The 72,089-nt window shown below is 35.9% G+C and overlaps 3 protein-coding genes across 3 annotated transcripts; 2 read left to right on the top strand and 1 right to left on the bottom strand.

Moving 5' to 3' along the window:
• The first annotated feature begins 26,312 nt into the window (after positions 1-26,312).
• LOC145098984 (uncharacterized) lies at positions 26,313-28,295 on the top strand. The gene is made up of 5 exons (XM_079036576.1): positions 26,313-26,510; positions 26,612-26,686; positions 26,779-26,862; positions 27,517-27,594; positions 28,131-28,295. Exons 1-5 carry the CDS (start codon positions 26,313-26,315, stop codon positions 28,293-28,295), a joined length of 600 nt encoding a protein of 199 aa, XP_078892702.1.
• A 23,753-nt stretch (positions 28,296-52,048) lies between these two features.
• LOC145102895 (protein ROOT HAIR DEFECTIVE 3-like) lies at positions 52,049-57,740 on the top strand. Its single transcript, XM_079040405.1, has 23 exons — positions 52,049-52,222; positions 52,958-53,107; positions 53,230-53,296; positions 53,367-53,469; positions 53,547-53,617; positions 53,711-53,774; positions 53,867-53,932; positions 54,045-54,092; positions 54,173-54,235; positions 54,330-54,386; positions 54,471-54,629; positions 54,771-54,839; positions 54,919-55,010; positions 55,099-55,177; positions 55,293-55,458; positions 55,518-55,642; positions 55,718-55,980; positions 56,163-56,259; positions 56,348-56,503; positions 56,656-56,760; positions 56,844-56,938; positions 57,025-57,121; positions 57,219-57,740. The coding sequence occupies exons 1-23, from the start codon at positions 52,219-52,221 to the stop codon at positions 57,435-57,437; spliced, it is 2,415 nt and encodes an 804-aa protein (XP_078896531.1). The 5' UTR covers positions 52,049-52,218; the 3' UTR covers positions 57,438-57,740.
• Positions 57,741-59,106: 1,366 nt separating this feature from the next.
• Positions 59,107-64,023, bottom strand: LOC145102894 (receptor-like serine/threonine-protein kinase ALE2). The gene is made up of 9 exons (XM_079040404.1): positions 63,645-64,023; positions 62,623-62,802; positions 62,493-62,540; positions 62,140-62,235; positions 61,443-61,814; positions 61,068-61,364; positions 60,592-60,978; positions 60,256-60,493; positions 59,107-59,923 (listed from the first exon to the last, which is right to left on the bottom strand). Exons 1-9 carry the CDS (start codon positions 63,748-63,750, stop codon positions 59,248-59,250), a joined length of 2,400 nt encoding a protein of 799 aa, XP_078896530.1. The 5' UTR covers positions 63,751-64,023; the 3' UTR covers positions 59,107-59,247.
• Positions 64,024-72,089: the final 8,066 nt, after the last annotated feature.

Below are 72,089 nucleotides of genomic sequence, written 5' to 3'. Positions count from 1 at the left end.
TGTGTGCACATTTTCATCCATGTCGGTCTTCTTCTTGAAGATCCATTTGCAACCAACTATCTTTCGACCAGGTTTTTGATCAACCAAATTCCAAACTTGGTAGTCATACATGGACTTGATCACAATGCCTATCACCTATTTCCACTTTGCATCCTCAGGGTCTGCCATTGCTTTCTCATAGTTAGCTTGCTCATCCAAAGTTACCAGTGTTTGATCACCGATAAATATATCACCATATGATGTTATATGGAAACCATAGAATGCTGGTGTCATGCTAACTCTACTGGAACGACAAAGAGGTAATGAATTGTCAAATATCCTCTGGTTAAGTGCTAGTGTCTTCTAAGGTTCCTTCATTGGTTGACTCTCGAATCTCTTCAATGTCAATTGTGCTCACACTATCCTCTTTGCATATAAGCTCTCTCTCGCGAAAGACTCATCTTCGTGCTACAAAGACCACGTTCTCACTAGGTCTGCAGAACAAATATCCAAATGACTTTTGTGGGTAACCAATGAATATACATCTCTTAATTTTAGGTTCTAGATTGTTGTGAGTCTCTCATCTATCAAAATCTTCACAATCCTAAACCTTGATATGTGCTAACGAGGGAACTTTCCCTGTCCACATATTGTGAGGTGTTTTAGTAACCTTCTTAATATGGACAAGATTGAGGATATGAGTGGCTGTCTCTAAGGCATACCCCCATAAAAAGATGGGAAGAGTGTCTCGACTCATCATGGAACAGACCATGTCTAACAAGGTCCGACCGTGCCTCTCAACTACACCATTAAGTTGTGGTGTTCTAGGAAGAGTCAGTTGTGAAACTATTCCATATTCCTTGAGGTAGTTATGGAAATCGATACTAAGATACTCTCCTCCTCTATTAGATTGGAGTATCGTTATCTTCCTACCCAATTAATTCTTGACTTCATGTTTTAACTCTTTGAACTTTTTAATGGTTTATGATTTATGTTTGATTAAGTAGATGTAACCATATTTAGTATAATCATCCGTAAATGTTACATAAAACTGATTAGCATCTCTTGTGGTGGATCTGAAGGGTCCACACACATTTGTGTGTATAAGGTCCAACAAACCTTCACCTATTTCACAAGATCCAGTGAAAGGTGATTTTTTCATCTTGCCCAAAAGACAAGATTCGCACTCATCATCTGGCCTTATGTCAAATGTTTCCAACACTCCATCCTTTTGGAGCTCGGCAGTGTGTTTCTTGTTAATGTGCCTAAGACAATAATGCCACAAGCATGTCTTGTCTAAACCATTAGACGAATCAATATGAAATACACTATTGCCTAAGCTATCAACACAAGTCACCGTTTCATACACATCATTACAAGGTAAAGCTTCAAAGATAAAAAAACACCATTTTTATGAACTAAAATTGAACAATTCAAATCATTAAACGAGTAACAAAAACCTTGTCTGAACAATGCACGAAATGAAATAATGTTTTGTGTCATTTCTGAAGAATAGCAACAATTAATCAAATCTAAACTAACATCACTACTAAGCATAAGATGATAAATACCAATCTTGGTATCAGGTGAAGATCACATATTCCCCATGATCAGATTCATCCTCCCATGCTCCACCTCTTCACTTTCTTTTAGTCCCTACAAACCAGAACAAATGTGAAAACCACATTCTGTATCAAGGAACCAAGAACAAGTAGATTGTGAGTTATTAGTTTGAATAGTGTATATACCTGTTGACGATGGCTTCACCTTGCCATCCTTGATGTCTTGCAGGTACTTGGGGCAGCTCTAGGGGCGTAGCTACTAAGCCATAAGGTGGGTCCTTGGACCTACCTAATTTTTTAATTTCATTTACAATATATAGCGTAGGAAAATTTGGAACTACCTTAGAAAAAATAAAGGAACTACCTTGAGTTTGTTTTTTAAAAAATGTCTTAAAAATCATTTTAAAAGCAGAAAAAATAAGTTACCAGGGTCAATTTGTTATTTTAAATAATGAAATTGATAATAAAAATTAATCACTCTTAATCGACATTCTCAAAATATCAATAAATAAATAAATTGCTCTGATAAAAACAAGCCCACATGCCAAAGACTCTTACTCTCCGTTCACCGCTTTATCAATGGACTAATAATCAACTAGTTTTTCATTAAAACGTATGTTTTTTTTTTCATTTATATTTCAATTGGTTTTTTAAAATTTTTAATCGGTGGGGCGTGATTGGATTTAATAGGTTGAACTGATTGGTCCGTTTTTTTTTAAGGTACATGATCCGACCCGACCCGACCCCACCCCACATAAGTGTTATTGATTTTTTTAGTGGCTTCACTTAATTTGGGAACCATGTGATTTTTTTGTCTAGATTCGCCACTGGGCAGCTCCTCTTCCAATGGACCTTGTCATTGCAATAATAACAAGTGACCTCTTTGGGGTCACTAACAACTGGAATTTTTGAACTGGGCCTCACTTTTGGGCCATTGCGAGATGACCCAAAATGGGCCTTGGTAACTTCCCAAAAATAATGACTAAAATTTTCATTTTTAGATTAATAAATCCTTAATACATATCGTTTCCATAAAACCAAGGTAATCAAGATTTAACAAAACATCATCAAGTCAGAGTAAATCACGAAATGCGGAAACATGTGGTGTGTGCTCTGCATTCATCCCGAGCTCTTCCATTTAAAAACCGAAGTACTTAAAACATAAATTAGAAAACCGTAAGCACAAAGCTTAGTGAGTTTTCCAAACTACCACATGACATACAACCACAAAATGCCATGCAACATACATATAGTTGCCATGGGCTACCCCTATGGTCTTTACCTAGAATGTCATGGGCTCCCCCCGTGGTCTGACATCCAAGTGCAATGGGCTACCCCCATGGTATTTACCTAGAATGTCATGGGCTCTCCCATGGTCTGACATCCAAGTGTCATGGGCTACCCCCATGGTCTGACATCCAAGTGCCATGGGCTACCCCCATGGTCTTCCATGAAAGTATCACATAGACAACTAGTATTCCAGACAACAAGTAATGGGCTGACATTGGTGCCTTCGACCCATGGACATAGTGAGAAGACTCAGCTCATAGACTGACAAATAGCTGAACAAAACACTACTCCAACACCATCTCTACACGTCTTCCTGTGTTAGGTATTTAGTGTTGTGTCATTGTGGGCTTATTGTTTCGTCTATTTTGTATCTGGGTTGGACCTGTCCACCAGTTATTTATTATTAGGGTTTAGCTATTTAAGGTGCATGCATGCACTAGATTTTGTAATCGTGATATCGTCTTGTAAACCCTACACGCCTTTACAGTAGCAATTCTTAATCGAGCTTTTCTAAGGTTGTGATTTATTAATCATTCGACATATTTGATACTCATTTTGTGTTCTTAATCTGTTTACCTGTTTGAATCTATCGATCATTCGAGATTTATTCTCCACAATTGGTATCAGAATAGGAGACTATGTAATCCATATGCATCTCTTCTGTTCAAAGAGCTATTAGGGTTTTCGCTTTAATAGGATCTGTGTTTTCCGTCTTCTTCGAGTTCATTGATTACAGACATTGAATCTTGATCTTTATTTTACCCTAAACTCGATTCTAGGTTTACACATTTGGTTCATATAGGTTTTCATTAAATTGGCAACATGCAGTCTGAAGATTCTCACGCTAACTCAATCAATCTCTCAAGCGGCATTGGATCAACAACAAGGATCCCTATTCTGTTTCCAAACGATTATGAAGTGTGGGTACTGCACTTTGAAGATTACGTGTTAGGGCTTGAAGACCATGGTTTATTGATATGGGATGCCATAACCAAGGAGACGTTTGCTCACACGGATACAAAAAGGGTTATTAAAACTCACGCTGAGTACAACGCTCTTCTTCTCGATGCTGACAACATACCACCAGACAAAAGAGACAAGCTACTCAACAATGCCAAATCCATGAGAATCATTCATTTTTCTTTAACAGCTGACACCTTTTGCTTAGTGAGCTCCTGCGAAACTGCGAAAGAAATATGGGACAGGCTTAGGCAACAATATTCAAGAGACGCTGATCTTGAACACTCCATCAAGATGTTGTTACTTTCGGATTTTGGAGCCTTTGTTCAGAAGCCTGAGGAGAAGCTTGACCAAATGTTCAACCGCTACAACCATCTATTGAAGAGGATGGTGAAGCACAAGATCAAACATGAACTGATTTAGCAGAAGGTAACGTTCATTAACAGGTTAAGATGTGAGTGGAAAGTTGTAGTGTCGATAGTTAAAGCACACGAGAAGTTCAAAAATTACTCGTTGGCAAAGCTCGTTGGTATTCTGAGGTCACATGAAGACGAGGTGACTAGTGAAGAGAAGGTTGTTTCTGGAATGGGTTCGTTAGCGCTTGTGGCAAAAGGAAAGAAAGTTGTTGATGATGGTTCGGATTCAGATCTCTCCGATTGTGAAATCTCCAAGGAAGATTATGCTTTAATGGTGTCCAACCCAAGGAGGTTCGCAAAGAAGCATTTGGTCACAACAAAAACCGAAACTGGCATGGGAGTTACAGTTATGAGAAGGTGAAGGATGAGAGTGCGAACAACTCTCAAAAGGAAGAAGTGAAGAAAGATAAGAAGCTTGTAGGTGACTCCCACTATGATTGTAATTATTGTCATGGCAAAAATCATTTTGCAAAGGAGTGCATGTCAAGACAGATGAATGAGAAGAAGGAAGAAGAGGATGATGAGGCTTATTTCCTCAGAAAGTTGGAGGAAGCCAAGAAGAAAAAAAGTATTGATGATGCTAAACCTGCTTTAATTATGCAGGAAAATGATGATGAGTTTGGCATGGTCGAAGTGTGGTCGACTGATTCTGAAGACGAAGAGGTTCGTAGAACAACTCGTGGAAAAAGCTTCGTGGCGAAAGGTGATGATTCATAGTTCGGTGGAAGGTGCTTTGTGGTGACAAATGAAGTAGAGCTTAGAGGATATGCTACTGATGTCGGTCGTGTCTCTGACAGCTGTTTTGCTATGAAACTCGTCCCTGAACAGATTAGCGAATGCGATAGGGTGATAAACAAAGTACACACTGTTCTTAAATCTCTGAATATTCCTGTGTCTAGATATGAAACTGAATTAGAGGATCTAAAATATATAATATCTAGTTTCAGTGAAAGTTTAAAAAGAACTCGTTTGAATAATTCTAACTTAACCGATCAACTCGGCAGGGTTTCGAACAAAAGTGAAGAGAGACGCATGTGGATTGAAAAGTTGGAGTCATATTTATCTAAGTCTAGGGATGAGTTGATTTATTTGCAAAGAGATAATTTAGGGCTTTTAAAATAGCGAAACATTTTTTGTTTGATTGCCAAAAGACTTTATTTTAATATTACTCAGTTACATCTTGATGGTGAGATTGGAAAGAAAATTCACAAGATGATTTTTCCCTTTCTCGAATTGAAAGAGGACGAAATCGACGCAAGTTGTTACAGGTGTGAATCCATCGTCTCATCTGACGAAGTCTCGAATGTGTACATAGTAGGATTGGACAAAAATGAAACCTACATACAGTCCAAAGATCACAAAAATATGTGGAAAAAGCTTTTGGATGAAAAGGACAAAGAGAAAATTAAATCTGATACTGTATAGAAAATCAACTCATTAAACACTAAGTTGAGTTTAGAAAATAAACTTAATGTTGAAGATACATATGAATTCGACGATGATAGTGATATGAGTGAAATCTCTGTGGATGATGATGTTGATTGTTCTGAATTTGTTAAAAGCGAACCTGAACCTGCGAAAGTCTTAATTTCTAAGAATTCAGTTGAATTTGCATGTTTTTCTCAAGTTAAATCAAAAGTTTTAAAAGAAAAAGCAACTGTTTTTCCAAAAGTTCAAACTATTCCCAATCAAGTTTTTGCAACCAAAAGACTGAATAAAAATAAGACAGCATAACTAACGTCCATGGTCGAAGACGACAATAAAGATGGTTGTGATGAATATTTATGGTCAGCTCTAATCGAAAATGCAGAAGAAACCAAAGGTCTCTTTGAAATGACCTCTTGGAAAACGAAGGGTAGATATGTAGCAGAACCGCTGAACAAAGTCAACTCAAGCTACGAAAAAGGGAGTCCAAGTGGAAGCAAGCATGTTCCAAGTGATTCGTCATCAATAAAGACCGAAACTCCCCTTATAAAGCCAAAATCTAGGACCAATATTCATAAATCCTCTGAGCAATTTGCAGCTCAAAAACATCAATGAAATGCAAGATATAAAAAAATCTGAAGGAAAGAAATCATTTGTGGAGATCCAAAAATGCCAAATTTGTCTATCAAGAAAAATCATCCAATCCAATTGCGAAAGTGTGACAACTCGAACCTTTTCCGCTTCCGTTATCCTAATTCGGTTAATAAAATTTGAGTTTTATTAAGTTCCGTCAAATTCCTTTGGTTTGGAAAAATCATTTAGTTATATAATTGAATTTTATATACGAGTTAAAATCGCGCGAAAACCCAAAGTTTACTTGAAAAAGTAGCAGTTTTCGGCCTGAGCGAGTTTACGACCGTAAACCCGTGTACGGCTGTAAACCCGTTTGCGGTTGGTGCCAGGTTAACCCCACCACCGACCATACCCCCAACCTATATATATTGTACCCCCACCTTCATTTTAACCTTCTTGGCCGAAAACTCTCTCCTTCTCTCTCTACTCTTGACCGTAAACACCAAGAACACCCTTATTCTTCCGAAAATCACCGTGAATCGTCTTTGGGAGTCGATTTGGAGCATCTAGAGCACGTTTTTCATCGAATCCAGCATCCTTGTTCTTGAGTGTATGACCGTACACCCTTCAAATCTGTAAATCTTCATTAACCGTAAACCAGTTCACGACCGTACACACTTCAAACCTTCAAAGGCCATAAACCCTTCAAGAGGCAGTTCATGGCCGTAAACCCCTGTTCACGACCGTACACACCTTCTAAGTGGTGAAAAACCCGTTTCCTCGATTCAACCAAGTCCCGGTAACATTCCTTAACTGAAAGCAAGTGTTTTCTAACACTTTATTTAATGAAATCGCTAATTTAGATACATATATTTATTTATTTGATATTAGGATTCCATTAAGAGCCACGTACAACAACTTGAGGGTCTTTCAGTTCAACGTTTACACACAACAAAGATAGTGAGTTCATACCCCTATATTTTCTGAGTTTTTAATGTTTTCAAAGGGGGGGGGGGGGGGGAATACAAGTAAAAGCACAAGTAATCTTGTGTTTAAAAATATAATTTGGTTTATTATATTTTTTCATACCATTGGTATACAACGAACATAGAACTTACTAAATATGATGAACATAGTTTTTCGGACAATTTTATAAACATGTTAAGATACAAACTTTGCAAACACAGTTTTCAGAACAAAGTAACAAACTTATTAATTATAAAATAAAAGATATTATTTTATAAGGATACATGTTAATAACAAAATGGGTTTTCATAGTATTATTCGTGGATTCATTGAGTGAACTACAGTGTGTGACGCCTTGTAACCAGAGTCTCCTGGAGGGAGAGTGTGAGTTTGTGTATAGATCTATACGGGAGTGACAATCCTGCACCCTGACTATTAGCTACAGTCAACCTGGGGTGACAAACGTCATTTTTCACGACATACGTCCGAGTACGTCGTAATGTTGAACGTCCATAATATGGTTATAAGAATCCACAGGTGAAACAACGACTCGTTTACGTAACAATATACCTAACAAACAGTCAACAGGGTTAGTAACTATGTGATTACTTAGTATGTACATTAGGGTAATATGAAATTAACATCGACTTATAGTGGGATGTGTGATTTCTATCTCATTCCCTGTTCCTTGTTTGGTTGTGGGCTTAGGGCAGAATCACCCAATCGACTGTTTATTTGATCTAGATTTCTATAACTCGTATGTACTAAGTGATCACAGGAGGGTATTAACAACACTTTCGGGATACATAACAACACGTTATCAACTAGTTTTATTTATGTAATAAGACTACTATACATTACTGGTGGTAACCAGGGTTTTCAAATAGAACAATGCTTAAACAACATAAGTATGGTAGATATTTGTACATCACGATTTGGAACAGATAATTCAATAACGTACACATAGGGAAAATATAGGATTTTCCAGGATAAACATCAGTACTCTACAAACGAATGGTTCATTATTCAACTAACGAATATTCATTATTAATTCCATGACTCCTTAGTTTATGCTTCAGGGTTACGTATGAAGAATACCTAATAGGCTATGGAATGTGTGGTTTCCGCTTCATTCCCTATTCCTTGTTTGGTTGTGGGTTTAGGGCAGATCCACACAATTAACTGTCTATCCGATATTGGTTTATACATAACTAGTATGAGCTAAGAAGTCATAAAAGGAATGGGTTAATCATACTTTACATAAGAAAATATTGGATTTTCTTGAGGAACACTTTCAACAGATATCAAAGGACCAATACAGTTAACTTTGTAAGTATCTAGTGTACACTTCAGGATTATATACATGAGGATCCGACAACCAGTGGAATGTGTGGCCTCCGCCTCATTCCATGTTCTTTGTTTGGTTGTGAGCTTGGGGCAGAACCACATAATCGATTGTTTGTTCGATTTGGATTGTATATGATTTGTATATGCTAAATACTCGCATGAAGAACTAGTAATAATCATTTTTACTTAACATTTATTACATTAGAAAATGTAAGGTTTTCTGGAGAAACATAACGTACTTTTCGAAAGAACCAAGAACAGTTTTTCCAAAACTAATGCTTATGAACTCACCAGCTTTATGTTGGTACTCTTTCAAAACCTACTTGTATTCTCAGGACAGCAGTAGATAGGTACACACACGGTTTTCAAGAAGATGGAGCATAATAGCTTCAACTCTTTACTTGTTATTTACTTTTGGAGTCAATCGTGAATGATTCAAATATAATGTAAACATTATACTATTAATACAATGGTTGTTGCTACTTTGATTACTATTATTCAATTGTTGTGATGCTACACATGACATCCTCTGCCCCCGAACGTTTCCGCCATTTCGGTTTGGGGGTGTGATAGATTGGTATCAGAGCATTGTTTATAGTGAACTTAGTATATCAAGCAGTAAAAGATATACAACTATAAATATAATGAGGCCGGAGTGCTCTGACTAAAAGTATACTTTTAAAATATAAGTATTTTATGATAAGTATACTAATAAACATACATACGAAGAACAAGTATCACAATAAGAACAAGTAAGAACAAAACAAACAAAAGTATTTAGATGTTGGACACTAGAGTTAAACTTGAGCAGTTATGTAATCATATATGGAATAAATATAACATGATCAACTATATTTATTTGAGATATGACCAACATGTGTTTGGGAGTGATGGTGGTGTTGCAGCGAGTCTAAAACTTACCTAAATCCATATACAAAAGTATCCTTAGAACAAAACATAAAGATAAAATACTATAGGAGTATTTTAGGCACCATAACAAACTTATATGAAAACTAAAAGACCTTTACTGGTAGGTCTATAGTTGCGAAGTGCATGCTTCCAGGGTTATATATAACTTGGATCTTATAGACTTACAATTGGTGATCTACGCTCTACTACCTGCTCCTTGTTTGGTTGTGGTTTTGGAGTAGGATCACCTATTCGAAGGTTTATTTGATCTTGGTTATATACAGCTTGCATGAACTGCTTGACTATTGGAGGACCTAGTCTAGATCATCAATAACTATAAGAAGAATAGTTTTACTCAATCTCATAGGATTCTTTAGACATCCCCATTCTCGCACGAACAACCTAGATAGAGATAGCCACTCCACTACAATCACCAACAAAGGAATCAAGGAGGAACCAGAGAGGATTCATAAAGAGGGTTCCTAGAAGGTTTCATACGAGGATGCAAATCTTCCACCTGGAAGTGATGGGGATCTGTGGTAAAACCCGAAGCATGATTTACAGTGAATAGGAGAACCATAAGAAAGCCTAGAAACTATAAACCCTCGTAGCTGAATTCAGGACCATCATAACTAGAACAGAAACCCCTCCCGAGGCGCGCAAGGTGGTAGAGCACCATATATGTCATTCTAATAATTAACTAACTAATATGATGTAGTGAGTTAGTGATTATACTGCTCACACTATGTGTTAAGCTTATTGGATTTATCATATCAGCTAAGTAACGGTAAACCAGATTCCATAACTTCATTAAGAGGGTATCAAATTCATAAGTCTATGTCACATAGACCTCTGTTATGAATTGCTTCAAACATCAGAACATGAAACACTCAGAACTAAGATAACTTTGATTCAGAATACACTCGATTTGTAACCACTAAGGACTTACCCTTGTTTCGTCTTTTAAACCTTATGAGAGAAAGATGCCACGGAAGAAGTCGAACAAAAACAAGAACAACGCATTACCACCACCACCTCCTCAGTATGACCCGGTTGTCTTCCAGGCGGCAGTAACAGTCGCAGTGACATCTATCATGACTCAAATTAACACAAGTGGTGCCAGTGGATCGGGTAGTGGTACCAACAACACTAACCACGAACGCACAAGGGAGTGCTCATACAAAGACTTCATGATCTGCGGACCCAAATCCTTCGATGGAAGTGGGGGAGTCATCGCCCTGATGCGGTGGTTCAAGAAGACAGAGTCGATTTTTGAGTTATGCGCATCCCCAGAAGGGAGCAAAGTGAAGTTTGCTGCCTGCACCTTCTTTGACAAAGCTCTTACATGGTGGAATAACCATGTCAAGTCATTGACTCTTCCAATAGCAAACGCAATGGGCTGGGAAAATCTAAAGGAGATGATGCTGGAAGAGTATTGCCCAAGGGGTAAAATACAGAAAGTAGAGCATGAGCTGTGGAATCTCACCATGGTAGGCTTAGACATAGATGCCTACACCGATAGATTCAGCGATTTAGCTGCACTATGCCCTGGAATGGTTACCCTATAGAGCAAGAAGGTAGAGAGATACATTTGGGGACTACCTTCTCCAATCCAGGGAAATGTATTAGCAGTGAAACCTCTTACGTTTGACAGTGCCAAGCGCCTGGCTCGAACATTGGTGGACTATGGGATCCGCCAAGGCATAATGGACCCTGTTCCCGAGTCAAACAAAGGAGGTGATGATATACAAAAGTCCGTAAGCGAGAAGAAGAGGCAAGCAACACAAGAACCCTTCGAGGGACAACAGACAGGCAAAGCCTATGCTGCCACGACCTAGCCACAACAACACCTAGTAGTCGCTATGCTGAAACCCTTCCTAAATGCAATAAGTGTAACTTCCATCATACCAGAATGTGTCAAAAGTTGTATTGCAAGAACTGCCTCAGAATGGGACACACCATCCGCTTCCATAGGGCTCCGGAGCGACCAATCTCTCAGGTCCCATTTGAGGAAGTAAGTCAAACCTGGCACGGATGTAGTGAAACGGGACACTACAGGAGAGATTGTCCATTGGCAAGAAACCCTGATGAGGAAGGAAGAGTGCTAATGATCACTGCAGGAGAGTCTACCCCGGAACCACCTGAGAACAGCGGTACGTTTCCCAACCAAATTCTAAATATAATATTGTCTTCCTCGTCTAAACAAAGCACATAAGTTATGTAGAACTAAATACTCTTTTCCGGTAGACTATAATGACTTGGTGTAAACAGTAGGGCCATATATAATTAAGGACCGATAGATGTAGAGTGAGTGATTCCGCCTTATTTCCTGTTCCTTGTTTGGTTATGGATATAGGGCAGAGTCACTCAGTCGACCGTCTCATCCATCTTAATTATATATGACTTGTAGACACCCAACGATTATAGAGGGACTGGATAGAGACCATAATATCAAGTATCATTCACTGGAACAATTTCTCGGTTAGTACACTTAATTCAGTACAAAACATTCAAGGTAGTGATAACAAGGTCAACACAGAAAACACTAGAGACGTTCACACACAGATATACTGACGCCATAACGAAACCCTCCTTTTGAACCAGCTTAACACACGATCCTATGATGTCATCCTGCTTAGTCTGACTGAGTCTGCGTTATACCAAACCCATGTGTCACCAAAGAGACCCTTTGCCTTAAACCGACCGAATAACAAAACTCTCGTCACTCATAACGACAAACTAGATGCGAACCTCGAAATTTCATCTCACTTCAAAACCCCCGAAAATACTCATGCGAGGAGTATGGTATCCACCCATAACCTTCCTTAAGCACCCTCAGCTGACCCTTTTGGAAACACCACTCGCGCATCAAGTCAGGTTCAAGCACAAAGACTAGGGAAAAATATTGTTAGCATATCAATGTTAAATGTACACACGTGGGTGGTATATAATTAAGGTTCTACGGACTTAGGATGTGTGTTTCCGCCCTATCTCCTGTTCCTTGTCTGGTTGTGGACATGGGGCAGAGTCACCCATCCGACCGTCTTATCAATCTTAATTATATACGACTTGTGTACACAAGACAATGTTGGATGAACCAGGAATGAGTCCTACCATGAACTTCAGGACAAAGACTGCTTAGAACTACGAAAGGACAGTCTAGCAAGTTGATGAACATAGACAAGCAAGTCAAACCCACACTCTCCATAGATCAGAACGAAAGATCCAATAATGATGATCCACTGAAGCAACCAGCGAGGATCTGAATTCGTTGAAAGAACGCAAGGATTGAATAGAACCGAAGTACCCGTCTCTTTTCCTTATCCTTAACCATCCACTCAGAGTCCGAATTTCAGGACGAAATTCCCTCTATCGGGGGGATGATGTGACAACCTGAACCTTTACTATTTCCATTATCCTAATTCCGTTAATAAAATTTGAGTTTTATTAAGTTCTGTCAAATTCCTTTGGTTTGGACAAATCATTTAGTTATATAATTGAATTTTATATACGAGTCGGAACCAAAATCACGCAAAAAACCCAAAGTTTACTTGAAAAAGTAGCCGTTTTCGGCCTGAGCGAGTTTACGACCGTAAACCCGTGTATGGCCGTAAACCCGTTTGCGGTTGGTGCCAGGTGGACCCTACCACCCACCATACCCCCAACCTATATATATATATATATATATATATATATATATATATATATATATATATATATACTGGACCCCCACCTTCATTTTAACCTTCTTGTCCGAAAACTCTCTCCTTCTCTCTCTACTCTTGACCGTAACCACCAAGAATACCCTTATTCTTCCAAAAAAATCATCGTGAATTGTCTTTGGGAGTCGATTTGGAGCATCCAGATCACGTTTTTCATCGAATCCAGCATCCTTGTTCTTGAGTGTATGCCCGTACACCCTTCAAATTTGTAAATCTTCATTGACCGTAAACCAGTTCACGGCCGTACAAACTTCAAACCTTCAAAGGTCGTAAACCCTTCAAGAAGCAGTTCACGGCCGTAAACCCCTGTTCACAGCCATACACACCTTCTAAGTGGTGAAAAACCCATTTCCTCGATTCAACCAAGTCCCGGTAACATTCCTTAATTGAGTTTAATTTAAAAGGAAATGAGGTGGAAGGGTTGATTATGTAATAATTAAGATATTAGGGGTTGTTTGATAGTTTATGGGACTTAATTTGTAAGGGATTTCCATGGATTGGGTTGAAAAGGTAAATTTCAGACTTTAATCGTAAAGGATTCAGGAGGCACGGTTCAAATGGTAAATTTTGGATTATAGTTGAAAAGAATTGTATAGAGAGGGACCATACTTGCCATTATGGAGTGAAGTTTCAAAGTTACGGGATATATAACTCAATCTAAACCCTAACCCTACTCATTGATCTATAGCCGCTACTTCTTCCCCTCCCCTTATGCCTCCCTCATCGGCGCCACCATCTCCGGATCCTTCCTTCCGCCGTCACTATCTCCATCTTCACTTCCGGTAGTCGCCACCTCCCTTCCACTTGTGTTTCCGATCTGACCAGGACACCATCTGCTGCCAGCGAAGACGTGAGCGACAAGGACCAACGAGATCGGATTTCGAGATGTAAATGGCGAAGTGTGGGTTGTGAATGATTGAAATATCGCCAAGCGCTATCACTCTCAGCGTTGCTATTCTAGCTCGTTGTTCTTCCCCATCTTCCTCCGGTTGCAACTAACGGACGTCTGTCGCCGCCATCCAGGGACTTTTTCATCGATTTCCCTCCGACTACCAGGTGCCATCGCGAGGGTGGTAGTGTTTGGATGCAATTCCTACGTGAAATCGTGTGGTTTAAAGTGTTGCTTGGATGGGAACCTAAGGGAATCACCGCCACCACCATGAGGTTGTGGCTGCCGACGTGAAATCACCATTGTTGCCGCCATACGCCACCAAATGGGTGGTTAGCTTCCTTCTCCAAGCTGAAGGTGTGATGATGCGTATAGGTGTTGGTTGGACTGCTTGAAAAGGAATCACCACCACCATAGGGTAGTGGCTGCCGCCACTCGCTACCGCCGACCACCATAGGTGGTTGTGTGTGTGTGTGTGTGTTTAGCCTAGTTGTGTGTGTGTTATTTTAGAGATTTTCATTGTAAAATGTAACCGGAAAGAAAAATAATGAGAAAGAAATTGAAAACCACCACCTTAGGGTGGTGGCTGCCGCCTCCTGCTGCCACCGGCCGCCGTGTCGGGTGGCGATGTGCTTAGTTGTGTTGGGATTGCTAGTTTGGGGATGTTTGGTCAAGGGACTAAAACCCTAATGGGCCCAATGAGGCTTAATGGACATAAAAGCCCAAACATGTGTCTAATGGGCTTAATGGACCCTAATGGATCCAAGGACTTAGCTAATGGGCCCATTGGGCTAAGATGGGTTGGAAACCCTAATTAGGGTTTGGAAAACTCTAATGCCATGAAACCGTAATTTGGGATTTATCGGGATCGCTTCGGGATTAATTAATGAACTTAGAATATTAATTAATAATCATTTGCAATCAACCTAAGTCAACATTGGACTTAATGGATTAAGTCCTTAATGGGTTAAGTAGGAACACTTAACCCTAATCGTCATTTTATGTGAAACCCTGATTTCACTTGGGTTTATTATTGGGCCTTTTTATTAGGCCTGATGATTGGGTTATTAAATGGGCCATCTAAGATCAAGCAAATAGACTAGAATAATTAATGGGCTTTGGGTTAAGGCCCATGAAAGGGGTTTGGGCCCAATTTGGAAAATTGGGTCGTAGTTTGGACCTTAATAATTATATGATGTTGGGCCTTAGAGTAATACCATGTATAGGCCTGGGCCCAATTTGGAAAATTGGGCCATATGTTGGGCTTTGAGCCATAGTTGGACTTTTGGGCCTTAGATTGGGCCTTGGGCTTGCATAAAGCCAACCTTGGGGTAATGTAGTAATTATCCAAGTGAGTATCTATGATTATGTATTGGGACCCAATTATTAATTGGGTGTTACTTTGGTGTTGACATTTCGGGAATCTGTCATCCAGTAGCTGGGGTGAAGTCTGCGGGACTTCAGCAATGTGGGGTTATGTCTACGAGACTTCAGCAGTGTTAGGTGAGTTACCTTCCAGTAGGGATGGGTCTAAGGCCACAATGTCGGCCCACCAACAGGGGTAGTTGGAAGATAATTGTCTTTGTGATAATTATCTTAGTATGTTTATGTGATATGCTCATGAGATATGCTTATGTGATATGCTTATGAGATATGCTTATGTGATGTGCTATGTGTGTTAGTGGTAGTAGCGGGGAATAGTTTTTCCCTGACTCGGTTGTTAGGACCGAAGGGTAGGTCAGTACCCCATATATGCCTAATTGTATGATTATATCCTGTTATTGTATGATAGTGGTAGGGGTGAAATAGTCCTCAGTTACCGGTTGAAAGATACCGATGGCAGTTACGGTTGAAAGATACCGATGGCGGATATCGGGTGAAAGATACCGATGACAGTTACCGGTCGAAAGATACCGAAGGGGTATACAGAACCCATGCAATGCTTATATGTCTGTTTATGATATGTTAGTATGTAATTAGCATGTTTATGACGTTAGTATGTGATCAATATGTTTATGATATATTATTCGGTGATAGTGGTAGGGGTGAAATAGTCCCCGGATACCGGTTGAAAGATACCGATGGTATTATGTAGTATGCGGTATGATGGGGGAACTCACTAAGCTTCGTGCTTACAGTTTACAATTTTGGTTTCAGGTGCTTGTTTTCAAAGGAAAGGAGCCGGCTTGATCGCAGCGCATCACACTATGATTTCCGCACATGAGATCCTTGAGATTACACTCTGATATGGTTTTATGATATTATGTTTTATTATTGACACTTTGGTTTTGACATGAGACATTATTATTGACGATTTTATTACATATGGTTTTGTATTAACTTATTCAAAAATGAAAATTTTGACCTGTATTTTGGGATGTTACATTAAAGAGTACTACGAAACTCCTTTTTGCACTGTTAGTCAAAACTCAACCAATCTCTAAGTACCGTTTTGACGTAATTAACTTTAATTACGTAGTTGATTTCTATTTTTATAAAATCAATAACTCTTTCCTTTGGAGTCAGATTTTTACGAATCTTATATCCTTGAGATCATGTTAACGAGTAATTTCCAAGTATGTTAACAAGCTTAGAAAACGATACAACTTTTTAGACACAAATTTTCGAGCCTAATAGACGTATTAAAAAAAATGTAATGGCACATTTGATTTTTTATTATCTAAAAATCAAATATTGCAACACAAAGCTATTACATCTATTTTTCCTACTCTTTCCTAATGGTGATCAGTGATGGAAACCTCTCAGTTGTCACAGAAGGTGTCACTTAAAGGGGGGTTTAGTGGAAGATGAAGTAATGTATATGGTGTTTTCCATTTTACAACTACAAGTGGATACGAGGAATAGAGTGAAAGTGGATGTCAGAGGTGAGTTACCTTTTATGACGTCTCTCAATGGGGATGATAAATTGACAAATATGAAAAAAGAGCATGGAGATGCAGAGAGAGGGATAGGGATGAAGAGTTTGTTGAGATGTGTAGTCTAACCTAAACAGTGAATGTGAAGTTGTTATAACAACTTCATCTTAGGTAGAATCGCAGATGTTTAGCTTGAAAGCTTCGATCAAGAGTACTTTTTAGAGAAATGAAATTTGTTCAAAGGTTTTGAAGTACAACACATATAAGTTGAAGCATCTAGAGATGTATTTTGTAACCCCTACAGATTCGGGCTAGTCAATTTAAAGATAATAAGCATTAAAAATAACATTTTGATAGAAGATTATTTAGAGTAAATAATCTTAACCAAAGTTATAGTATGTGTCACAAGGATTCCGTACATATAAAGAACGTTGAAATCTGACTTATAACGAAGAAGTTATGACCCGTCGAAGTTTTGCGATTAAACCGACATGGCTCCGCGTATTGTAAAAAGTAATTTTTTGAAAAATACTTTTTAGCGTTAACGGTCTAAACGAAATTCGTAGTAAATTTTAAACCGAGAACGTCCAAATCTAACTTCGTTAGAGGAAATTATGATTTTTTCTAAGATTCAACGTAATAGTACACAACTCAGAAATCGAATTTTAGATCTATCGATTATTAGCCAACACAGCCTAAACGAGAATTGAAGATCTCGTTAATAGGAGCTCAACATTATAAAGACAGTCGAAAATGGACGTCGGAGCATGTTGAAATATAACTTTAAAAATAAAGTCAAAACTAGCCGACATAGTCTAATCAAAATTTGTAGATCCCGTTGATAGCTATGCATGGATATAAAGAACGACAAAAACGGAGCTCGTATGCAAAAGTTACAGATTTTATAAGACAATTAATTTTTGGATTAACCAACAAACGACACATGACATGATCTAAGACCACACCTTCTTCCCCACGACTTGCCACAAGATCGCGAAACGTGGCCTGAGTACACCCAACGTACTGCAGTAGGCTCCGCGTACGTGGCTCCCCCAACCTTTAAATTGAAGTCATTTTTCACTAAATTCCTCACACCTTTCTGTCCAAATCTCTCCCAAACCCCCCAAGGTCCTAAGACCTTTTATCTAGCACTTCCTAGGTGTTAGTAGCAAAGCCCCAAAATGCCAGAAAGCCTCGAGAAGTAGAGCTTTTGGCTTAGAAGTTCTACCCGCGCAAAGTCAAGTTTCTCGTCAAACCACATGTAGGTTGAGTTATGCTTATCGTACTTTAAGTATAACTTATGTTTAAGTTCATTATCGTTATTATGAACCTATAAAAATAGTTATTAGTGATTCCAAGTCGTTATACTAATTGATCTACTTACGGGGATGATGTGTAGGCTGGATTTAGTGAGGTGTTTAAAGTGGGATTTCCAAACAGTATGTTTTGTATACCAAACGGACCCTACCTCCGATATAATCCTACCTGTTTGTTCCTTACTTGATAGAACTTGAAGTAGACTTTGAGTTAATGGTGAATCTAGACTAATATTTAGTCGCAATAAATATTATACTAAGACTTATGCCTCGTTCCCTAGCTTAACAAAAGAAAAAAGGAAAGGAAAATGAATCATTTTGTTCTTTCTTTCCAAATCCTCCCAAATCGGAAGGAAAGTTAGGAGGGAAAGTGATCCTCCTATTTCCCTCCACTTCCTACCACTTTCCTCCTTTAATGAAACTTGGGAACACCAATTTCTTTTATTTTCTTCTCATTTCCACCCATTTCCTTTCCTTTCTCTCGTTAAGTTGAACTCGGGAACGGGGTGTTAGTGATAATGATACTAGGTTTCGTCAAGGGAAAGACATTTGCTAGGAGCGAAGCGCAGTCCGAGTTTCAAGTCGTCACTTTAACAAATCAGTGCATAGTTACTTTCATCTTACACATAGATATGAAGTATTTAATATTAATACATACTATATGTGCTTATTATCTGTGTTTGTAATACCTATGCTAGATGAACGATTTATACATGTTTTACTTGATTTAAACTGTATATGTATTTTTATGCCTATAAATATAATGGGTAAAGATGGGTAGATGAAAGATGATATGGATGATGAGAGTAGAAAGATAATGATGAGAAGCCTCGACTTTAAAGTTTATCCAGTAATCTAGCAGAGTATAGATGACAACCACAGACGATTCTAGACAGTCCAGTGGAACGCTAGCAGGTTCGCAACCTGTAGGTGTTTTTGAACTACGTGTTCACCAGATGTACTGTAACGCCCATGTTTCTAGGCTTGCCATTTTTAGCAATGTAATAGTCTAGGTTAACCTTTGTAACCCCAATTTGAAATAATAAAATTTATTATTTGTGAATTATGTGAATTATGTGATTTATGTGTTTGTTTTCTTATTTAATGAATTAAGAATAAAATAAGCGTCAAAAATTTAAGTGTGAGATAAGCCCGATATCTTTGCATAAAGTTGTAGTGGTTGAAACAAGGATTCCGGAGATATAAGGAATGCCAAAATCTGAGTTATAACGAAGAAGTTATGACCTGTCGAAGTTTCGTGACAGAACCGGCACGACATCGAGTGACGTAAAATATGAATTTAAGATAGAGCGATATTTAGCCTTAGCGATCTAAACGAAAGTCGTAGATTTCGTTAAACCGAGAGCGTGCATAAAAGGAACGCCCAAATCTGACTTCGTATGAGGAAGTTATGATTTTTCTAAGTTTTGACTTAGCAGTATGCAGCCCGAATACTCGATCTGAGATCGAGCAGCTTTTAGCCAAAACAATCTAAATGAGAATCGAAGATCTCGTTGTTAGTAGCGAAACGACGGAAAGATAGGCGAGAACGGACATCGGACGAAGGAGTTATGATTTTATAACGAAGTTTTCCTGTCCGAGCCTTCTAAAAATAATTAATAAAAATAAAAGTCAAAATTAGCCGACGGAGTCTAAATGAAAGTTGTAGAGTATGGTCTGACCTTCGCGTGGATATAAAGAACGTCGAAAACGGAGCTCGTATGCAAAAGTTACGCAATTTAGAAGTTCGACGAGTCAATTACGCCCCGCGTAATTGAGTATGCCCCGCGTACTCAGTCGGATGCAACTTGTCTGACCAATACTCGAGTGCCACCAGTCGACGCACGCAGTGACGTCAAAGTACGCCCCGCGTACTGAGTACGCCCTGCGTAATTTGAGATTACGCCCCGCGTAATCCCAGACCCAGCAGCCTATAAATAGAACTCGAGATCAGCCATTTCCTTGCGATTTTTTTCTTACTTTCTCTCTAAGTTTTGCCTCAAATTGCGTGCCAATCATATCCCGAAGCCCCAGTATCATTCCCGAGCCCCGAAGCAAGATCCGAAGCCCCGAGGATCCCGAAGAGCGTTATTCCCGAGCCGAAGCCCTGCCCGCGAGGAGCCCGGTTTTTGTGAAGATCTTCCAGATCTACGGAGAGACACTACTTCTGCAAGCCGTAGTGCTGCCCGATCGTCTTCCGATCAAGTGAGTGTATAGTCCCTTTTCAATACGCAATATTATGAAGTATTTAATATAAAATACGTGCTACGTGTATATATTTTGTGGTTATATGTGTGAATGTATATTCTCTACGAAATACGTGATTTGTGTGTATGCCTCATCTGTTATGTGGAATATGTATTGATTAAATCATGTTATACAGTTTTTTTTAAACAATGTATAAAAATGTATATTTTTATCTACTAATATGTTGGGTAGAACATGGGTAGATAATTGGTGTGTAATAAACAGATGAGAGGCCTCGGTGTTATTGGTGTTATTCTAGTCATTCAGCAGAGTATGGATGACAACCACGGACTATTCTAGACTGTCCTGTGGAACACTAGCAGGCTCATTACCTGTAGGTGTTGTGAACGACGTGTTCACCGGTGTACTCTATCCCCCACATGGTTGCCTTTAGGACACTTATTGTTGAGGAAGCCCCTCTGCAGTAATGTCTGTCCCGATGAAAATCCTGAAATAAGTTCCTTATAATAGACGTTATTTTTAGGAACGTAAGGTGAGGATAACGGGAATGGGTAATCGGGTTTATTGTTGATTGTTGTAATTAAATATAATTATTGTGGGTTTGAAAACCCTATATGCTCACCAGGCTCCCAAGCCTGACCCACTCAGTTTAATTGTATTACAGGAAGTGGCGCAAGAGCTTAAGATGGGCGAATCATCAAGTCATTTTTGTTTACAAGTCTGCATATGTATATATTTGTTGAACGACTTGTAATATCATCGTTTATGCTTTATGATCTATATCGGAACATGACATCCCAACTTTTGATTATGAAATGAAATCATATTTCTATATGAAATGTTTTGATAAATATCTATTTTATCATGTTTTGTTTTTGGGAACAAATTCCGCATCTCTTTTAAAATCAAACGGATTTACTCTGAAAATGTTTTAAAAAGCATAAATGAAATCGGTCTTTTCTGGCCGAGATTTTGGGGATGTCACATGTACCCTAAAAACCCTTGCAGTTATGGACTAAGTGCCTTATAAATATACATTGGCAGCTACTGACTTAGTGCCTAATAGATAACATTGGCAATTGTGCCTAATAGATAACATCGACAATTATGGACATAGTATCTGTTAGATAAACCCTGACAGCGATGTACTTTGTGCCTATTCCTTAGGAATGAATAAATGAAGAATATATGATTCTTAGGGAAGATACTTAAGATAAAGAAGATAATGGGGATGGGAAATTAGGTTAATTGTTCGATGATTAAACATAATAATTATATTATTGTGGGTTGAAAACCCTATGTACTCACCAGGTTTTCCAAGCTGACCCACTTAGTTTATTGTATCACAGGTAGCGATATTAAAGATACATTCTACTGTAAGATTCAAGGAGTATTAGGCCACTAGTTTAATTACTGTAAGGCTTATAATATTTTGTTATGCTTATGTTTCTGTATTGATGATGACATCCCAATGTCCTAATATAAATAAAAATACATTTCTTCGGAAATGCTTTGATAATATCATCATCATATTTTTTGGGAACAAATTCTGCAATGTTATTCCTCAAAAAGGACACTCTTATTTTTAAATAAGCATAAACGAATCAGTCTTTTCTGGACGTGAAATTAGGGATGTCACAGTTGGTATCAGAGCATTAGTTTAAGCGAATTAGGAGTTTTAGGAAACTCTTAGGCTTAAACTTAAAATGCTAAGCAATGATTGTGAGATGAGTGTCTGGTATATTTAGGATGTATGTCTGAATAGACACGAGCACTAGCTTATTTATGGGAGATGCCTAAATTGCTTTTATGGGCTAAATGATTTATGCTATAATATGCCTTATATGCTTTATGATCCTATCAGATCTATGGTCTATTGTCGACCGCATTTGGAAATTTTATGTGTTCAAATTTCTAAACGTTTAATTACGGTATTAGAACCGGCATATAACTTTTTGAAGTGATAAGGAGATTTATACTTGTGTCGTAAATAAAGCTTTCCCTATCTTAATTCTCGTCGTTGTACACTGAACATCTGCTAGAGTGTACATATTGAAATGGTGAGAACTCGCAGCGGATTATGAAATGCTAATGGAAACCAACAGCATGAGCCACGAGTGATTGAGTGTGCACCAGAGGTAGCAGCTGCACCCGAGCCAATCACGATGGCAAGAGTCCAAGAAATGATTCGGGCTATGATGGCCAAACAAAGGGAGGAAATGAGACAAATGTTGCTTAATAATAGGGGTGAACCTACTGTACCCATTGTACAACCAGAACTGAACATAGAACAATCGGAGGAAGGAAACTATAGTTAAACTGTCAGTCAAGCTAAACCATGTATGGTTAGAAGAAACTAACCCAATGGAGGAAATGATGAACGTGGATGCAAGCACAAAGATTTCATGGCATCCAAGCCACCAAGTCTTTCTGGAAGCCCAACACCGGTGGAAGTCATGGATTGGATATCCGAGATGGAAATGATGTTTGAAAGTCGCGACTGCAACAATAAGCAGAAAACTGTCTTTATAGTCAGACAACTGAAGACCGGGGTTTTAAGTTGGTGGAAGTTGTTGGAAGATACAATGCCATAAGGAGAAACCATGAGGATGTCTTGGGAAGCATTCCTGGAGCAGTTAAAAATGCAGTACTGCTCATAGATAGATCTGATAGATAGGTTTGATAACGGATTGCCGACGGACTTTGGTGCAACGGTAAAAATGGCAATTACTTTGAAGACAACCGTTAGAGCAACCAATAATGTGGAGACCCAACTTAGGGAAAAGGGTCTAGAAAAAGATAAGGCAGGAGAAAAGAGGAAGCTTGAGGGATCCTCAGGGTCCGATAAGAAAGGAAGATTCTCGAAGTCCAACCTGGACGATCAAAAGTATGGGGATAGTGGTGAAGACAAGTGGTGTGAGAGGTGTAAGAAAGGCACTATGGGAGATGCGACGAAGAAGTGACTTGATATAAATGTGGGAGGATGCAAGGTGATGATGCAAGGGATTAGGAGTAAGGATTTATATATCTGAAGATCGAGATATAAAGTAACCATATAGATAGTATCATGTGGTGTAGCCTAATATAAGAGGCATAGTATAAGGTTAACTTGAATTTCTATGTAATCGTTTCAAGAAATAATATAAACCTTAGTTATGTTATCCGATGTGTTAAATGACTATGTGAAATTTTGGTATGGTGACTTGGAAAACTAAGAGACAATTCTTGAAACGAGTATGAGTAGGTCTCAAAGGTAGTAGATTCATATACTACCGGAAGCACAAGACTCGTACTTGGATTAGGGAAAGTCACAAGGTTACCAAGGCACTAGTAATTGATTTTGTTTTGTTCATGTATGTGGTTTCCATCGTTTCAGTAATGACTAAGAAGATGATTATTATTCCCACCCTAGTGGTCATATCAAATCGATTCCGGATAAGATAAGTATGTTACGTGGTTTAGAGAACCAAATTCGATGTAGCATCCGACTTAAGCCAGAAGATTGAAGTGAAAGATAATCGAGGCAATCAATAGAAGTATCGAGATCCCCGTTAAAGTAAGATCTTCTAGAAAGAAGTGCTACATGATAGAATGTGATTATACCACATTAGAACATGGAGGAAGGTATACTCCATTCTGGAATTTGGCTCTAAAAGACCTGAGTGTAAGCATTGCATCATAAGATAAGAGGTCATTAGGACATGACCCCTCAGTCTGTTACGATAATTGAAGTAAAGAACTTCTCATAAGTTAAGTTTGTTTAAGAAGGAAAAGGAGTCTTCAATAAGGATCGAGTTTGTAACTTGAAGGTTACGATTGAAAATCCAACATAGTACGAAGAGCAGGTGCAAGATTGATCAGCGTCAGCAATCAAGAAGTCTAACAGTTAGATACTCATTTAAAAGGACATACGAGTTACGGTTATTACGTAGGATGAAAAGATAACATGTGGAGTCATTATACAAACCCTGTTTTGTTGATGATTCCGGGACATAATCATCCTAAGGGGGAAATAATTGTAACGCTCGCAGATTCAGGCTAGTCTATTTAGAGATAATAAGCGTTAAAAATGACTTTTCACTACTAGAAAATAGCCCTTTAATGATGCGCAAACAATGACACACGCTGATAGAGGACGCACATTCGTGCGTGCCCTAAAAAATAATGTCAGATGTGCAAAATTTGAAGGATAGAGGGCACACATTTGTGCGTGCCCTAAAATTAATGTCCAACAAAAAAAATCACAAACACGGAGGGCGCTTATGTTAAATGTGTGTCGTCTAGAAATGTCGCTTTATAATTTTTTACTTAGACGCACGTTTTTAAGGGGGGAAAATGAAAAATCTCTAAAATTCTAAAAATTTTAAGTGCCCGCTTCTCCACTCTATCCTCTTGATCTCCTTCCATTCTCTCCCTCTATTCTCTGTGCAAACCCTAAGCCATCTTCATCTTCCTTCGATCTAGGACGTGCTAGGGTTTTATTTTATTTTAAGCTTAACTTCTCCTGATTTACTCTCTCTCTCTCTACCCCCTACTGCTCGACAACCAGCCACCACCCTTCGTCTTCTCTTTGGTTCACCATCGTCTCCAATAAAGCCCCAATATACCACCGACACAACATACCACAAGATCACCACCCCTCTTTCGCACCAACATCATTGGTTAATAACACCACCATTTGTATAAAAACTCTAGAACCATCAGAAATCGAAGGTTGCAAGTCAAATTTGGGATCGAAAGTCAGAGGTTCAAGGTACGATCGGAAGCATCCGAATGCGGAAAACAAAAACAGAGGAGGCATCAGGTTCGAAGGTTGTTATCTTCTTCTTCATGTATGTGCCCTCGATTTCTTTCTCTTACATTCAATTTTTAAAGATTATTTTATTTCCTAAATCAGGTACGAAGACTGTTCTCTTCTTCTCCGTCTGTTTTTGTTTTTATTTGCTAAATCAGCTGACAGTTATGTGGAAATTGGTGGAGAAACTGATGATGCCTAAGAAATCAAAAGCTCATGTACAAGAGAAAAAACCGACTGAAGAAGTAAAATGGTCCTTTGCTACTGGGACAAACTTGTTACCAAATTTTGGTGCAAAGATCAAAAGGGAATCCAAACATCGACTCAAAGATTTCTCCAAAGAACTTAGGTCATTCAACATTGTTGACATGTCAGGTACTAACAAAATAACACCGTATAAGATGCCAAGAATGAAGCTATTTTCCATACATTTTCTTATACACTACTTGTAAAGCACCACTATTCAAATCATGTATCTTTTGCAGGTCGTAACTTTGGAGATGAAGGACTATTCTTCCTTTTAAAGAGCTTAGCTTATAACCAGGTTTGGCTATTTCAATGATTATGTTTACTTTTATCCTGCATAATTCATCTCATAGCTTCTTATACAAGGATCTTTTATTAAGAGTGGAATTCATTAGCACATGTGTAGCTTGTGAAAGTGTTGTAACTTGTGAGTTGTAATCAAGATTTATATGATCTTTGGGTAAACTACGGAAGTAAATCATCATCCAAAACTTGTCATATTGAACCAAAATATATGTATGGCTGTTTATAGGGACTTATGTTTTGACAACTAGCTGCATATAAATTGTAGACTGTAGACACATGTAAGCCCCATATTAGTTGCAGTTTTTGGTTTTATAGGCAATTTTCAAAGTTAAATTTACATATGTGCCCTGTACAATATTATTGTCATTGACATTTGACATTTGACTAGGTGATGTACCTTTTCACTCAATGGACTAAGGGGACAAGACTTAGTTAGATAGGCTATATATGGTTGTTTCTTTTTTACTTAATCCAGATTGAATTACCTGAATAGAAAATCAAGTAAATGAGGCTTTCCCGATTAAGTCATGACTTTTTATCGATTTGGATCTGTATTCTTAATGCACCATTGCTTTTTCCTTTTCCAGGTTGCTGAAGAAGTAAATTTTGCTGCTAATGGAATAACTGTTGAAGGAATTAAAGCTTTTGATGGTATTTTACAATCAAACATTTCTCTAAAGGTTCTTAACTTATCAAGAAACAATATTGGGGATGAAGGAGCTAAGGTAAACTAATTCTTGGGTTTTAATTTGTACCATTAATTGTTTAATATTTCATGTTTTAGATGTTTATAATTACCGAATAATATATGTGCTTTTATATGCAGGTTTTATGTGATATACTGGTGGATAATAGTGGTATTCAGAAGCTCCAGCTAAATAGTACTAATATAGGTGATGAGGTTAGCTTTTTATTTATTGTTATTATTTTTTAAAAAAAATTTCAACATGTGAATTGTTGTGTGAAAGACTCTGATGTATTTCCATGTTGCAGGGAGCAAAGGCCATTGCTGAGTTGCTAAAGAAGAACTCAACCTTGAGGACAATTGAACTCAACAACAATTTGATTGATTATTCTGTAATTTTTTTCTTTTTCATCTTATTTTATAAAAAAACTAATAAAATATTTCTTACTTTTTAATTGGCATTGTTTACATGGATTCTCAGGTCTTGCTAAAGCACTTCTTGAAAATAAACCGTTGAATAGTTTATATCTAAAGTGAGCCATCTTAAAAATACATTGCCAATATTGGTACTTGGTAGTGATAATAAAGTATGTCGCTTGTTGTTCCCTGCAGTTAATACTATTTACTTTTATTTTTATAATTACAGAGGACCCCAACCGGATGAAGCAACCTCAGGGCCCTTTTGTCCACCTGACTGATCATTTTTAGACACTCCTCCCGTATGGACACTAGGCCATGAAAGCTGAATAAAAAAGGTCACATGTCATTTCTTATCATCTGTATGAAAAGGGCTAGGCTAGGCTTAAATTGTAAATATGTTTCTTAGTAGGCAGGAAAAAAGATTACCATTTTGCCCTTGCAAGTTTCAAACTAACTGGCATCGAGAGTTTTGTTTTTTACAATCACTTCTAATTGGGGTAGAAAATTACCATTATGCCCCTGTAAGTTTCAGCTGCCAAGAAAACTAACTGGCACTGAGTTTTTTTTTTCAATATTTAGCTTGCAATTAATTTTTTTAATATAGTTTTGACTTTTTGTTGCAGTAGCATTGTACAAACATGGAAGAAGAAGAAGGAGGGGAGGTCCAGGGTTGGATTCAAATGAAAAATTGTGTTTCTTATGCAGTAAGTATGATTATGATTTCTTCAGTTGATTATTCCTTGAGTTTTATTGTCATGTTAAAGTACGAATTTGAATTATGAAAAGTTGTGCTTGAGAAAGCAAAATTGCAGGTAATAATGTACTTTATTTAATTAAAGTCCTCTTGCTTATTATTTGTCTCTTTTAAATTCTTATGTTGGTTGGTTATTCCTAGCAACTGGGTATGTTTAATAATCTTTAAAATTTTAATCCGACTCAGAAACATTTGATTTGATTTGATTGTTTCAAGACATACATAGAGTTATCGAAGGAGATAAATGAATGAATCTTTCAAGAAATTATCTCAGGTTCCATCTTTTTCTATAAATCACCCAATATTTCTTCCTCATTCTCAACGAATTGGGCCCATACAAGGTTGGAGCACTTATATAGTAAGGTTAATTCATGTAGATTTTAAGTTTTTGTTTTATGATTTTCAAGGTTCTATTCGTTACATTTTTATTTTTGATTTAAATATTGTGTATGATATGGTGTTTGTTTGGTTTTGGGTTTTGGTCAGGGAAGTTTGAGCTCGGTAAGTTCGGGCTGCATCTATGGTGGCCCAGGCAGCATCTATTTCAATATTGATTGTGTGAAAGTCATCTACAAAAGCAAGGTTGGTGTAAGAGTTGATGATGAGAACATTGTTCCAAGACCTTCAGTGAGTTATGATGATGTCCCTTAATAGCAATGTAGTATTAGGTTATATAGTTAGTGATGATTATTTGTATTTGACATTTTAATGTAATGAATTATCTTTCTTATTTATTGTATTTTATTTTGTATTTTGTATGACATTAACTTTTGTGCAATGAATTGTATTTTTTGTATATGGTATTTTATTTTCTATTATGAGACATGAAATGCAAATTTAATTTGAAAATTAGTAAATCTATAAATAATTTTTAAAAAAATAAAAATAAAAATCACGATACGCAAAAATGTGTGTCATCTTCATTTATGACATGGCCTTTCTTGACAGCGGCTTTAATGATATGCATTGCGTGTCATAATGCACGTCGTCTCTCGTTATAACAGGGTCTTCCTTGACGCACATTTGCACGTCATCTGAGCGTTTTACGACGCGCAATGAGCGTCGTAAAAGGCCTTTTTTTAGTAGTGTTTGGTAGAAGATTATGTTGGGTTTTTATTCAAAAATCTGGTTTCACAACCGATAATGACAACGGAAGCTTTAAAAATGTTGAATAAAACTAAAACTATTTTACCTACCAAGGAACATTTTGCAAGAGTTAGAAAGATTAAAACAACCATAGAAGGGAAAGCATAAAAACCTTTGAAGACTTTGATCCTCATGGGAAGTTGGAAGTTAATGAAGTGTGGCATGAAACTCTAAAGCAAGAGTTGTCTACAAGTATCCACCAAGCAAGAGTAGAACCATCAAAACATGCTAGTATTCATTTGTAATTTGTTGTTCATAAGCCTTTGAAATATATATATATATATATATATATATATATATATATACACACACACACACAATATATGTTCAAAGGTGAAGCAACAAAGGGACTTTGTCTAGCATCAAAATTCAATAGAATATAGAATAAGAAGAAGAAGAAGAGCCTTCAAATTCCGAAATTTGGCAATCCTATAGAGAGCATGGAGCTCATGAATTTGGATCTAAGAAGAGGAAGAAGAAGACTTGCAAGAAGTGTTTCAAAACCCTTCCATGCCTTCCCTTATATAATGCCTAAAAAACAAAGGGAGACCATAAAGTAAAAGAAGAGACAACTTTGTCCCAAGCATGGCAAAAGACTAGACAAGAAATTAATGCCTTGTCTCCTCCCATTTTTCGAAAAAGGCATGTCCAAAAGAAGACAAAAGTTGTTTCATGGCTAGTTTATATACACATACATGTTATCTTTATAAAAATCAATATAACTAGTCATATATAAATATCTTATTTTATATAAAACTATCTTTTATATAAATTGAACTAGTTTATTAAGATATAAATATAAGTTATAAATAATCATACTTTATGATATATTTCATAAGTTGTTATTTCTCCAATAAATATTATTTCCATAAATAATAAATTCCCAATTAGTAAAATATTATTTTGCATGAAATAATAATTTTTCGATTGAATACAAGTGTTGGTATATTTATTAATAATCAAATTATACTAATAAATAATCAATTGATGGTAACTTGCTATATGGTGTGACCTTATAAGATCATATATTATTAGCAATATCTTTCTATAATGACTCTTGGGCATACTAGATCTTTCAATCACCCACTTGCACAAGACTCATCATAGCTTGATATATTGGGAGTGTATGGTAGGAAAGAAGGTTAGAAGAGAGCATCTTGTAGAGAGAGAAAGTTAGAGAGAAGAAGTGTGTGTGTGTGAGAGAATCTATTGTAAGGAGCATAATTCATATTGAATACATCATAGATTCATCTTCTTCTTCTTCTCATTCTCTTCTATTGCGATCTGACATCATCCAATTGATTGGGATTCCGCACCATCAATTGGATCTGATTGACACACAAGCAATTTTAGGGACTTACAATTGGTATCAGAGCTTGGTTGTATCAATCATTTTTGTCAGATCTGGAGCTTATTTGATCTGATTTTGAAAAGGGAATAGCGTTTTTGGATAGATCTCGCAAAAATAAGGGGGGGGGGGGTTACTTCTTTGCATTTTTCATAAAAACGAGTTTTTGATCGAGTTTTAAAGCAAAAAAGGGTGAAAAACGTCGTTTTTTTCGCGAATTTGTTGAAGGAGTGCGGCCACTTGAAGGTGTGCGGCTCAACAGCCTCGGTATGTGCGGCATCGGTGTGTGCGGTCCGGACGTGTGCGGTCTCGTGTACGGTCCAACTCCTTCGCCTCGGTCTCGCATCTGGTTCACGGCTCAACAGCATCGGTCTCGGCTTCGCGGCTACGTCCTCGCTTCGCAGCTGTCCTCGCTTAGCAACCTTCGCATAAAAAAGAATACGGGTTTGAAGGTGCCGGGGATCGAACTCGGGACGTCTAGTTGAGCAACCTACCGCCTTACCAACACGTCTAGGAGGCTTCTTATCTCCTAAATCCAAAATTTAAATCATAACCTCTCCTTCTCGGTTATTACTTTCGAAAATTGGCAATTTTAACCCCAAAAATCAATTTCTTTTATTTTTAAAATCCTTTTTCAACCCAAATTTTTTTTATTTTTAATTTTTGATTTTATTTTTATCTTTGACCTTAAAATTTTGACTTTGACTTTTAAAAGTTGACCTTTGACTTTCTCGTTTGACTTTTAATTTTTCAAATTTAGCTTTTCGGTTTGACTTTTTAAGTTTGACTTTTGAGTTTGAATTTTTAAATTTGACTTTCAAGGTTGACTTTCTCAGTTTTTTAAGTCAAAGGGCAATTAAAAAATATAAAAAAAATTAGAAAAATTAAAAATATATAAAAAATAAAAAATAAAAAAATGAGTTCCATATCAATTCCGGTAAATGAAGTTTCATGTACACCATCTTGTAAAGCTACGATTAAATTTCTTCGCGAACAAATTGATTTGCTAAAAAGGGAAAATGAGGACCTTAAATATGAAGGCTATACTTTAAGGAAAGGTCAGAAACCTTTAAAAGCACAATTAGAGGCCAAGACTAAGGACTTTAGGAAATTACAAGAAGATTACAGCAATAAGTGTGAAAATTATGATCACATTAAACGCAAACTTGTTGCTGTAACTGAAGAACTTGATGCTTTGAAAATAAAGTGTGGAAAAACAGATGTTAGTTTCAAAAATTATACTGCATCAAGTAAGACAGTCGAGTCCTTAGTAGAAAATCAATTGAGTTTTAAAGATAATCAAACCAAGGGTCGAGGGTATCACAGTGTGCCACCTCCTTTTAATCACAATTATAACCCACCCTTTGAGACCAATGAGGAAGAAATGCATGCTCAGTATGGCCAAACCCCTGCTCCAGATTCAGTTAAGACTGAACAATCAGGGCCAACTAAGGGTGCTGAGCTTAACGATACTAACGATTCTACTTCTTGTGTAGGTAAAGTAGCAGAGGATGAGAACAAGGAGAACACCATTGAACAAACCAACATCTCCTTGAACTCTGAATCTGTTGCTTCGAACTCAGTTGCTTCTGATCAACCTGTTGTTGAGAAGTACAGGCCACCAAGTCAAGTGAAATAGCCGACCTGTTGCAGCTGTGCGTGTGGGAAAAGCAAGAAATGAGGCAAGGACACGCCACCAGGGGCAAGAATAAACAACTCCACGTTGAAGAAAAAGACATGTTTTCACTGTGGAACACCTGGACACATTGCCCGAAGCTGTCCAAATCGCGCATACGTTCCCTACTATGCACAAGGGTGGCAGAACGCGCCAAGAGGGAGATTTTCTAAAAAGAAACCTCTCAAGGTCACGTTTAGACAATGGTGACTGGAACGCGCAGAAGGCCAAGAATCAAACCCACAAGGCCAAGAATCTGAATCCCAAAGGCAAGAAGGGAATGGCGACCAAGAAGTCCAATCCAAGAGATGCTCCCGTGAAGCCAAAATCAAAGTCATCTCAACGGTCGACTTCAAGTTCAAAATCAAGTGTTGAGCCACCCATCAGATCGAAAAAGAAATGGGTCAAACCCGACTACAGATGGGTACCAGAGGTTCACTCTCCCAAATCTTCTAACGCTTCTAATATTTTTACATCTTCTATTTGTGATAAACAGGATATGTCATGGGAGAGAGTACCATGCAAGGATGATAAAGGTCGACCCAGTTTCAAAATGGATTGGGTTCCAAAGACCAACTGATCCCGCTCTGTGCTGAAGCAGCTATGGAGGCATATCATCAGACTTCAGTTTGTTGATAGTGGTTGCTCCAGGCACATGATAGGAGGCATCTCTCAACTGTACAACACTCAGAACATTGTTTGAGAGTATGTGTCCTTGCGGGAAGGGAAGAAAGGAAGTGATCACTCACAGGGTTTGTGCTTAACGACATGAAGAATTTTCAGATCTGTTCTGAGTTTATGCGTGCTGTTCTCAGACCTTCTGGATGCAAATTCAATCGGTGACTTACGGTTTGAGTTTTCTTCTCTATACTCCTGAGTTTTTCTTAAGCTAATTCGCTTTAAAGACAAAATTTTGTTTTAGGATAGTTTAAATTTGCGCATTTACTTTCGTTTCTCTCCTATGCACAAATTTAGAGGAGAAATAAAAACAAATCAAAAATTAGAAAATTTTAAAAAATAAAAAAAATAACATGTTGGAATGTGCTTGAGGGAGATGTTTTGGGAAGTTAGTGATAACGAGCAATCTGAGTCTGCGTAACGCACCCAAAGTTGAAGGGTCTATGCTCTGGTTTGATGTGTCGGTAGGCACGAAAGATTCTAAATGGACATGACTAGGCAGAGTTGAACTTAAGAAATCAAATGACTTGACAAATCTTGACCTAGTTAGATCCGTTTAGCCTGACAATACGACGCTTGGATAGGTTGAGCAGGGAGATATATATGGGAATCTACTCTTCACATTAAATGAACCCGTATCTGGAACTGTGATTTAACTTTTCCTCAATGTGAGGATTCTATCCTTAATTCCGGTATTGATGGGGCGACTGGTAAATTCCGATAAATTAGGTCTGTGTGAGAGAGAAAAAAAAGAGAAGAGAAGGCTAGATAAGAGAGACAAAGTTAGAGAGAAGAAGTGTGTGTGAGAGAGAATCTAGTGTATGGAGCCTAATTCAGTTCATTAATACATCATAGATTCATCTTCTTCTTCTTTTGATTCTCTTCTATATTGATATGACATCATCCAATTGATTGGGATTCCGCACCATCAATTGGATATGATTGATACACAAGCAATTTTGGGGACTTACAATTAAGGGGGAGATTGTTGGGTCAAAAATATGGTTTATACTTTGCTTTTCTAGGAAAATATACTTTTATGTAATATTGTATGTGTTTTCAGTTTGTGTGTACGGCCGTACACAGGGTGTGCGGCTGTACACATGTGTATGGCTGGAGGTCCATATAAATAGATGAGTGCATGTGGGAGTGTACGGTAGGAAAGAAGGTTAGAAGAGAGTATCTTGTACAGAGAGAAAGTTAGAGAGAAGAAGTGTGTGTGTGAGAGAATCTATTGTAAGGAGCATAATTCATATTGAATACATCATAGATTCATCTTCTTCTTCTTCTCATTCTCTTCTATTGCGATCTGGCATCATCCAATTGATTGGGATTCCGCACCATCAATTGGATCTGATTGATACACAAGCAATTTTGGGGACTTACAGTACCTATGAAACTTGGTTACAACTTCTTGCCTACTTTCATCTTATGAGAGTCAACCAATCCATTTCATATTAGTCTTGCTTCGTAATTGCTCCCATAATCATGACCGACTATGAACCTTTAGAATAATAAGATTATTCATGGATTAAACATGTTAATCTATAACACAACAAGTATTAATGTAATGATCATATACCAGTATATCAAAACATTATATAATAGTTGTTGTTACAATGTTCCAATATCCAAATACTATTTTCAAATGAAAATCCCATTACTAGAATAATAAAGGTCTCATGGCTTAAGTGTGACCACTCATACTTAGCTTAAATGGAAAGAATTTATAAATGGGTTCGACTAAATTTAATTTGTGTGAATTATGCGAATACAATCATCTCCATATTTGACATTAGTCTAAATATAGTTAAATATTTTGGAGAATATAATTGGTGTGTAACACCGTGAATTTCAAAATAATTTTTCGCAAAATATAAAAACATTTTTCATTTAATTTCCATAAAACATCAAGTTTAAAACTCCAATTCACATCATACAAAATCCCAAGATCACATATCATAAAAATCTCATGCGTGCGTACAGATCAAGCCGACGCCTTCCCACGGTCGTCACTAGTACCTGAAACAAACAACACTAACACTGTAAGCACGAAGCTTAGTGAGTTCCCAAAAATACCACACATAACACATATTAGCCACTCGAGGCTATAACTCTATGGGTCCGTAGACCCTACTCTGTGAACCCACTGGTTCTAACTCTGGGAACCTTCCGATTCCAACTCTATAAGCATGCACAACATAAATCACATAGACATCATGCAGTACAACACATAACATACATATAACATACACATACTCTGTCACATAACTCTGATTACCTACTCAAGGTAAAGTATAGTGAGAAGACTCACCTCGTATATCTCGATAACTCGCGAATCCTGGAAATCACTCGTGCTCGGTCCTCCGAGCTATAATCCTCCTATAACATCATATATCTCTAATTAACACTTTTACCACTAAGGTTGACTACCCCTATCAAGTCAACATTGGTCAACTTTGGTCAACAGTCAACGGTCAACTTTGACCGGACTCGGCGAGTGCACTAGGGCGACTCGGCGAGTCCATACGTGTTCACTGACTCCCTAGGATCCTCTCTTGACACGTCGAGTACTCCCCTGACTCAACGAGTTCCACCTGGCATGAATCGCGAGGCCACCACGACTCAACTCTCTGAGTCTCAAGAACAACTCGGCGAGTTCCAGCTCGACTCAGTCCACCTGTTAACTCTCTCTAACTCTCCCTGACTCACTGAGTCAACCCATAACTCAGCAGGACCACTCACTGAGTGGTTAAGGACAATCTTCATGCTACTCGCCGAGTCTGTTCTTCGGACTCGGCGAGTCCATGCCATGCATCAACTCAATCTCGCTTCTGAGGTCAGATCCGCTCCATCAACTCATAGATCTGGCCCTCCTAAGCTCATTCATCACGTAAAGTCACAGTCTTGGCTACCATGCAACACCTACAAGGCTGTTTTTGAAGAAATGACCTCTAAGATGGCAACCCTAGTCTCCAACCCAAAAAGGAAGGACATAAAGCATGGCATTTGGAACTCTCTGGACCTGCTAAGGTCCAGATCTAGGTACCATATCCCCATGGGACCTCTCACACTTCAATTACAAAGCAAACAAGGCATGAAGAAACCCTAGATTTGACCATATCAACAAAAACACGGAAATAAGCTCTGAATGATACCTCAAGAAGCTTCCCCTGACAAAATGGAAGTAGATCCAAGCTCCCCAACTCTTCTAGCTTGACTTTCCCCTTCCTTTCTTGCAAATACACACAAATTTGGTGAATAATGGCCTCTTATCTCACTCACAAGAACCCTTAGCTGCTTTGGTGCTCTCAAGGTCAAGGTAGCCGCAATGAAGGGCCATAAGGTCCTTTAAATAGGGCTTAGGACCGGGAAATTAGGGTTTCATTAAACAGCGCGGACTCGCCGAGTCCAGGCTCGAACCCGCGTCCAGAACCGCGATCCTACTCGGCGAGTTTGAGCTCCAACTCGCCGAGTCCCCTCACAAAACACCAAAAATATATGAATAAAAGATACCTGGAAATCCGGGCTATTACATGGTGCTCTTATGTGACATAGAGTTTCTTAGCTTGATTAAGTACACTCTATTACTCACAAAAGATTTCTAAGTTATCCCTGAATGGAAGGATTCAACCTAGTTTTTTTCAATAATCTAGTTCATCCAATTATATTTGATTTCAACTTCTGAAAGTAGTGTATTCTTATTTAGTATATTGTGCTATTTTGTTTTGCTTGGACCTCATTCGAACTAAACTTACTCTTCATTCCATAATGAAGTCATAATCCAATTATAATTCATAATTATCTATATTTATTTATAAATCAAAATCCTATGTATCTCTTTACATTAAGATTTTATTGTAAACAAATTATCTCATATACATTCTCTTAGCTCTTCTTAAGTACTCTTAGAATGTTCTCACAATCATCTAGTGACTTAACCATGTATTCAATTTTGTATCTCATGATATAACATAAATGATGGATTCCTTTGCCAAGCAAATATAATATGAATCATTTCGTCTAACTCAACCTATGTGTTAGGTCCTTTGAGACAGACTCAAAAGGTATCATGTAACAATGCAAAGAGTCATCTAAAGGAATCATGTATCTTGACCTCTTTCAATATATTGTCATTTCATGCAAAAAGAATTTTAAAAACCTTTAACATTCATCTTTATCTATCTCTTACAGATTTTACATTCCAAGAATGTATCTTGTCATTCCTAAGTCTTTCATTTTATAAATACTTTCTAAGTCAAGGTGAAAACCACCTTGCATAGTTGGAATGTCATTTCAAATGATTAAGTATGTCTTTTTCATACAAGATTAGGAATATCACTATCCTCCCAATAGTTCTTAGTAAACACACACACACACATATTCTTTTCATTTAGATATAAAAGCATACCTAATATCTTTATATTAAAATGACTATTCCAACCTTGAGACGTTTACTTTATATCCACAAGTGGGTCTTAATCAATACACATTTGGTTAGGATAACATGGATTAAGAAAACCTCCAGGCTAACCTATATAGATATCTTCTAGTAGATGTCTATTAAGGAAAACGGTCTTTCTTGAAATCTATTTGTTATATCTCATATTAAGAATATGAAGTTATAGTAAATAATATCCTTGTTGATCTAATCATAGCTACTTGTGAAAAGGTTTGATCATAGTCAATGTCATGAGTATGATAAGGACCATAGTCAATGACATAAGTATGAGAAATCCTTATATAACAAGTATTACTAAATGTGTGAGTATGATAAGGACCATAGTCAATGACATAAGTATGAGAAATCCTTATATAACAAGTATTACTAAATGTGTATATATATCCATGTATACATTCTTTCTAGAAGAATCTCTTACTCCTTCCAGCCTTGCTATAGAGAGGAAGATTAATCAAGCCCATACTTGATTATTAAACATGGATTACACCTTAATGTTCATGACTCTGAGTCATTTGTCAGATTCAAGATCTGATATAACATTTTCATAGTTGATGGTTTACCTAGAAACCATCAAGAACTCATCAATGAGAGATTCCACATTTCTCGAGTCATAGATGATTTCTACCATTATTGTGAACAATTTGTGTTTATGAATAACTATTATTCATGTTCAACAATTCCTTGTTGAAACTAGTGCCAACAATTGTTACATCCAATTATGGTTCTTGAGTTGCTTCAATTTCTACGTGCCTCCCACTTGCTATGTCATTAGAAGCTTGCTTTCTGCTAACTCAGCTTTCAGAGGAATAAATGAACTTATTCTTGGTGGGTTTGTATATAATAATCTAAATGCCCTTTTAGAATATTCTACAATTATGTAATTTGTTGGTGTTTGTATTCTAGATACAATTAATAGTGATTAAATTATAATCCCAAAAAGGTTAAAAAGAGAACATTTCTACTGATTAGAAAGTAAACTATACCAATTAAAGTTTAATTCACCCTTTATCATCACAAAGGCTTTAGATGGTACTATTGGGTTGTATCTTGTGCTCAATCATAGAATTTCATTAAAAAGGAAGTCATACACCAAAGTGTATAGTTCCTTAATAATTATTTTCTCTACACTTTAGTGAAAACATTATTAGGAATCTTTTATATATAAATAAGATTCACATATGTCAAACAAACTATATTATTTGCCTTCAAAGATCCCTTTCTTGAAGTTGGAATATGTGGATTTTATTTTTACAATAAAGATAACAATGTCATGGATAAGTTTGATTTAAAACAAGATTAAGTTAAAAGTGCTTGCATATAGAACTCAATTTTATTTATAAAATGTTGATATTTACTTTGTAATTCTATTAAGAGATCTAGTCTCAGAAATAGAAGCCAACCATTTCAGAATATGAGTATTATCGTTATGAAAAACGATCTAGTAAATAATCAAACATTTAAATAAATAACTGAGGCATAAATATTTAGACATGCTAAATTTAAAACATACATTGTTCCAAAACAAACATTGTTTTATATTACAAGCAATTTATGTTCTAAGCATAAATAATAAACTAAATTTCGAGAGTGTAGTTCCAACTTGCTTGTGCTCAGATAGTTACTCTTCTGTAAATATTTGCAATCAAGTTACAAATATTAGATTAACATTTAAGTAGCAAGTACTTGAGTGTTACGAAAAGTATGAGTTCTATCCAGCAGATACCTGAAGTACTAGTCTCTTTCAGATTTTCTTTCTAGATAAGAGGAGCAGTTCCTCTACTAGTGTCCAGTTTCTTCACAAAAGAAACAAGATCCATCTATGTGGGCCTTATTGGATTTCTTGGGCTTAAAGGTGTTTATTCCATTAAACATGGGCCTTTTAAATCACACAAGGTGACTCTTTTAGCCTTGTACTATTCCAACAAAATACCACTATATTTATTGGAATATTTCTTAACATGTTATATTATCATATATATATATATATATATATATATATATATATATATATATATATATATATATATCTAAATTATCAAAACTTCCTAGAAGTCATGAATAATTATTCCTAGTATGATGTTAAAAGCATCTTGAGCATCACGGTGATGCATTTACTAGGTATCATATTTAGGTCTATTGCTCAAAGCAATTTGTTTAGGAATAGGTCCTTTAAGTGTATACAATTTCACATCTCTCACGAGATTGTCTCTTAAGACATGAACACATTCATTGAAGTTGTATGTTATTGTTTCATTAAGTCATTTAAAGAGAAATGACAATTCATGGTTATGAGAGTGGATTATATATCTACAAAATTTTAACAAAATTCATTTAGTATTTTCAATATTTAATCTTTAATAATTAATACCCCTTTTTAGTTTCTAAAAACATTAATTATCAAAGTTTAGGATCCAAGTTGCAAAACAAATAAATGGTTAGGTGTCCTTTATCCCATTCATCCGAGTTCAACCCGGTAGATATCGATTATCAATTATATCATACCATATAATTCCTAGATTTGTGGAATCGCTAATAACAAATTTAATTAGACATGTTTGATCCCATCTATGCCTCAGAACTCTCTTGCTTATGTATCCTTTATCACAAGAGATTTCCGATCAAATCATCCAATTTGAAAAACATGTGTAATCGGCCTATAACTTGGTTATAGAAATCGTGAAAACACATCGGCCATCAAAAGATAACACCAAGTGGTTAGGTATCCTTTATCTCACCAGTGCATACAAGAGACGTGCGAGTGTTCTTTAAAAAAAGATTACATAGATTTGAGGTTTGTAAGGGGTCTTTGATGTTTTATAATTCTAGTTTAAAAAACATATTATATCGTGGTTATTGCATGCATTCAACAAACCATGGTATACTTTAAAAATCTTATTTTATGTAAAATCACATTTTAACAGTGTTCTATATATAAAACCCGGTTTTATATAATTGACGCGATCAAAGTTTTAAATTAATAGCTAGTATTAAGTTATATCGTTTGAGCGCTTTAAAACATTTGGAAACCTTTTAATAAAAATTTCTTTTATAAAACAAGGTTTGAAGTTTGATAAGTTTACAAATCTCTATTTTAAACTTATACAATTTTAATCCCGAAATTTTATCGGTTACTAGTTTTAACGATAAAGCTTGTTTTATTTTAAAACTATTTTTAGCATCTTATGTTAAAATGTAAATATCATTAAAACCAAACTCCTTGTGATATTTATTTATGTTCAAATATTATTTTGCATTTGAAAAACTAATTTATCAACCATAACATGATAATAATATCATAAACATAAAACATAACAATTATAACATATGTGCATAAACCAAACCATTAACCAGTAATAATTTTGTGAGCCATCACAAAATTATCAAGTCCATTCCTAAAGGGATATAAGAGACCTTTATCTTGTAAACTCTTCATGTGTTCCCACTTGCTTCAACACCTTGTAGCAAGTTTATAAAAATAATTTTATAAAGTTTGAGATACCTTAATAAAATCAACTCTATAAACTTTTGATCTTTAAAATGGCCACCATCTTCATTCTTGTTACATTTTTATAATTATAAAGTATTTCTAAAACTAATCTATTACTTACAAAAATTAACAAAAGGAAACTATTTACTTAATTATTACATACCATATGAATAAATAAATAATTAAAATCATTTTAAATAAATCAACACAAATGTCTGTGGCTAGTTTATGCACATCATATATATATATATATATATATATATATATATATATATATATATATATATATATATATATATATATATATATATAACAACTATTTGTTTTTATAAGACAACTTTTATCACCAAAAAGACGCATTTAACTTTTGGTCAAAAATAACAATTATAAAAATGTATGGATTTTTGTTGCAAAGAGAAAACCATTAATGTTTTCAAAAGAATGTTATATCCCCTACAACGGATCATGCATAACAATGATATATTCCCTAGATCTATGAATGTAGTGTTCAAAAGAATTGACTTTACCATACAAAAGGGCTTAGCGGCGCAACTTGTTGCCCGTTTGCCTTCTCATTTGTTGTATTATGATAACTAAAATTGGCAATTCGTCAAATAAACCTCATAATGACTAATGACTTTTTATTTTCTTCTCATTATAACTTTGTAACATATATTGGAAGTATATCAGTTAATTTGTTCACAAAACATCAATGTGTTTGAAGATATTTGTGATTCATATACTAAGATTTAAAAAAAATAGTTCTATTGAATCTTTGAATAATAGTGTTTCTGTATATCAAATATATGTTATTTTGTATTTATTTTTTGTATGAATTGAAAGTGTTAAATAAATTTTTATAATATAAATGATATAATAGATGTTTTTAGCATTTTTATGTTATTAAAAGTTGTAGTGTTTATTTTTTAACACTTTTTGTTATTCGTTATATATATATATATATATATATATATATATATATATATATATATATATATATATAGTATTTTTATGTTATTAAACGTTGAAGTGTTTATTTTTCCATACTTTTTAGTATTCATTATATATAGATCATTATACATTTGATATATAATTTACATAACTTTTAACTGTTTATAAAATTATCAATTAATAATATACATCACAATGATTTAAAACTTTAATGTTTAATAAAACTAATAGGTTAACTATTAGTTTGTTTTACTACTAACATTGATTTTTCAAGTAGAAATATTAAATAATAATTTGGTAAACGTTATTATTTTAACTATCTAACTATATTATCACGCAACGTGCGAGGATTCGTCGAGTTGTATATAGTCAAAGCTTCGACAGATAGATTAATCTCATCAACTGAAGATACCGAAGCCATCACTCCATGTCACCAAAGACTCGATCACATGAGTGAGAAGGAAACGAAGACACCGACTCTTAAGGCATAATACAATATTTAAAAGACGGAACCATAGATTTTTTTATGAGCTAGTTTATAAGGTAGTCACTAGGTTTTTAAATAGTTTGTCAAACATAACATAGATTGTTATAGATTGTGATTTTACGAACTAAAATTCAACTAATTTTTACTTTTAGATTATCTCTAAATATTATTAAAAGAGAAACTTTATGACATCATCTAAAACAATCTGGACTGTTGATTGTGTTTTCTTTATAGGTTTTACACCCTTAGATCAATTTTCTTACGTCACCTTGATCAAACAAGAAGTCAGTCTGTTATATTAGGAAATTAAATGTAGGAATTGAATGAAAATGATACTTGAATTCTTTCCAAACTTACAACTACAAAATTGGTTCCTTATTAATGCAAACCTTAAATTTAGGCTCTATTTCCATTCAAAATTGCTTTCCAAATATATTATATGTTGAAATCTCGAAAACTATTAATTTCAAATTTCAAAAGTTTCGGATATTATTAAGAACCAATACACTTTCAAGCATGATATCTTATATTTTAAGTTTAAATAATATTTCAATTGATTATCTGCTATTTTTCATCATATTGACTTGTATATATATTTCAAACCTTTTTAATAATCGATTTACACAAACATTATGTCATAATTCCCACGTAGAAAACAAATGCAAAAAAACTTCAACCTTCCCATCAGTCTGATTAGTCGAATAAATGTATGTATTTCTTCCTTAAATCCTTTTAATCTGTAAGTTTGATATTATTTTCGAAATTATATGTTTTTACTCATTCTTATGGTTATTTGTTGAATACTTATAATGTAACACCCTGATTCTCAGGTATTGCTTAAATAAGATTTATTGGGTTAAGCTCAACTTGACGAGTTGGTTGACCTACTCGTCGAGTAGCAGCGGGATGGGATCGCGTGTTAAGTGACCTACTCAACAAGTCCATATTGGGACTCGGCGAGTAGGAGCTGACAGATGAAACCCTAAATCCCGGGGTTTGCACCCCTATTTAAAGGGACCTTAGCCTCCCTTAGGCCTCTTTACAGTTCTAGAGAGTCCCGAGAGTCCTTATACGTGTGTGTGAGTGCTTTGGTGTGGTGTTGAAGCTTGGAAAGAGAATCTTGGAGGAAGAAAGCTAAGAGTGCAAAGGAATTGAAGTAAAGAAGGCGTGGGAAGTAGGATTTACCTCATCTAGCATCCTTTGGAGGTATCAAAGTGTCATCCTTACTTCCCTTTTTCCCTTTTGTTGAGTTTCTAGGGCTTTTTATGGATTTTCAAGTTGGTATGATGAGCTATGGGCTAGATCTGAAGTTGTAACTTCAAATCTGGACCCTCCTTGGATTCTAAAAGCATAAAGTCACAGTTTTGGTTGTGATTGAGGTCCCTCTTGGGCATGAAGCCCCATTAAGAACTTAGATTTGGCATTTGGAGCCTTTAAGGCCATGCATACACGTAAAGTTTGCAACTTTACGTGATAAGCATGCCCTAGAAGCTTGGATCTGTGATTTGGAGTCGCTGCATGGCTCAAAACAAGTCTGTATGGAAAGAGGACTGAATGGACTCGGCGAGTCGCAAAGTTGACTCGAGGAGTCACATAAAGATGGCCGTGAACTCGACGAGTTAGATGAACAACTCGGCGAGTCCGATGAAGATCGTCATAAGACTCGACGAGTTGAAGAACAACTCGGCGAGTTGGATGAGTTTTCTCTTGGATATGTATGAGTGTCTATCCATCGAGTTTCAAGGAGGGAACTCGATGAGTGGCCTTAAAGTTTGATCGAGGATCGAAGGAACTCGACGAGTCACTCTGATGACTCGGCGAGTTGGAATGTACTTCAGGGAACTCGACGAGTGGCCGAGGGTACTCAGCGAGTCAAGGTCAACATGGACAGTTGACCTTGACTGAGGACTTTGACCTTGATCAGGGGTTGACTAGTGGGTTATGGGGTACCTTATAAGGCTAAGGACTTATGAGTATATTGTACTATGATCATAGGTGGTGGAGCCGGTGTCGGGTGATCCGAGAGTTGGAGTGTATCTTCCGAGTCGACATTTGCAAGGTGATTTATCCTCACTATATCGATAGGGTCTACGGCACCAAGGTCGGCCCTTTAGTTGTTGATGTTATGGTATGCTACATGTGGTTATGATCTGTTAAATCGGAATCAGGGTAGATAGTATGTTATGCTCTTATGATCCGTAAGGATTAGTATGTTAGTGACCTGCTAGGTCGGTATGTTAGTTACGAGAGAATTCTATGATTGATGATCAGTGTGATAGATATGTTTGATGTTGTATATGCTAGTATGTGATAGTTATGCGCACATGGTTATTTGCTTGCTGGATGGGTTGAGGCGGTCCTGCTTTGTGCTGAAGGCCAACATACCCTATGAGCGGTCCGGGGAGACTGCAGGCCCACGAGGCGGACCAGTCATGCCGAAGGCTCGGGAAAGATTCAGATAGACTGTAGGCCCAGTAGGGCGGTCCAGTCAGGACGATGGCCAGTATGTATGTTGATTGATTGATACATTGTTACTGATATGGTTTGTCAGTGTGGTATTGGTATTTTGGGGGTAGCTCACTAAGCCCTCGGGCTTACAGTTTTCAGTTTATTGTTTCAGGTACTTCAGGAGATCATGGAAAGGCGAAGGCATAACCGTGCCACTCCTCATCCTTATGTTATGATTTTGGGACACTCTGATGGATATTGATTTGAAAACGTTTTTGTAAACAATGCTATTTGACTTTCATTTATGGTTGAAAAAGTTTTAAATTGGTGTAAACTTTATGGATGTTACATATAATTTGGCTGTATAATGTTGTTTTTGAATTTTTTTGATGTTGTGTTCCGTTCTTGGTTCCATCTTTTTAATCGATAACTATGATCCTATTTTCGAAGCAGTAAACTCAATGTTAAAATTGGATGTTATATATAATGAAATTATGATGTTACATGTGTGTATACCTTTGTCAAAAATCAATAGATAAGATAAGAGATGACATGACATAATATAACAGACGGGTTGTACAAAAGACATGAATGCCCTCATTAGGAAGTTTTTTTTATGTCTTCGGTAGTAACAGAATAAGAATAAGAAATATACCTTCTCAACAATTGATGTGAGCTTTAAAGTTAAATATAAGCATGTTGTGAAAGATGAAAATAGGTTCCCGTATTCTTTTTTCAAAAAGAATCGGTACCATACATGGGCAGGTATGAATGCACGGTATAATAGAAGTGTGCACTTAACTAGAGTCAGCATTTGACCCTGAAATACCAAAAATGCCCCTCAGAACCTTCTGAATACAATCAGGTGTACTCAAGGATCAAAATGTAATCTACTCAAAACTTAAGTAAAAAAACGAAAAAAAAGAAAAATATAAATTTTGTTGTTATGCTATATGTTTTTTAGTTTTGGTTCAAAGGCAAAATGGTCATTTTTTTTTTTTAAAAAAAACTAACAGCTAGGCTGTTAACTTAGGCAATCATAAAAGTTTTTATGAAACAGTGAAACAAGGTCCAAAAACTACAACCTGATTCTTTTAGGGACCAAAACTGAAAAAAATCAACTAAACACGGGGACCAAATATGTAAATTACTAAAAACAAATGAAAAAACTTTTGAGCTTCATCACTTTTGCTCCTAATTTGCTCTTTGCTTTATAGTAAGGAATATTCCTTACTACCACTGGATCATTTCTTGCACATTTAGGATCCATTGATATAATCCCTGTTGTATTTCAAATTCAATAACAAAATTGTAATTAATTAATTTCTGTAACAACCCGATATTTCAACTCCTTGTAATAACCTAAAAAGTCAAGTATTGTAACCATCATGGGGTAATAAAATTCACTTTGATAATAAGATGCCCAAAAAGTATCTATTTAATTTCCTATTATGTGTAATATCATTAAACCGGGAACATACTTAAAGAGAATGCTCAAATCCAGCCTTGTATATTGAAATTTAGATTTTTCCAAGTTCAGCTTAGCAACAGACAGCTAAAAACTCGAATCGGAGATTGATCAACTTTTGGCCCGAATGACCTAAACGAGAATCGAAGGTCTCGACAATGGTATTTCAGCGGTAAAAAGTCTGGCAAAAACCGACGTCAGATAAAGAAGTTATGAATTTTTGAAGAAAATTCCTTAAACACGATGAGTTATAAAATAAATAATAAAAATAATTTCGGAATTTGCCAACAGAGTCTAAACGAAAGTTGTAGAGCGTAGTCTCACCTACGCGTGGATATAAAAACCATCGAAAACGGAGTTCGTATGAGGAAGATATGAATTTTTGAAGTTTATTAAATAAATTATATATTTATTTAATTCAAAAATCAAGTATTATCCGAAGAGGGGTCAGCGTCCTCATCCGAGGTACGCGCCACGTACCCCTGTACGCCCTGCGTACCCGAGGGTATTGGCCTCGGATCGTCCACGTCGCCCTATGCGAGGCTACCGACCCGTCCGACCCGCCCGTCCGACCGACCCGTCCGACCCGTCGTCCCATCCGACCCGCCGTCCCATCCGAAGCCGAGGCAGTCGAGGCTTCGGTAATGCATGACGTACGCGTACACGCTGCGTACGAGGCTTCCCAAACCCCCCTATAAATAGAATGCGAGGCTTTCCGAAAAAAATGCTCAATTCTCTCTTTTCTCTCACGATCTTGCCTCGATTTCCGTGCCCGTTCAAACCCGAAGCCCTGGTCATTTTTGCTCAAGTCCTGAGGGTCGATTTTACTCCCGAGATTCCCGAGAATCCCGAGAAAAGTCCGTTTCCCGAGGCGAAACTCTGCCCGGTTTCCCATCTCGCTATCTTCAACTATCAAGTGAGTTCATATCCCCCTTCGAACACTCTTTAAATACATTTTAAATGCTTTTATACTCTTCGGGGAAGAATACAAGTAAACATACCGTTATTATCGTGTAAAATCTCATTTACTCATTTCTATCAAATGAATCACTTGTGATTTAGTTCTATTATGCGGAAACTCTTGTTATACTTCACATGCAATAGTTTTATACAAAGTTTTTTTTAGTAACACCAAAACATCTTTTGTTGTTAAAACCGTTTCATATATTCTAAAAACTTGTAATTTATGTTGGTCAAACATTGTGAAAGAGGATAAACTTTGCATACAAAACTATCACTTTAATACAGACTTAGTTGAGAATCCATGAGACGTGTATATCTTCAAACACTGCCTTTTAGATAAAAGGTATCGCTACAAGTCCTGTCTATAACCAGAGTCTCCCGTTCGGAGAACGTGTCAAATGTGTATAGATCTATACGGGAAGTCATGATCCCGTGCCCTGACTGTTAGCTACAGTCCGTCTTTTGGGGTGACAGTTGTCATAACGCTACGACGCCTGAAGAACGTCGCTACAGGCATATTATGTTTAGTATGGTTATAAAACTCATCGGATATACAGTTATTATGGTATTATGCTTTTATGAACGAGTAGCTATTAAAACTATTCTTCATCTAACAAGTGTGATCTTCGTATAGCTTTATTATATAAAACTATGCCACAACTTTTAAGCACGTCGGTTGCTTGCGATTTTCGGTCTTAGAGACTGCCAGTTATGTTAGGAAAATAAGGGTTTTTCCTGCATCTAAAACAAACAACTAATAGGAAAATAAGGGATTTTCTTGGTGCAACTATTTACAACTTATAACACGAACATTCAGGTGGATTTCATACTTTTATAAGAAAATAAGGGTTTTTCTTGGAAAACACAACAAATCACGTCTCAACTATTAGGGAAAATATGGGATTTTCTGGATCTGGTACATTTATTTTCAACCCAACGAATCATAACTCTTTTCAGTTGAAAATACCGTGTTTTCTGGAAAACATACATGAATTTTCGAATGGCGTATATTATCTCAAAACACTACTTATGAACTCACCAACTTAATTGTTAACACTTTTCTTTGAAATAACTTGTATTCTCAGGGAACCGCTAAGCAGGTTTGGAAATCAACTTTTGAGGATTAACGTGCTGACGTTAATTACTTCTTTTGAAAGATGTTTATGTATTTATCTTTTGAACATGTAACGAATACAATTATGTAAACATTTTGGAAACCTTAATATGTATGGTGGTGTGTACTTTGCTTTCTATGAACTGTTATGATACTGAATATGACGTCCTCCGCCCCCGAACGTTTCCGCCGTTCTGGTTTGGGGGTGTGACAATTTCTCATTGAAGTTAATAAATTATAAATTTATCTCACTTCCTGCTCATCAAAGTTTTCTCATTGCTATAGCATCACGAAGTTGATCATATCACATGTTTTTCTAAATAAGAAACACTAATATCAACAAAAGAAGCTATTTAATTTCGTAATAAAGTTGAATTAAAAAATAAGTAAATAAATAAATAAAAAATAGAAGAACCTTGTATTACCACCATATTTTATGTTTGACCTCATCATCATATTTAAATCCTCCCATAATTTGAGGCATTGTGATTAACCAAAATGCAACAATGCTTGGATCTTTCATGCCATCAATAATATGCTGAAACACAAAAGTAGATGTTTTGAAGTGAGATAATTGTTACAAGAGGAAAATGGGTAGAATCGTAATTAGCATTTACCTCATAAGGGTTTTTTATTTTTTTCATTATGTTGTAAGCTTTGCATGGAGGCTTGATAATTTGCAAAGTAAATAAAACTAAAGAGGTGTTTCTTTTTTCCTTCATTAAACTCTATAGTGAATGATTATATGGATAAACTGTTCTATACATAAAGATTGTAGATAAAGATGGAAAATGAAACACAATGGATTATGAGAAATCACAAAAAATAAGAACCAAACCTAGCAACCAACATCGAACAAAAACCCTATTTTTTTAATTAAAAAAAAATCAACGTACCTGCACATACTCAAAACCGTAGAACGAATTTCACAAAAAAAAAATTATTTCATAAAAAAAGGAGCCTGAAAAAAAAGATGGTGGTAAACCGAAGAAGACATATCAAAATCCACAAAAAAAAAAAACGAAGATATAAACATAAATGATGGACTTGATAAATGATTTCTGTCATATTATCCCTAAAATAAAAAAGAAGCCATCAATGAATCTTAACATTGTCGATGATATTGACAATAACTCAGATTAAGGAAAAAAGATTTGATATTAGAGATAAAATGGAGGGAGATGATTAACTTCGTTGCAAATTTATTGGTTATAGTTTCTTTATATTTAATATTGTGGAGGGGGGGGGGGGGGGTTATGTGGTTCATTTTAAAGGAACATAAATAAGTTGCTATTTTTTGAAATAAACAGTTATATTTCGCAATATAGCCATAAAATAACAATGTATTTTGAAAGTACATTGTTAAATGTTGGATTATACTTGTGTAGACTCATTTTTACGCATAGTTGACTATATATAGTTGTTTTCCGTTTCACAAGTAAAAAATGTTTGAAGGTACTTATATGTGATAAGCAAGGTCATTGAAGTAATAAAACAAAAAATGTTGTCTATAAAGAGGTCCTTCAACGCTATATATATTTACTTATTTTAGTGTAATTTCTACACATTTCAATAATACCAATAACCCTACTTTTTTATAATTATTTTGTAATATCTATATAAATTTGCATTTTATTTATGTGTTCCCCGCGTTTAGCGCGGGTCATAATCTAGTTTATATAATCGGGATAATGACTTAAAAGGGTAATATATTTTTCGATTTGTACACATTTGGTCACTGAGTTTTTCTTTTTCGTCCACATTTACCCCTTCAACTTGTTAAACTGTATACATTCAGTCCTTATGACCGGCTACTCCAGGTTACCCGGTAAAAATGATTTAATAGGGTAATATATTTTTCACTTTGTACATATTTAGTCCTTAATATTTTTGTACACATTTAGTCCTTTTTTTTTATGCAAAATAAGTTATTTTTTTGTACTCATTCAGTACTTATGAATGATTTTTTAGTTTTTTCTCACGAAATCTTACGTGGTACATTTATTAATGAGGTATATGGGGCTTTTGATGCTTATATCCATCGCGATCTCAACTACTTGGTTGCTTAGGTCATGTGTTCTGAACATCATAACTTCTTCATATGATCTCGGATTTTAACGATCTTTATATCCATGCGTTCGTATTTTAGTCTACTACAACTTTTATTTAGATTACTCCCACTAAAAAATAATATATTTTTACTTATAATTTTTATATCCATACGTGGTGGCGGATTTAGTATGGTCCCCGTGTTGCACCAACAACACCTATTTTTTCTGTTCGCGGTGGAAAAATTTTCGTTTTTTTACGTTTATACCTATTTTCCATGTATCGGCAACACCTATTTCATCTCGACAACACCTATTTCATCTCGACAACACCTAATATATATTACTGCGTCTTCCCCTGTCCATACGTTTTTTATGAATGCTTGTATGTATGTTTTTTTTTATAAAATTGTTAGTAAAAAAATATTACATTTTAACGGGAGTAATCTTAATGAAAGTTGTAGTAGACTCAAAAAATGAACACGTGGATAACGATCCTTAAAATCTGATATCGTATGAAGAAGTTACGATGTTCAAAATACAAGACCTAAGTCAAACCACAAGACTTATGCAACCAAGCAGTCGAGATCGCATTAGACATAAGCATCAACAACCCAAACACCTCATCAATGATTGTCTCACGTAAGATGTCGTGAAAAAAAATTAAAGAAATCATTCATAAGTACTGAATGAGTATAAAAAAGGACTTATTTTGAAACAAAAAAATGTTAAGGACTAAATATGTACAAAAATATTAAGGACTAAATGTGTACAAAATGAAAAATATATTACCCTATCAAGTTATTTTTCCCGGCTAACCTGGAGTAACAGGTCATAAGGACTGAATGTGTACAATTTAACAAGTTTAAGGGGTAAATATGGACGAAAAAAAACTCAATGACTAAATGTGTACAAATCGAATAATATGTTACTCTTTTAAGTAATTATCCCTTATATAATAAACTAAAACCTTATTAATATTGATTGACCGGATGTACCTAAATCAAATCAAACAAATATTCAAATTGTTAGGTAAATTAGTATACTTCTCCGCGACTTTATATTCCCAATCGCTAAGACAATCCATGTTAACATCTAAATGAAAGGTTGGTCGTCCAAAATAATTATAAGAAAATAAACATCGTAAAACTCAAACACACCATAAGAGAGGTTAGTTGCACCACCCAACATTAGTTGGTAATTTTTTTTGACATATGGCAAAATATAAATAGTCGTGTACTCTTAAATTTATAATCAAAAACAATATTGTCAATTTGTGTATATATAAGATGAGGTTGATAAATTTTATCATTTTTATTCTTTTGATGATTTGTTTGTTTGTTTATGTCCAAAATTTGCTAAGTTTTTAATTTATTTTTGTATTTGTTACCTATAATAACATGTTTTCAGGTTAGTATGAAAATCAAATTTATAAAAAAAACTCTTAAAATTTATAAGTGTATTATGTTTTTATCCTCTCTCTCTCTCTCTCTCTCTATATATATATATATATATATATATATATATATATATATATATATATATATATATATATATATATACATGTTTTTTTATTGATATACTTCTAAAATATGTAATAATTCTAAAAAAAATATATTTATATTTCTAAAAATATTAAAATTCATATATATACTTTTAAAAAACGTATTTATGTGATGTTTAGTCAATTTTTTTCGTGTATAAATATATTTTTCTATGTAGATACATATAATATAAAAAACATACTTATAGTAAAAATATAAAAGATTTGTAAATTTAAGTTTTTTTTTTTCTTTTTCTTTGCAAATTTGTTTCCATGATAATCTGAAATCCTATTATTATGGATAACAATCACAAAAAAAAAGATCTTAGCAAAATTTATGATTATTATGGATAACAATCATAAAACCCACAAAGTTTGTCAAATTTAAACACTTTCATATCCAAAACCCTAATAAAAAAACGAAAAAGAAAATAAAATAAAAATACATGAATATATATATGTTCAAACATCCTACAAAATTTTCTTAAGATAACTTTATTTTAAGTTTTTAACGTCATAATTGAAAAATAATGTATACAGCCGCTTTAATGTATTTACATGCCTATTATTACTCTCAATTACTTCTCTCCAAAGAAAATCTTGAATATCATAAGACAGTGGTGTGACGCCCACCTTTCAAGAAGTCCAAGAACACAAATTAAGAGGGGATTTATACTTGTCTGAGATCGCACGCTGTTTGCTTCTTCTTTCGTCTTTCAAAAAGCAAAGATCAAATCCCAGCTCTAACTCTTCTCCATGGGTAAGCTGTTCATTTGATGTAGAATACTATCTCTAATTTTGAATTCTAATGATTTTATTCTTCAGTTTCCAAGTCAGAACCCTAGTATTTAGTATTCAAATGATTGATTCAATCGATGCAGTTAAATCGCTTCTTAGTGATACTGTTTTAGTCCTGTAACGCTAGAAATTTCAAATCCTTTGTGATTGTGCTTCAATTTTGATGTTAGTTAGCGGTTCGGTGCTATTGATTGCTATTGTTTTGAATTCGGTTTGACTCAAATTTGATTCTTAACTTAAGCTTGTAGCGTTCTCTGACAGAAGCATAAGCATGTCGGATCTTTCATCGACTTAATTGATTTCGTTTATCTCTTTTTCATTATCATGCAAAACACGAGAGTTTGCAAATAAGTCATTGACTAAAAACCGTGTTCATGATTGGATCTGGAAAAGTTATCGATGAAACAAGGTGAAGTGAACCTAAATCAATAACTTGCCTAGCTAATTTAAGCTTTTCCCCCCTTGAAAACATAGATAAGAATGAGCAATACCTGCCATTAGCAATAGTAACCAGTAACAATTAGGTTATGAATACTCAAGGGTTTGTAATAAAACTATCATCTTCTTACTATCAATCAAAATCTTAAACTTTAGATCATGTGAACTTATGCTTCTGAATTGAAACCAGTTTGAAATTTCACAAGTTTTTATAAAGTTCCCAACTCATTTGTAACCATGGAAGTGATCTATTTTTCAGATAGAGAAGCTGAATGTTGCTCCACACACCTGATAGATGGGGATGGTACTTTCAATGCAGCTGGACTTGATAATTTTATCAAACAAGTCAAACTGGCAGAATGTGGACTTTCTTATGCTGTTGTAGCTATCATGGGCCCACAGAGCAGCGGTATGAATTCAAAGACTAGGTCTTTTTTATTTTTTTTTTGAAAATTATTAGCAGTTTTGTAGGGGTATTTAACTTTTTACTAATATATCCATTGACATTGTTGTCTATATGCAATTTGACAGGGAAGAGCACACTTCTAAATAATCTTTTTTATACCAACTTCAGGGAAATGGATGCTTATAGGGGAAGGCATGTTTTCTTTTTCTTTATTTTTATTTTATATTCTTGGCATACAATTTGCTGATTTCTCTTTTAACAGGTCTCAGACTACTAAAGGTATTTGGATAGCAAGATGTCCTGCTATTGAACCTTGCACCATTGTAATGGATCTTGAGGGCACTGATGGAAGAGAGAGAGGAGAGGTTATTATGAACTTTTATTTTTCTTTCTTATTTCTATTTTCTTGCTTTTATTTATTAACATTATGCTACTTCTTCAGGATGATACTGCATTTGAAAAACAGAGTGCACTTTTTGCACTTGCTGTTTCAGATATAGTGCTTATAAACATGTAAGTTTACTGCTTGCTTAGATAAATTGGAAAAATCTGAACTTTTTGTGGACATAAATTATTAATTTTTTTTGATAAATTTGTGTTATATAGGTGGTGTCATGATATTGGGCGTGAGCAGGCTGCAAATAAACCTCTTCTGAAAACCGTTTTCCAGGTATGTTTTTTGCACCTATATATTTATATTTTTATTACTTTTATACATTATTTATGATCTGTTTATCGATCTTATGTTTCATGTTTTTTCAGGTTATGTTGAGGTTGTTTAGTCCACGTAAAACAACTTTAATGTTTGTTATACGCGATAAAACAAGGGTAAGGTTTTTTTTTTTTTTTTTTTTTTTTTTTTTTCTCTTGTTTATCTTACTGCTGTATACATGTATTTTATATAATCTGATGCAAGTTTTCCTTTTTTATTTCTGTTCAGACACCTCTTGAAAACCTAGAGCCTGTCTTGAGGGAAGATATCCAAAAGGTATCTTTTTTTGTCTTTTTTTGTATATATTTTATTATTTCATAAACATACAACTTGTAATGATATGTTATTTTCTGTAGATATGGGATTCTGTTCCTAAGCCAGAAGCCCACAAACACACCCCACTGAGTGAATTTTTCAATGTAAGATGCCAAAATATAACATTTCAAATTTTCAATCATCTTTTTTTCTTGTATATTTGCTCTTTCCTTACATAAATAATTTCATATCTACCAGGTTCAAGTTGTTGCACTGTCTAGTTATGAAGAGAAGGAAGAACAATTTAAAGAGCAGGTATGTCCCTTCTCAAATATTTACAATTATACCCTTTTGAGATATTTGAAATTATCTTAATTATTTACTTTCCTGTCTTTGAAGGTGGCTGATTTGAGGCAAAAGTTTTTCCATTCCATTGCCCCTGGTGGTTTAGCAGGTGATAGGCGAGGGGTAGTTCCTGCTTCAGGTTTTTCCTTCAGTGCACAACAAATCTGGAAAGTCATCAAAGAGAACAAAGACCTTGATCTTCCAGCTCACAAGGTAATAATTGTAGACATATATATATATATATATATATATATATATATATATATATATATATATATATATATATATATATATATATATTATAAAATTTGACATAATGTAAAAAGATATTAAAAGTTTTTGTCAAATTTTCAGGTGATGGTGGCAACTGTTCGATGTGAAGAAATTGCTAATGAGAAATATTCTTCTTTTGTTACAAATGAGGTACATATTTTGGTAATGAGTTATTTTAAAATGTTCTTTTATTTTTTTTTTAGATATTTGAATTAAATAAATTTTGCAGAATTGGCTTGAATTAGAAGAGGCTGTACAATCTGGTTATGTGTTAGGCTTTGGAAAGAAGCTTAGTTCACTACTTAACAAAACTTTATCCAGGTAATAAAAAAAAAAATCCCCTTTTAACTTCATTTGAAGGCATTAAGATTCAATTTTTATTTTTATTTTTTAATTATTTTGGTTTCAGTTATGATGAAGAGGCAACATACTTTGAAGATAGTGTTAGATCTGCAAAGAGAAAGCAATTGGAAGAGAAATTGTTGCAAGTAATGCTTTTTGTATTTGTTATTGTTTGTTGATATGATAATAGTTTATAGTTTCCTACATGTGATTTATTTATATTTATATTTATATTTATATTATTTTTAAAATTATATTCAGCTTGTTCAACCAGCCTACCAATTAATGTTGGAACATATAAAATCCGGGACATTGGAAAACTTCAAAAAAGCTCTTATTGATGCATTGAATGGTGGACAAGGGTTTGCAGTTGCTGCACGCGACAACACTGCAAAATTCACAACACTATTTGAAGAACAATGTGAAGGTATATTTCCAAATTTACCCTTTTATGTATATATTTGACTAATGTTCATTCAAACACAGATGCCATTATCAAGCAATCGAAGTGGGATTCGTCTAAAATAAGGGATAAATTTTCACGCGATTTAGATTCACATATTCTTGAAGTTAGAACAGCTAAACTATCTGAACTTAATGCACTATATGAGGTAAATAATATTAATTTGTAAATTATACAAGTGCTGTAAATTATTGTTGGTGAATTTATGCATTTTTTTTTGTAGACAAAATTGAAAGAGGGATTATATGGTCCAGTTGAAGCTCTTTTAGAAGGTGGTAGTGATGATACATGGGCTGCAATAAGGAAACTTCTTCATCAAGTAACTGAAAAAGCTGTTTCCGAATTCTCTTTTGCACTTTCTGGTTTTGAAATGGATGATGAAGAAAAAGAAGATATGATTTTGAAATTGAAAAATTATGCAAGAGGGGTAGTTGAAGGGAAGACAAAAGAAGAATCTGCAAAAGTTTTGTATCGTATGAAAGAAAGGTACTGTATTCTTGTGTGTTTTGTTCAGCGGAATTGGAATTCAGGATTCCATTCCATGTCGTGTTTGGTTGCCAAACGAATTCTGTTGGAATCCTTCAAATTCCATGTTTGATGGATTTCACCATACCTTTGTGATTCCAATTCCTTTAACAAATTCCTTTCCTTCCAAAAACATTCTACAGATTTACATCGATTTTCAACCATGATAATGATTCAATGCCACGAGTCTGGACTGGAAAGGAAGATATTCGAGCAATAACTAAAATGGCTCGCTCTTCTGTAAGAATCATTTCATTAAAACTAAATTTCATGTTCAATCTATTATTATTTTTTTTGTTAAATTTATTTATATTTATGTTTCATTCAGTCTTTAAAGTTGCTCTCTGTGTTGGCTGCAATTCGTTTGGATGAAGAAAATGATACAATTGGGGACACTTTAGTCCTTGCATTAGTGGATCCCAAAAAAGCCACTAATAATAAGACTACCCTTTCAGACCCATTGGCCTCAAGCACATGGGAAGAGGTACCATTTCATTAGTTTCTTTATTATATATTCTTTCATTTTTATTTTTCCTATTATAATAATATTCTACTTATATAAATCCTCCCCATAAGAAAAAAATTTGTTTACTATTTTCTTTTGTGCATTTTTTATTTATATTTGCTTGCGTCCAGGTTCCACCTACAAAAACACTCATAACTCCTGTTCAATGCAAATCATTGTGGAGCCAGTTTCAAAAAGAAACCGAATATACAATCACTCAAGCTATTGCTTCCCAGGTATTTCTTTTAAAATCTTTGATATTTATTTAGATTGAATTGTGAGGGTAGATTGGTAATTTTTCCTGCCATGGTTTTTTCAGGAAGCTAATAAACGCAATAACAACTGGTTACCACCTCCATGGGCTATCGCTGCCATGGTGGTACTTGGATTCAACGAGTTCATGACTCTTTTGAGGTTATTTTCGTCTTTTTACGTTAAATAAAACCAGTCTTATCTTCTCTCACTTCCACTGATATTAAATTCTTTTTTTTTTTGGTTAGGAATCCTTTATGGCTGCTTGTTATATTCGTAAGCTACCTTCTTGCAAAAGCTTTATGGGTCCAACTAGACATATCTGGTGAATTCCGAAATGGAGCTGTGAGTTTTCATTTCAACTTTCAAAAAAACAAAAACTCACACATTTCAATTTTATAAAAATCGTATTTCCTAAAATACCCTTTTGGTTTGGTTACAGCTTCCAGGGATTTTGTCACTATCAACAAAATTCATTCCAACAGTGACGAATCTTCTTAGAAAATTAGCAGAACAAGGGGAAAGGCCTGTGAACCCAACAGCACAAACTATTCAAGGGAGTACAAGTGGTTTTTCATCAACTGCTTCATCTGATGTAACTAATGAAAATGAAATGGAGTACACTAGCCCTACATCAAGATCACACAACAAAGATTTATGAATAAACATCAATTTCTCACCCAAACCCAATAACCCGCTTTCTGTATCTATGAAAAAACTTGTTTATTTTGGCGGATAAAAAAACGTGTCATGGGCTTTTTTTTTAAAAGATGTGACATGTGAGAAGGCAATAGAGTTTTAATAGAGGATATGCGTATATTTTTTGTATGTGTGTGTTCTTTTTGTCATAGATTTGGCCGATTTTGGTTGTATCAAGGGGAAAGAAACTTGTGATTTTGGATGTGTAAGTGACTTGTTGTATACTTTGGGTATAATGTGGTTGTGTTGGATTTGGTCGTTTTAAGATATATGGTATGGAATTGTTTTTTTTTAACAAAAAAATTGCTTTGTTCGTTTTTTCAAACTTGAAAAACTTGTGTTTTTGATTGGCATTATTCTAATAAACTTTTGAAGTTAATGATTTAGGTTGGCTTGTGTTTTGATTTCGCTATGATTTTTTTTTTTATTATTTTTTTTTTTATAGTTCTGTTTTTGGTTTGGACATATTCAGAACATTAAGGGAATGTTTGACAAAATTAGCTTAAAGTTGTGAACTGTTTAGTTTTTATTTGTGCAGTAAAAGTATTGTAATTTTTGTTTTAAAATTATTTATTTATTTATTTTTTTAAGAAAAAAGAAAGAAATAAATGTTAAAAGAACGTTTGTCGGTGGCATTAATGCCCACTGTAGTGGTTAGATCATTGAAAGCAATAAACGTGATCTTTGACTCGACAAAAAGAGGTCGGAAGGAGTACTGATAGGCAAAAAGGTAAATTTAAACCTAACCAGAAATGTTGCATTTATTTTAGGACGACCTAAAAAGGATTTACATTTGGTATTCACATATAAATGATAAAATTTTATTTTTTTGAACAAACAATTCATAAAAATGTCTAAAAAGGAATGTGGTGGTATGATTGTTAGGGGTTTGACATTTAACAATTTGACTTTACATTTGGGTTATGTTTGGCGGCTAGCTGTCAGTTGAAAAGCTAGCTGTCAGATGAAAAACTATCTGTTAAATAAAAAGTTAGTTAATAGCTGAAAAACTAGCTAATAAAAAATAATGTTTGGTAAAATTAATTGAAAAATTAGCTGAAAGATATAAAACGAAATTTAAAAGAATGTATTTCTATAATTACCTAAGGGGTGTATTTGAAATTTATTTAAAAAACTCATAAAAGCTAGTCTAAGTAACTTTTTAGAAAATTAGTTTATAAACTACTTTTTGGTTTGCCACACATAACTTAAAAAAATAGAAAAAACAAGCTAGCTGTGATGTGCCAAAACACAATATTGATACCAAAAAACAAAATAGGCCCTACATCACATGGATATAAAAAACGTATTGTTAAAATATTAACGCAATGATTAATAATAAAACAATATGGGACAACACCTTGTGTACATTTTGGTTGATTTTTCTTGATCTTTTTAACTAAACTTTTCTACACTATCCAATTCGAACCTGTTAGCAATAAAACATCCCTTATATTTATTATAAGGTTGAAGTTGACCTACAAAATAGAGGAATGTGTTTGGATGTACTTATGCAACTGATTATTAGAATGTTAGGATAATACTTGCTGTAATAAGTTTATAATGTTTGAATAAATTGAATATCTTTTTGATAATTTATCTAATTAGTTAAAAAATCAACATTTATCAAATACTTAAAACAACTTATAACCAATCCAAACAGAATGTTTACAGCATGTTTTATTACATTTAATTATCTGATTCTGATTATTCTATATATCTCCAAAATCCACATCCAAACATCCCTGAATCAAATCTATATCCTTGAATCTTTACAAATTTGAAGAAAACACATGATCACGTTCACGTTCATGTTCATGTTCGCTCATGCTTCCTCTAGACAGACCTCTTAATCGTCTCCAGAACTGCTTCTTCCTCTCCATTTTCAAAGGAGCAGAATTAAACTGACGTCTGAATGATTCAGACTCCAACCCCTCCACATTCTCAATCCTCCCACCCCTCAAATCCGTACCCTGAAATCCAATCTCCATATCATATTCATACCCACTTGTCATCTCTCTTCCAGTCTCTTCTGAATAATCCATCATTTCAAAATCAACCTCTTCACCATGGCTTCTACTTCTTGGAGTCATTTCTCTTATTTCATCAAACTCATTGCAGACAAGTTTCAAGGCTTGAACCACTTCACCCATGAACGGGCGATGAGATACTTCTGGTTGAACACACATAGAAGCTATGGCTGCTACTTTGAGTATGCTATCGAATGGGGTGTTTGAGTTTATGATGTCATGGTCAATGATTGACTCAAGCGACTCCTTGTTTGTGAGAAGTGGTCGAGCCCATGCGACTAGGTTTTCTTGACCGGGTGGCTGCAATAGGTCCACTGGCTTTCGCCCTGTTAGAAGCTCGAGAAGGACTACTCCGTAGCTGTAAACATCACTTTTTACAAGAAGATGGCCCGTCATGGCATATTCCGGTGCCAGGTAGCTGTATAAAGTTAGCAGTTAAAACCAGAGGTGAGGCTCTAACATATATATATAAAAAGACCCATGCTCTGATACCATGTTAGATATGTAGAGCAAAAAGAAAAAGATGAGACTCCAACATATATATATATATAAAAAAAGATGGGAGACACCGGCTCTGATACCATATTGAAGAGATGGAAGATTGCAATATATATATATATATATATATATATATATATATATATATATATATATATATATATATATATATATATATATATATATATATATATATATATATATATATATATATAAAAGCAGATTAGATGGGATAGCTGACAGGTGACATACCCAAAAGTTCCCATGACATGTGTTGATATGTGCTTATGTCCATCCAATGCTGTTCTAGCCAAACCGAAATCCGAAACTTTAGGGGTGAAATCGTTTTCGAGCAAAATGTTGCTTGACTTGAAGTCTCGATGAATGACACGTGGACTTGAATCTTCATGTAAGTATGCTAAACCACGAGCTGCTCCTAGGGCAATCTTCATTCTAGCACACCAATTCAGCGGGGGGATCTTGTCTGCACCTGAGGAAACAATTTAAATAATAAAAAAAAAAAATTAATTTATGGTCATTTTCTTTCAACGAATCTGAGGGGATCGTGTCGGTTGCTCTGTCACTCACCATGTAAATGAGATTCTACACTTCCATTTGGAACAAGCTCGTAAACCAGACACCGAAAATGGTCGTCTGTACAAATACCCAACAGTTTAACCAAGTTTCTATGGTGAAGACGACTCAGCATCTCCACTTCGGCTAAAAATTCACGACTTCCTTGCCTGTCGTCTCTCTTAAGAACCTTCACTGCAACTTTCCGCCCATCTTCAAGAACACCGCTATAAACAATTCCAAAACCACCTTCTCCAAGTATTCTACTCGAATCAAAGGTATCAGTAGCCCTCTCCATCTCGCTTAAGCTATAAATCTTCGCTGTTCCTGTGTATGCTGCTAAACTTGAGCTAAATGACATTGATGTTGAGCTTTTCCTGCTTCCAACTATCAACGATTCTCCTGTACGTAATAAAGTTTCAATTGTTTCTCATAGTTAGTGTTTGATGGAATGGAATGGGATGGTACAAAGGAATGGAATTGAGGATTACCAGATGGTTTCGTAAGTCCACGAGGGTCTTTGTCAGTTCGGGAATTGGAAGAACAGCATCCGCATTTCAACAAGAAAAGCCACAGAGCTCCGATGAGAACAACAAAAGCTGTAACAGATGATAAAACCACCACCGCGATAATGCTTCCATTTGGCTTACTCTTATCCTCCTTCCCGTTTCTAGGTATGTCAACTCCGATAGGCTTCAACGGCCTTCCTCTATCACTGTTTACAGAATCCGATTGACCGATTGTCACATCGGAATTGGAAGGCAACGACGGCGGCGAAGGTGGAAGCCCTAATTTCAGATCAAAATAATACAAAATCAAGTTTCTGAAGCTCTTCAATTAGACGATGAGATAGTATTGCGTAAAACCTGGATAGCTAATGGATTCGACTTCATAAGCTCCAAATCGAGCTCTGTTTATCGAAACTTGTTTCTTCCAGAACTTTTGGTAGATCGAAAACGCGGTGGCAGGATCGAAATTTTGATTCAGAGGTACCAAATTGACGAGAACGATGGTTCTGTCAAGCTGCTCTCCGGCGACATTGGCTCCCATGATTCGGGCTTGACTTACATTGAGTGAAAGACTGGTGGAGATTTCTTTAGCGAGTTCTGAAACTAATGGAAAAAATGTATATGGAGAAATAAGGAGGCGTAATCGAACTTCTATCGGCCACACACAAGCACACGGCGATCCCGCCGGCGTGTATGTCAGCGGCTGCACGCAGGTCACTGTTGTACAATCTACACGTAAAATTTAACCGTGTTCATAATTTTGACCTTTAAGAAGATGAACATAAATAACAAAATGATAAATGTATATGAGACATAGTTGATTATTCATATATGTTTTTAATCTAATTTTTTATTCCAAACAAAAAAAATTGGCTTAATATCGAGTAATGAATTATGTGAGATATTGAAAAATACTATTTTTCAAAAAAAGATATTTTGTGAACAAATAGATAGTTTGTAACCAATTTATTACATTAACACGATAAAGTTAAACTCAGTTGAAGCTTGAATAGATAAGACAAAGGTTTGATTTGTTTACAGCGCTGTGGTTTACCTTCATTGGGAGGTGGTGGAGGTAGCGTGAAAACCGGAGTTGGGGGAGGAGCTGTATTCTTTGTCAACGAGTAGCTTGATGGAGATATCGTTGGCCCTTTGAAGATAATAATAATACCAACGTAACAACGTTAATCTATTGCTCATTTATGATGTAAACGAATTACAAATGAAAGGAATGAACACAACATTGTAATGGTAGACTACTAGACTTGAAGGAAAAATTGAAATGACACATTCAAAAAGTTTTGTTATGTACAAATAGAAACCAAAACGAAATTAAATTGTAAGTTGTTTTTACAAGAATAAATATTTGTTAACATGATAAAAAGATTAAAGCTATAGAAAATTTACCGAATCGGTTAGTTGGATCAACGGGTGATGGTGAAGGAGCAAATGGACCTGGTCAAGATGATCATAAACTCAATGAGAAATCTTTACATAATGACTAGTTTTCGCGATATTGTCTAATGACAAAACTAACCTTGTGGGGCGTAAGTTGGTGGTTGAAGTTGGTACAAGGGTGTAGGGGCAATATGGTTAATTTTCGATCTTTCATGATGATATCTCTGGAAAGATGTGCTAGAAAAAGGCCTAAAACCTCGTTTCATCCATTTCGTTGCATGAATTTTAGTGGGACTTGATGCAGGTGGAACACCATGATCTGTAACAAATGAGATATTTTTAGGTTTTGAAATTGATATGAATGTATTTCAAATAAGCGAAAATAAATGTGATATATGTAAAATGTAAATTAATCATATTAAATAACAATAAGATAGAAATAAATAATTAGAAACCATGGCAAATTTCAAATTAGAGTTATGAATATTTGACCAAAAAGTCAAATTACTAATCATGTGATATTGACTTCACGGAGCACTGCAATACCTAACTCAGCACCACCGTCCCACAAAAAAAAAGTATAGTTTCGATTTTAATAATTGAAAACTAAAATTTTCCGATAAAATTTGCAAGAAAGATTATAATTTTTCACAAAACAAGCACCATTATTGTCAAATTTTGTGGTCAAAATAACTCATTACTCAATTAAAAAAGTCAAAATTGTATTTTTTACGATTGTACTATATCACTACAAGACTAGAAAAAATTAAATCTCAATCAAAAGGTTACGATCTGTGTATCTTTATGGAGGTACTATAAAATTAAAATGAAGACTCGAATACATTAAATAGATGGAATAATAAATAATAATTTAAAGCAGAAAGTAATATGTCAATAAGGGGATCATTTTTCCTCGAATCAAGAATAAGAATATCAAGAACTTTGGTTAAATGAACGGCATGAATTTCAGTATAAATTTCACCAAAAAAGATGAAAATCAACAAGAATTTTAGCATTCTCCATCAAATTTGATCCTAAAATCACAATTTCAAGAAAACCCATGTGAGGAAAATCGAGAACATAGAACTATAATCATGGATCCCCATGGCTAACATATCAAACAGTTAAAGAATCAAAAAATCTTCAAGAAATTGAAGTTACCTGCAGATCTAAGAGCCAAAGAATCACCACCGACAAATAAAATCAAGAATGTGATCAACCTGAGAATCACTTGAAACCCCATTAACAAGCAAAACGAACATGACATTCATAACAAGGGCTTCAATCTTGGATCATCCCCACAATCAAGAATTGGAATAAACACTTTTAATCTACCACCCATAGCTTCTTCTTGCAAGAAGTAGGGGTGGAAAGGCCAGATTTGTTTACTGGATGAAGAAAAGCTCCAAATTTGCCAAGTTTATAATTAGTTTTTGCTATTAATGGAATGGTGATGTCTTTTGACATCTATAATCAAAAGGGTGTTTGCTCTGATAAACAGGTGAAATCAAGAACATTCTCACCCTCATTCCCGAAAAGCAATAATGGATTCATGAGTTTAGTAGTGGAATAGGACTCGTACCATGAGTGATGAATTGATGAGAAAGAAAGTAAGAGAGAGAAAGTGGGGGCATTCGATGTTGATTTTCTTTTTTATCATTATTTGAATGCTCTCAATAAGGATCAGTCTTGTTCCTAGTGAGATGTTAGTTGAAGTCTAGCAAGAAAAATTGGATTTTTAAATTTGATTAGTCTGTTATTTGGTTTAATTTGACTTTTGTTGTCTAATATTCCATTTAATTAGTTATCTATTTGAAGATTCACATCATCCAATCTTTGAAAAAAGTAAGTTTCTTTAGCTTTTTTCTCTTTATTTCCTTTTTCTTTATATATATATATATATATATATATATATATATATATATATATATATATATATATATATATATATATATATATATATATATATATATATACACACACACATAACTGCACAATGATCACTGTGGTATGCATTTTTTCCGGAAAAAGTCCAAACCCTTCAAAAATTAGATGGATGGTCATTTTGAACAACTCTTTATGTTTTCCTTATGAAGGAATTTGTTTGTATGTTATCCGGTGGGTTGACCTACCCATGTATGCTAAAGCCATCATATCTGGACTGCTAAGAGGTATGATTACGTTCAAGGCGCGATGCAATTGACTGGTAAGAAGTATCAACATGTTGGAGGCATGGTTCAATGGGGTGCAATTAGAGCTGACAATAAGTCGACCTGAGTTGGGTTCGGTTCAACCCATTTATTAATTGAGTTAAAATTGAAAATATTAACCCAACCTGTTTATTTAAATGAGTTGATATTTCCAACCCAACCCAACCTTATAGATAAATGGGTTGCTATAAGGTTGACCAATTTATGTAGTTTTCGCTCCAACCTATTAAATAAATGAGTTAAACTTGGGTTAGTTATTTAAAATCAAAAAAATAAATACATTAACTAAAGATTATACTATATAAATCAGTTTCAAAAATAAATAAAAATTTTCAAAGTATAACAAATGCGCAATCACAATTTACAAATTTGAATAAATTGATCAAATAACATAAAAAATATTTAATTTCAAAGGGATTCTGGAAAGTGGCTAGTATTTTTTGAGATAAGAAAAAAGATGGGAATTAAAATTATATTTTTTAAAACAAAAATAATAATACAATATTTTAATTTATAAATTGATACTTCGATTAATACATGATAATATTCAAATAAATATTAAATTAAGCATATATTAAAGTTAAATGGGTTGGTGGGTTGAAAACAGGTTGATAATTTTTACCCAACCTAACCTATTTAATTAAATGGGCTAGACGGGTTGACCCGTTTAACTTAAATTGGTTGAAAATCTCAATCCAACCCGCTAATTTTGGGTTGGGTTGATTTTTGTCAACTCTAGGTGCAATGGACTGGTAAAAAGTATGAACATGTAAGAGACACAATTGTAACACCCGGATCAGGTATGTATTATCTTTACTAGTGCGAAGTTATAAGCTTTAGTAATTGCCCTGCTCATGACGTAAAGATTTCCTTTTCACGTCGTGAGGATTGATCCGGACACGTGCATCATTTAAAAGTCCACGACGTGAGCATTATAGTGCCCACGACGTGAAGGCGGCTGACGACCAAAAACCTTAAGTTTCCGGTATTTAACGGAATAAAAGGGTTAGGGTTTCTCATCCTCAGCCTCTATCACTCTCTAAGCCTCCAAAAACCCTAATCTTACCTCTCCTCAAGATCCTTTGTCATTTGGGTGCATTTCTAGCTTGTGGGAAGAAGAAAAGAAGAAGAAGGAAGTACTTTAGTATTGGCGTGGGCAAAGAATCAACATCATCATCATCTTTTCTTGCTTTTGGACCATTGTAAGTATCAAAGGCTCCAACTTTATTGCTTAGCATGGATATATCTTGAGTTTTGTCCATTTTATTGATGTTATTTCTTGATTGAGAGGAGTAGATCCATAAAGTTGGCAACTTTATGGATTCTAAGAGTCTTAAGAACCTCATAGCGTTCAGATCTGGAAGTTGGTATAGATTTGAGGCATGCATGCAGGTTTGAAGCCCATTTCTTCCCTTTTTTCACCTAGAAAATGGATGATCATGTTTTGTGCATGCATGGCCACAAAGGAAACATCTTTATGGACCTTAGGGGTCCCCTTTAGCTTCTGGAAGAAGTGAACTCGAAGACTTAATAGAATAAGGACTTAAAATGATGATTTTTAGCCTCAGACAACGCTCACGATGTGGGGTGTGAGATTCCATGACATGAGCAACAGAGCAGTCTCGTTTCTGTTAGGACCCTTGGAGGTTACGACGTGAGAATGGTGCTCATGTTATGATGCCAGTTCAGGTGGTTTCTTTGACTGAGTTGACTAGTTTGGGTCGAGTCGAGAGGGAATCAGATCAGGTTCGCTGTCACGACGTGGCCAAGGCCTGGCCACGACGTGAGGATAGTTGACTTTGACTTTAACCAAGTTTGACCTTGAGGGTATTTTGGGTCTTTTGGGATTTTGATGAAATTGGTCAATTGGTGGGAATAGGTGTCGGTTAGAGAGCTGAGATTCAGAGTCGAGACCTCATCAGCTTCTATTCAGTTTGCAAGGTGAGTTTTCCTCAATGTACTTTTGGGTCGAAGGCATCAAGGCCGGCCCTTTGGATTTTTATCCTGATTAGTCCCGTGATTGTATGTTGTAGTGATCTGTTAAATCTATATCCTGGTATATAGGATGACACTATGTTGTAGTGATCTGTATCCTAGTATATAGGATGATGCTCTGTTGTTGTGATCTGTTAGATATGTATGACTGTCTGTATATGCTAGCTAGGGTTGATATTATAGCATCCCAATTTCCGATATTTTTATTTTTCTTTTCTTATTAACTGAATAAAGGGATATTGTTATAAATACAAATAAATAAGTAAGTGTAATAATAATTAATGGTTGAAATAATAAAGATCGGCAATGATTAATAATTAAAAAAATAATAATTAAGAAATGAGTTTTTAATGGTTTTGTAACCATTTTCTAAAGGAAGGACCGAAGCTGTCAGTTCAGGAACTTATGGATGCAAAATATTTGTTTTAAGGGAGCTGTTTTTATCATTATGGTATAAACTGGGGACCAATTGTGTAATTTCAATTCTAAGCCCATCTTTTAGGCGTGTTTAAGGCTACAGTCGGTTCATTTGCTAAGCCTTAGTCCAACTCATATTAGATAAACCTAATAGCCCAAGAATGCTCCTTGCATCGTGTCTAAGATTTGTGTGTAAGTTTTGGTGGGTGCGACTTCAACAGAGAACAACGAAGGGGAAGGGACGAAAAGTGAAGCTGTGATTGAGGAACTATACTCATCAAGAGAAGGAGAGGTCGATCTGGAGGTGTTTGGATTGTAGTTTGCGGTTGCAAGGTAATGGTTCTCCTCACTCATCCTCCACTTGGTTTTGTTTGGTCCTTGTCTTCAAATCAACATCATCACCGGCCATTGCTGCCATCGTCGACTACTTGCCACCTTGTTGTGGTGGATGTAGTTGTGTCTTGGGTGGTTCATGTTTTAGGCATAGTCACATAGATTTCCATACGAGTCATGATCCCCGTTCTGAACGTCGTGTTCCCAAACGCAATGCATTTATGTTCCAATCGGTGGCCAAAACACTCTCTGTAACACCCAAAGTCAGGAAGGCCAAGAAGGGAAAGGAAGCCCTAAGTTTAAGGGATGACTCGTCGAGTCCAAGGAGGAACTCGGCGAGTCCGAGCGGGATCCGGGTCAAGGAGTAAGTGACCGACTCGGCGAGTCGGCTAAGGAGACTCGACGAGTCTGGTCTGAACGAGGAAAACCCTAAATCCGGGATTTGGAGCCTATTTAAACGTCTCATTCTCTTCCTTAGGGTTACTTTACTGCCTCTCTAACTCAGAACACTGAACCCTAAGCCCCATTGTTGCTCATCCAAGCTTCCAAGCCATTTTTGGGTGATTTGAAGGAAAAAGAAAGAGGGAAATCATTGAAGCTTCAAGGATTGGCCTTAGATTCAGAGTTTGTGGAACCTTTCAGAGTTATTGAAGGTACTAAGTTGTTCCTTCATTTATATCTATTCTAGTTATGGGTTTTGGGGCTTTTAAGCCATGTTTAGATATCCCTTTGAGTTAGAAACCAGATCTGAAGTTGCTACTTCGGATCTAAACTCATTTTGGCCTGGTGAAGCATAAAGTAACTGCCCTTGAGTTGATTATAGAGCCTCCTTGCCTTAAACCCTAATTTATGGCGTGTTTAGCCTAGATCTCCTTCTCTACACGTAAAGTTTGCAACTTTACGTGAGGAATAGGCTTGGGAAGGGCAGATCTATAGTTTGGATGTAACACCGTAAATTTCAAAACAATTTTTCGCATTTTATAAAAACATAATTCATTTAATATTCATAAAAACACCAATGTTTGAAACTCAATCCATGTCCTATAAAAGTCCCAAGATCTCATAACATAAAAATCCCGTGTGTGTGTACTGATCAAGCCGGTGCCTTCCCACGGTCATCACTAGTACCTGAAACAAATAACACCAAACACTGTAAGCACAAAGCTTAGTGAGTTCCCCAAAATACCACACATAACACATATTATCCACTCGAGGCTATAACTCTGTGGGTCCGTGGACCCTACTCTGTGAACCCTCTGGTTCTATCTCTGTGAACCTTCCAGTTCCAACTCTATAAACATGCACAACATAAATCACATAGAAATAATGCAGTACAACACATAACATACATATAGCATACAAATACTCTGTCACATAACTCCGATTACCTACTCAAGGTAAAGTATAGTGAGAAGACTCACCTCGCGTATCTCGATAACTCGCAAACTCGGAAATCACTCGCGCTCGATCCCCTGAGCTATAATCCTCCTATAACACAATATATCTCTAATTAACACTTTCACAACTAAGGTTGACTAACCCTATCAAGTCAACACTGGTCAACTCTGGTCAATGGTCAACGGTCAACTTTGACCGGACTCGGCGAGTCTATACGTGTTCACCGACTCCCTCGGATCCTCTCTTGACACGTCGAGTACTTCCCTAACTCGACGAGTTCCACCTGACATGAATCGCGGGTCCACCACGACTCAACTCGCTGAGTCTCAAGAACAACTCGGCGAGTTCCGGCTTGACTCAGCCCCCTATTGACTCTCCCTAACTCATTGGGTCATCCCCCAACCCGGTGAGTCTACTCGCTGAACATTTTACGTGAAACCCCAAACCTACTCTCCGAGTCTCAGGAACAACTCGGCAAGTTCATGCCATGCACAAACTCTATTGACCTTATGAGGTCAGATCTGCTTCCCCAACCCATAGATCTGGCCTTCCCAAGCATGAATGTCACGTAAAGTTCGAAACTTGATGCTTGTATAACCCCCACAAGGCATCAAAAGGAGATTTGGTCCCAAAAATGACAACCTAGGTCCAGTAACTCCATAATAACCCAAAAAGCTCCAAGGGTTAGGGTCTCTGGACCTCTTTGAGTCCAGATCCAGGGCACAAACTCGAAGAGGGACCATTTGCTTCACATAATCACTCTCCAAAGGGGTTAGCAAACCCTAACTCTAAAGATCAACCCTAAAACTGAAGGAGGTTCGAACTATACCTCAAAATGAAGCCTCTGGACTCTAAATTTGCTGGAATCTCACCTTCTCCTTGCTCTTGCCACCTTCTTCTTGCTAAACAAGGAATACAAAGGCCCAAAAGTGACTTCCTCTCTCCCAAAACGATTTTAGCTCTCTTAGGGTTCTCTCAAGGGACTGATAGCCGCAATGGGAGGCTATAAGTGCCCTTAAATAGGCTCCAAAGCCGGGGAATTAGGGTTTCATTAATCAGCATGGACTCGCCGAGTCCAGACGCGAACCCGTGCCCATAGCCGCGATCATACTCGGCGAGTTTGGGCTCCAACTCGCCGAGTCTCCTCAAAAATCACCAAAAATATAAGAATGAATAATACCTGGGGAATCCGGGCTGTTACATTGGAGTCCATGCATGACTCAAAAGTCCTCTACATGTATGAAGATCAGAGTGGACTCGGCAAGTCCTTTGAGTGGACTCGGCGAGTAGTATGAAGATTAGGAGGAACTTGACGAGTGGGATGAACAAATCGTCGAGTCGGATGAAGATTTCCTTGGACTCGGCGAGTCTGTTCTTAGACTTGGCGAGTCAATTCGTGAAACCCCAAACCCTTCGAGTTGAGACTCGAATCAGTGAGTCGAGTGGAGACTCAGTGAGTTGGACAGGTCGGGACTTGGAAATCGTTAGACTCTGCGAGTCATGGACTGACTCGGCGAGTTGAGTCGCGAATGAAAGGACTCTGAGCATATGAACTCAGCGAGTCAGTAGGTTGACTCAGCGAGTAGGGTTGACCTGGAAGGTTGACCTTGACCAGGACTTTGACGTTGACCGGAGTTGACTTAGTTGACTTTGGGGGACAGTTAGACTAAGTGTTGCATTGATATTGGTAGCTCGGGGAGCTAGTGGAGCAGGAGTTCAGAGAGTTGTCGGGCAGCTAGAGGGGATATCAGCAAGTTCAGCAAGTGCAGGTGAGTTTCCCTTTATGTAAATGGGTCTAAGGCCACAATGCCGGCCCATGTAGTTATGAGTAGAAGACCCGGGGGTTATCCCTAGGCATAGTATGCTAGTATGATATTCAGGACGAGGTCCAACGATAGCGGGCGGGTGTCCAAGGAATGGTTTATATGATAGTTTATACTTGTTGTCTGTGTGATACATGTATGTGCCTGATAGGGAGGTGAGTGTGGGCGGGGTCCCGTACCACACCAGTAGCTGAGTGTGGATGGTGTTCTACATCTCATTAGCAACAGAACAGGGGCGAGGCCCAAGTTAGGGAAGGGGTGAGTGTGGGCTGGGCCTGTATCTCACTATCAACAGGAGCATGGACAGGATTCCATGACTCATCAGTAGTAGGGCAAGGGCGAGGCCCAAGATAGGAGAGGCCTTTAAAGCAGGATTCAATAGCATATGATTAGTTTATGTGTTGTGATATGTTATGTGTTAGTATATGTTAGCGGGCGAGGCCCAGTGACAGGCAAGGCCTAAGTGAAACAGATCTGTATCCGAGGCCCAAGGCAGGCGGGGCTTGGAGCGGCGGGGCCATTGTAGCGGGCAAGGCCCGAGGTAGGGGGCGAGGCCCAGGATAGCGGGCGTGGCCCAGTATGTGCAGTATGTGGTAGGGTGGGGAACTCACTAAGCTTCGTGCTTATGGTTTTTAGTTTTGGTTTCAGGTACTTCCGCTAGCGGAGGGAAGAGCTCGGGGTGATCGCATGACACACACCATAGATTAGACAGCCTGGGAATGTTTTACTTTGATAACAAACATGTGTTTTGGAAATTAATACTCTGATTATGTTTTGGTTTGATGATTTTGCTTTAAGTAATGTTTTATTACAAGAAATTTTTAGTCTTGAATTTTGGGACGTTACAAGTTGGTATCAGAGCCTTGGTTTGAGGGATTCGGGCATACTCTCGGGTGTGCCTGAACTCAAACTAAGAGGTCGGATAAAAAGTTTCAAAATGAAAAGACAGTTTTGTAAAAGAAGTTTTTAGAAATGAAATAGTTTTAGAAAAGCAAAAAGAACTCAGAAAGAAAAGAATTTTGAAAAGAGAAAAGGGGTGTGGTGCATGCAATAAGCCGAGCTCAAGTAAGTACCCCAAAATACCCATACAAGTTTATGATTTGATTATCAGTTAGTAGAACAGCATGCTAGATTAGGACTAAGGGTCTAGGGAGGATGCCTTATGTGCCTGTTATATGTGCTTTGAGATGCATGATAGTGCTGATTAGACAGTAGTAGGATAACCTGTTTAGGTTATGCCTGAGTTTATGAGTTTATGTTGCATGCTAGTGCAGATTCTTGATATGATATTATGATTGCTTGAGTATGTTATGGATAGATTTTCCCCTTGTCTGAATGCTACTTGCTTTGTGCAATATGGGATTCCGAGTGATGGGAGTTAGCCATTAGGTGGATACTTCATGTCACATGTGATTAGGGTTGAATAATCT

Source organism: Lactuca serriola, chromosome 4 (genome assembly GCF_051521515.1).
Source record: "Lactuca serriola cultivar US96UC23 chromosome 4, Lser_US96UC23_V15, whole genome shotgun sequence".
NCBI classification, from domain to species: domain Eukaryota; kingdom Viridiplantae; phylum Streptophyta; class Magnoliopsida; order Asterales; family Asteraceae; genus Lactuca; species Lactuca serriola.
The sequence above is the reverse complement of the archived record's forward strand: the minus strand, read 5'-3'. Positions and strand labels throughout refer to the sequence as shown.

What these genes read in the sequence shown, in the direction of transcription:
- LOC145098984 (XM_079036576.1), top strand. Translation starts at nt 26,313, where the DNA reads ATGACTTTTTATCGATTTGGATCTGTATTCTTAATGCACCATTGCTTT. An exon ending in GTACTAATATAGGTGATGAG is followed by an intron (nt 26,687 to 26,778) that starts GTTAGCTTTTTA and finishes TCCATGTTGCAG; the next exon opens with GGAGCAAAGGCCATTGCTGA. An exon ending in AAAATTGTGTTTCTTATGCA is followed by an intron (nt 27,595 to 28,130) that starts GTAAGTATGATT and finishes GGTTTTGGTCAG; the next exon opens with GGAAGTTTGAGCTCGGTAAG.
- LOC145102895 (XM_079040405.1), top strand. An exon ending in ATGGATGCTTATAGGGGAAG is followed by an intron (nt 53,297 to 53,366) that starts GCATGTTTTCTT and finishes CTCTTTTAACAG; the next exon opens with GTCTCAGACTACTAAAGGTA. An exon ending in TGGAAGAGAAATTGTTGCAA is followed by an intron (nt 55,178 to 55,292) that starts GTAATGCTTTTT and finishes AATTATATTCAG; the next exon opens with CTTGTTCAACCAGCCTACCA.
- LOC145102894 (XM_079040404.1), bottom strand. Translation starts at nt 63,750, where the DNA reads ATGTCATGTTCGTTTTGCTTGTTAATGGGGTTTCAAGTGATTCTCAGG. An exon ending in TCCACCACCTCCCAATGAAG is followed by an intron (nt 61,815 to 62,139) that starts GTAAACCACAGC and finishes TTTTACGTGTAG; the next exon opens with ATTGTACAACAGTGACCTGC. An exon ending in TGGACTTACGAAACCATCTG is followed by an intron (nt 60,979 to 61,067) that starts GTAATCCTCAAT and finishes TATTACGTACAG; the next exon opens with GAGAATCGTTGATAGTTGGA.